General features: G+C 42.1%; 1 protein-coding gene across 1 annotated transcript; it reads left to right on the plus strand.

The window, feature by feature from the left end:
* The first annotated feature begins 15,660 nt into the window (after positions 1-15,660).
* On the plus strand, positions 15,661-57,736 carry LOC122939341. Its single transcript, XM_044295408.1, has 4 exons — positions 15,661-15,688; positions 15,844-16,907; positions 18,512-18,669; positions 57,572-57,736. Exons 2-4 carry the CDS (start codon positions 15,851-15,853, stop codon positions 57,734-57,736), a joined length of 1,380 nt encoding a protein of 459 aa, XP_044151343.1. The 5' UTR covers positions 15,661-15,688; positions 15,844-15,850.
* Positions 57,737-72,089: the final 14,353 nt, after the last annotated feature.

Raw genomic sequence — 72,089 nt, forward strand, 5'->3', positions numbered from 1 at the left:
TATATCGCACCACTTAATCTGTATTTTGTGGAAGCAGGTATATTAAACCCCTTAATCTGTATTTTGTGGAAGCAGGTATATCGCACGCGTCAATCAGTATTTTGTAGAAGTAGGTATATAGAGCCCCTTAATCAATATTTTGTAGAAGCAGGTATATCGCACCCCTCAATCAGTATTTTGTGGAGAAAGGTATATAGAACTACTAAATCAATATTTGGTGGAAGCAAGTATATTGCACCCCTTATTCTGTATTTTGTGGAAGCAGGTATATCAACCCCTTATTTAATATTTTGCGGAAGCAGGTATTACGTACACCTCCATCAGTATTTTGTGGAAGTAGGTACATAGAACCCCTTAATCAATAATTGGTGTAAGCAAGTATATAAAATTCCTCAATTAGTATTTTGTGGAAGCCGGTATATCGCAGTCCTCAATCAATATTTGGTGGAAGCAGGTGTATTGCACCACTCAATCAGTATTTTGTGAAAGCAGGTATATAGAACCCCTTAATCAGTATTTTGTGGAAGCAGGTATATCGCACCGCTTAATCAGTATTTTGTGGAAACAGATATATAGAACCCCTTAATCAGTTTTTTTTTAAAGAAGGTATATCACACTCCTTAATCAGTATTTTGTGGAAGCCAGCGTATCGTAGGCCTTAATCAATATTTGGTGGTAACAAATACATTGCACCCCTCAATCAGTATTTTGTAGAAGCAGGTATATAGAACGCCTTAATCAGTATTTTGTAGAAGCAGATATATCACACTCTCAATCAGTATTCTGTAGAAACAGGTATATAGAACACCTGAATCAATATTTGGCTGAAGCAGGTATATCGCACCCCTCAATCTGTATTTTGTGGATACAGGTATATTGCACCCCTCTATCAGAATTTTGTGGAAGCAGGTATTTTAAACCTCTTAATCAGTATTTTGTGGAAACAGGCATATGAAATACCTGAATAAATATTTGGTTGAAGCATGTATATCAAACCCCTCAAAAAGTTTTTTGTGGAAGCAGGTATATAGAACCCCTTAATCAGTATTTTGTAAAAGCAGGTATATCGCACTTTCAATCAGTATTTTGTAGAAACAGGTATATAGAACACCTTAATCAATATTTGGTGGAAGCAGGTATATCACACTCCTCAATCTGTATTTTATGGAAGCAGGTATATTGCACCCCTCTATCAGAGTTTTGTGGAAGCAGGCATTTTAAACCTCTTAATCAGTATTTTGTGGAAACAGGTATATAGAATACCTGAATCAATATTTGGTTGAAGCAGGTATATCAAACCCCTCAATCTGTATTTTGTGGAAGCAGGTATATTAAACCCCTTATTTAGAATTTTGTGGAAGCAGGTATATCGCAACCCTCAATCATTATTTTGTGGAAGTAGGTATATAGAACCCCTCATCAGTATTTTGTAGAAGCAGGTATATCGCACACCTCAATAAGTATTTTGTAGAGAAAGGTATATAGAACTACTAGATCAATTTTTGGTGGAAGCAGGTATATCGCACCCCTTATTTAGTATTTTGTGGTAGCAGGTATATCGCACCCCTCAATCAGTATTTTGTGGAAGTAGGTATATAGAACCCCTTAATCAGTATTTTGTAGAAGCAGGTATATCGCACCTCTCAATCAGTATTTTGTGGAAGTAGGTATATAGAACCTCTTAATCAGTATTTTGTAGAAGCAGGTATATCGCACCGCTCAATAAGTATTTTGTGGAGACACGTACAGTACAGACCAAAAGTTTGGACACACCTTCTCATTCAAAGAGTTTTCTTTATTTTCATGACTATGAAAATTGTGGATTCACACTGAAGGCATCAAAACTATGAAATAACACATGCGGAATTATGTACATAACAAAAAAGTGTGAAACAACTGAAAATATGTCATATTCTAGGTTCTTCAAAGTAGCCACCTTTTGCTTTGATTACTGCTTTGCACACTCTTAGCATTCTCTTGATGAGCTTCAAGAGGTAGTCACCTGAAATGGTCTTCCAACAGTCTTGAAGGAGTTCCCAGAGATGCTTTGCACTTGTTGGCCCTTTTGCCTTCACTCTGCGGTCCAGCTCACCCCAAACCAACTCGATTGGGTTCAGGTCCGGTGACTGTGGAGGCCAGGTCATCTGGCGCATCACCCCATCATTCTCCTTCATGGTCAAATAGCCCTTACACAGCCTGGAGGTGTGTTTGGGGTCATTGTCCTGTTGAGAAATAAATGATGGTCCAACTAAACGCAAACCGGATGGAATAGCATGCCGCTGCAAGATGCTGTGGTAGCCATGCTGGTTTAGTATGCCTTCAATTTTGAATAAATCCCCAACAGTGTCACAAGCAAAGCACCCCCACACCATCACACCTCCTCCTCCATGCTTCACGGTGGGAACCAGGTATGTAGAGTCCATCTGTTCACCTTTTCTGCGTCGCACAAAGACACAGTGGTTGGAAGCAAAGATCTCAAATTTGGACTCATCAGACCAAAGCACAGATTTCCACTGGTTTAATGTCCATTCCTTGTGTTCTTTAGTCTCTTCTGCTTGTTGCCTGTCCTTAGCAGTGGTTTCATAGCAGATATTCTACCATGGAGGCCTGATTCACACTGTCTCCTCTTAACAGTTGTTCTAGAGATGTGTCTGCTGCTAGAACTGTGTGGCATTGACCTGGTCTCTAAACTGAGCTGCTGTTAACCTGCGATTTCAGAGGCTGGTGACTCGGATGAACTTATCCTCCGCAGCAGAGGTGACTCTTGGTCTTCCTTTCCTGGGGTGGTCCGCATGTGAGCCAGTTTCTTTGCAGCTCTTGATGCTTTTTGTGACTGCACTTGGGGACACTTTCAAAGTTTTCCCAATTTTTTCAGACTGACTGACCTTCATTTCTTAAAGTAATGATGGCCACTCGTTTTTCTTTACTTAGCTGCTTTTTTCTTGCCATAATACAAATTCTAACAGTCTATTCAGTAGGACTATCAGCTGTGTATCCACCTGATGGTCCCAGCCCCATTTATAAGGCAAGAAATCCCACTTATTAAACCTGACAGGGCACACCTGTGAAGTGAAAACCATTTCAGGTGACTAGCTCTTGAAGCTCATCAAGAGAATGCCAAGAGTGTGCAAAGCAGTAATCAAAGCAAAAGGTGGCTACTTTGAAGAACCTAGAATATGACATATTTTCAGTTGTTTCACACTTTTTTGTTATGTATATAATTCCACATGTGTTAATTCATAGTTTTGATGCCTTCAGTGTGAATCTACAATTTTCATAGTCATGAAAATAAAGAAAACTCTTTGAATGAGAAGGTGTGTCCAAACTTTTGGTCTGTACTGTATATAGAACTCCTAAATCAATATTTGGTGGCAGCAGGTATTTTGCACCCATCAAACAGTATTTTGTGGAAGCAGGTATATAAAACCAGTTAATCAGTATTTTGTGGAAGCAGGTATATTGCACCCCTCCATCATTTTTTTTTGGGGGGGCAACATGTATATCACACCTGTTGCAAATTGTTATACTAATAACGTTTGTCCCTCTATATAACTGCTGTATCGCAGCAGAACCGCACACAACTGCTGAACAATACAAATGCACTATAATATACTTTCTATGTTAGAAAGTATATTATAGGTATATCACATCCCTCAATCAGTTTTTTGGGGGGCAACAGATATATCACACCAGTTGCAATTAGTTATTCCAATAGCATTTGTCCCTCTATATAGCTGCGGTATCTCAGCAGAACTGCACACAACTGCTGCACAACACAAATGCACTATAATATACTTTCTATGTTAGAAAGTATATTATAAGTATATCACACCCCTCAGTAGTGATGTCCCGAACTATTCGGCGGTGAACAGTTCACGGCGAACATGGCTTGTTCGAATTCGCCGCGGCGGGCGGACATATGCGATGTTCGGTCCGCCCCCTATACATCATCATTGAACAAACTTTGTCCCTGTACCTCACAGTCAGCAGACACATTCCAGCCAATCAGAAGCAGACCCTCCCTCCCAGACACTACCACCTCCTGGACAGCATCCATTTTAGATTCATTCGGAAGCTGCATTCTTAGTTGGAGGAGGGACAGGTTAGCTGCTGCTGATAGGGAATTCAATAGCTAGGGCAGTGTTCTGTGTCCACAGACTCATCTGCTGTAAGGACAGCGTCCTGACAGCACCCCAAAAAGCCCTTTTTAGGGCTGGTACATCAGTCTGCATTTTTATATATATATATATATATATATATGTTGCAGTTGCCTGCCCGTGTGTGAGAGGTTGCAGGCTCACAGACTGTACTGGGTGCACACCACTCATATAGGGTGTCACAGTACCTTGCAGATAAAAAAAGGTCAATTTATTATCATTTTTTTATTATAATCACAGTTGCCAGACAGTGAGAGGCTGCAGGCTCACAGACTGTACTGTGTGCACACCATTCATACAGGGTGTCACAATACCTTACAGATAAAACTAAAGTCAATTTATTTTTTCTCTGTAATAAATATAATCGCAGTTGCAAGCCAGTGAGTGTCTGGCCCACAGACTGTACTGTGGCCACTGGCCAGGCCACCACTCATACCGTTACAGGGTGTCACAATACCTTGCAGATAAAACTCAAGTCAATTTATTTTTTCTCTGTGATATAATCGCAGTTGCAAGCCAGTGAGTTTCTGGCCCACAGACTGTACTGTGGCCACTGGACAGGCCACCACTCATACCGTTACAGGGTGTCACAATACCTTGCAGATAAAACTAAAGTCAATTTATTTTTTCTCTGTAATAAATATAATCGCAGTTGCAAGCCAGTGAGTGTCTGGCCCACAGACTGTACTGTGGCCACTGGCCAGGCCACCACTCATACCGTTACAGGGTGTCACAATACCTTGCAGATAAAACTAAAGTCAATTTATTTTTTCTCTGTAATAAATATAATCGCAGTTGCAAGCCAGTGAGTGTCTGGCCCACAGACTGTACTGTGGCCACTGGCCAGGCCACCACTCATACCGTTACAGGGTGTCACAATACCTTGCAGATAAAACTAAAGTCAATTTATTTTTTCTCTGTAATAAATATAATCGCAGTTGCAAGCCAGTGAGTGTCTGGCTCACAGACTGTACTGTGGCCACTAGCCAGGCCACCACTCATGCCATTACAGGGTGTCACAATACCTTGCAGATAAAACTAAAGTCAATTTATTTTTTCTCTGTGATATAATCGCAGTTGCAAGCCAGTGAGTGTCTGGCCCATAGACTGTACTGTGGCCACTGGTCAGGCCACCACTCATACCGTTACAGGGTGTCACAATACCTTGCAGATAAAACTAAAGTCAATTTATTTTTTCTTTGTGATATAATTGCAGTTGCAATACAGTGAGTGTCTGGCCCACAGACTGTACTGTGGCCACTGGCCAGGCCACCACTCATACCATTACAGGGTGTCACAATACCTTGCAGATAAAACTAAAGTCAATTTATTTTTTCTCTGTGATATAATCGTAATTGCAAGCCAGTGTGTATCAGGGCCACACAGACTGTACTGTGCCCACTGCTCACCACTTATATAGGGTGGCACAGTACCTTGGATGCATAGTACCACTTATCTAAAAAAAAATGACAGGCAGAGGCAGGCCACCCCGCAGGGGCCGTTATGGTCATGGTGCTGTGATTTCCACTGGCCCTGGAATAATGCCCAGTGTTCAGAGGCCACGTACCCTGAACCCGAAAAATTCTGAGGACATAGTTGACTGGCTTACACAGGACACCCAATCTTCAACAGCTTCGGCTAAGAACCTTGACGCAGCATCCTCCTCCAGCTCAGCTTCGGTCACATGCTCTCAAGTTGCCTCTCTCCCGCCCACCGCCACCACCACCATTACCACCACAGCCACAGAGTTATTTACACATCAGTTGGATGAAATTAGTGATGCACAACCATTATTGCCAGAGGATGTAGATAACAGGGATATTTCTCAGTCAGGCAGGATTACACACATGGACGTACAGTGTGATGATGATGATGATGTTGTACCCGCTGCTGCTTCCTTTGCTGAGGTGTCAGATACAAGTGAAGTGGTTGATGATGACGATGTGTCCGTGGATGCCACGTAGGTGCCTGCCCGAAGAGAAGAAGAAGAGGGGGAAAGTTCAGAAGGGGAGACAGAGAGAAGGAGGAGTCAAGTTGGAAGTAGGGGGAGGTCGTCGCAAGGAGCTAGTGGCGCAGTCAGACGGCATGTATTGGCACCCGTGGTCAGCCAGACAACACGCCAATCAACGCATGCTGTTGCCACCACCAGAATGGTGTCATTGCAAAGCTCAGCAGTGTGGCATTTTTTTGTGTGTCTGCCTCTGATAACAGCAATGCCATTTGCAACCTGTGCCAAAAGAAACTGAGTCGTGGGAAGTCCAACACCCACCTCGGTACACCTGCTTTGCGAAGGCACATGATCTCACATCACAAACGCCAATGGGCTCAACACATGAGTACAAGCAGCACACAAACTCAAAGCCACCATCCTCCTCCTGGTCCAGCATCTTCAGCCACATCAAAGAGGAGGGAGCCAGCGTTATTATAACCATCTCCCCGTTCGAAAAATCAATTCAATTCACCTTTCGGGGACCCTTGGTGTTGTACGTGGCTGGGTGGAGGAAGAAACCTTCAATGGCATCAACTGGACATGGCTAGCTTGGTATTCAACCTTGTGCAAATGGGGAGTTTGCGGTTGGGCAAATGGACTGTTTAAAAGGGGAGTTTGGTCTGTCAATGTCTGGGAAGCGGGCGTAACCCTTACACAACCTGATCCAACAACATCATACCTGATCGCATACACACACTGGATGTTTTAAATCACGTTGTTCAAAAACATTTAGGATTGTTAGGTGATTTATGCCCTTTATGGATTAAAACCCAACTCTGCGTCGACTATGTAATTTTCCATGGGAGTTTTTCCATGGATCCACCTCTGGCATGCCACAGTCCAGGTGTTAGTCCCCTTGAAACAACTTTTCCATCACTACTGTGGCTAGAAAGAGTCCCTGTGGGTTTTAAAATTCGCCTGCCTATTGAAGTAAATGGCGGTTCGCCCGTTTGCGAACATTTGAGGAAATTTGCGTTCGCCGTTCGCGAACTGAAAATTTTATGTTTGCGACATCTCTACCCGTCAGTATATCACACCTATCAATAGCACACTTATTCCAGTACTTAAAAGGACTTTTATGGCTCTATTAACTAATGTTTGGTTTCCCTTACAGTCTGTCCCTGCTCCACAAAGCAACCTCTCCCTACACTGGCAAAACACAGAATGTAAAATGGCTGCCATATCGGGTTCTGTTATAGGGTGGAGGTGTGTCCATGTGCTGAAACGTCTCAATTGGCTGTCCTGTCCCACCTGATGGATGTGTCATGGGTCAAAGTTCGGCGCAATGCAAAAGAATATGGCGCATGCGAACATCGCCATAAATTTTTAACTTTGTGCAAAATACAGTACCCCTACACATAAAAAGCAAACGTTTCTTTAAAAAACAACACATTAAACAATTAAAAAACAGCCCTGTGTGTCACAAAAAAATAGAAACATTATTTTGGTAGCCCCAAAAAAATAAAAGTATGCACAATCGCTAAAAAGTATCTGGCCATTTAGGACAAAAACACTCCGGTCATTAAGGGGTAAAATTGCCTTTGTATATACAGTTTCTTTAATCCATATGGATTTTTACCACTTCTTGTTCACATTTGTTCAGTTTCATTGTTTTTACAACAATCATTCTTATTTTTGGTAGTGTGCATGGAACTCTTTGAAACATAAAGGCTAAAGAAGAAGGACATTTGGTGGACATTTAGTGTCATCTTTTTTTTTTTTTTATCCTATGCGTTGGTCCATATTGTTATAAGCTGATTTTCAATAGAACATATACTGAAAGGCACGGCACATTCATTCTTTTATAGCTTTTCAATTTGTACACAATATTATGTTGGATTCAAAGGACTGTGTTCTTTAGATTGTATTCACACTGTAATATGGTGATAAAAGAGCAAGATCTTTATTTTTCTGTTCTATTATGTTGTGTTTGAAGTGGAAATAGATTCATCCTCCTTTATGTGATGCACTTACAGAAGCAAGATCATTTTCTGTAAACAGTACCTAGCTGAACTGTGGATTGCCCTGTGTGACTAGGAATGTACGGCAACCATAAAATTAAGTTAATTGATTTTTCAGTCTGTCCTGTGTATGATAATTGGGTAATCCAGTAAAGCATAGTGTATTTATGGTCTATCAGATCTTAACCATTTCAGGACCTCCGCTAAACAGGTAGAAGTCCGGTCTTTAAAGATGGTTCTCGCTTGTGCCTGATTTAAGCATCAGAGGCCCAGGGCTAATACAGTATCTGTGATCAAAGTAATGCAGATTGTGTGCATTTAACACCTCAGATGGCATGGTCAAATGTGACCATTGCATCTGGGAACGTTAAAACTTGGAGCTGCATGCTCCCCCCTTTCCATAGAATAAAAAAAAAAATTAAACAACATGGACATCGCCATGTCTAAAAACTCCCATACTATTAAAATATAGAAATATTTATCCCATATGACGAACGGCATAATGGAAAAAAAATCAAAATGGTCAATTAAATAAAAAGAGGTCAAAAAGTTGTTCACATAATCCAAGATGGTATGAACAAAAACTACAGATCATCCTAGAAAAAATTAGCCCTACACAGCTCCATAAATATAACTATAAAAAATGAACAGAAAAAGTACATTTTTTTCCAACTTTTTACAGTATTAAAACTCAAGAAAAACAATATAAATGTGGTATCACCGTAATTGTACTATCCTGGAGAATGAAGGTAACTGGTCAGTTTTACCACATTGGGAACATCGTAAAAACAAAACCCATAGAACTGTGGCAAAATGATTTTTTTTTCCAATTATAACCCGTTTGGATTTTTTTTTTACAGCTTCCCACTACATTGTATGCAATAGTAAATGGTGCCATTAAAAAGTACAACTTGTCCCGCAAAAAACACGCCCTCATATGGCTACACAAAAGGAAAAATAAAAAAAGCTATGGCTCAGGGAAGGCAGGAAGTGAAAAAAAGGAAATGCGAAGATGAAAAATCCCAGGGTCCTGAAGGGATTAAATTGGTTTTCTGAGACTTTTATACTGATGGCCTGTCTATAGGCTGATAGGTTATCGGTATCTGATCATTGGGGGTCTTACATACAGGACCCCTACCAATCGAATTTTTAAGAAGGCAACAGCTCTCACAGTAGCACCGCGGCCCTCTTGCAGCTTAGCCTAGGGCAGTGACATCAGGTTCATCGGTCACGCAGCCAAGGCGCAGCTCAACCCCATAGAAGTGGAAGTGGTTGAGCTGCAATACCAACCACAGTCCCTATCAAAGGGACGACGCTGTGCTTGCTGAGCTGAAAGAAGCTCGAGCACTAATGCTTCTCAAAGGTTTCTTAATCAGTGGAGGTCCCAGGTGTCCGACCCACACCAAACAGAAACTGATCCAGAGAATAGGTAATCAATATAAAAGTCTCCCTTTTAAACCTTAAGGAGCTTGCAATTTTTTACCTTAAGGACCAGGCTGTTTTTTGGAAACTTGACATGTGTCACTTTATGTGGTAATAACTTCAGAATGCTTTTACATAATTAGGAAAAATTATCAATTTTCAAAATTAGAATTTATCTGCTTTTAAAGCAGCTAGTGATACATCATAAAAGAGTTATTACTTTACATTTCCCATATGTCCACTTTCATGTTTGCATCATTTTGTAAATGTAATTTTATTTTTTAGGACCTTATAAGGCTAAGGCCTCATGCACACGACTGTTGTGTGCATCCGTGGCCGTTGTGCCGTTTTCCGTTTTTTTTCGCGGACCCATTGACTTTCAATGGGTCCGTGGAAAAATCAGAAAATGCACCATTTGGCAGCCGCATCAGTGATCCGTGTTTCCTGGCCGTGAAAAAAATAAGACCTGTCCTATTTCTTTCACGGCCAATGGTTCACGGACTCACACAAGATTGTCATCCGCGTCCGTGATCCGTGTCCGTGATCCGTGTCCGTTTTTTCCTATAATTTCAATGGCAAACTTGACTTAGATAATTTTTTCATTTTTCATGTCCGTGGCTCCTCCAAAAAACAAGGAAGACCCACGGACGAAAAAACGGTCATGGATCACGGACCTACGGACCCTGTTTTTGCGGAGCTTAAAAAAAACGGTCATGTGCATGAGGCCTTAGAATTAGAGTTGAGCGGACACCTGGATGTTCGGACTCGTAGGGTTCGGCCGAACTTCACAAAAAAGTCGAACTTGACCCACACTTGACCCCGAACCCCATTGAAGTCAATGGGGACTCAAACGTTTGAGCACTAAAATGGCTGTAAAAAAGTCATGGAAAGGGCTAGTGGGCTGCAAATGGCAGCAAAATGTGGTTAAGAGCATGGCAAGTGCTCTGCAAACAAATGTGGATAGGGAAATTACTTAAAATAACATAAAATACATTAAAAAAAATATATATATTGATCTTGGAGGACGAGGTCCATATGGAGTAGGAGGTTGAGGAGGCGGTGGATGTGGTGGTGTAGGTGGAAGCTGCGGTGGAGGATGATGAGGTAGCCTACACTGCTTTTTCGTTTATTTTATTTTTTATATATAATTTTTTTGTTTAAATTAGGGAATATAACCTGTTATAACCCTCTCCAGCCGTGCTAAACAAACGTTCAGAAAATACACTGGCTGCAGGGCAGGCCAGCACCTCCAAGGCGTAAAGAGCAAGCTCAGGCCATATGCCCAATTTGTAGACCCAGAAGACCCAGAAGTTGAAGGGGGCAGACTCATCAGCCAGTACGTGTAGGCGTGTGCACACATATTGCTCCACCATGTCGCATGTCTCTGTGATGTCCACGATCCAATTGGATATTTCTCTATCAACTTTCGATGTTCTTTTCTGCGCCTACCATGTTGATCATGGTTAGCTGCGAATCAGGGTTCCATGCCGGACAGGGAGCGCGAGAAAGGGAGACCACATCCAAGGGAGGTCAATGGCTACAATGTGATCAAACTGAAATGTGGGACAAATTATTGAAGCCGAAGCTTCCAAGTAAAGGAGCGGGCACGCTCCAATTACCCACTCCCGACTCGGGGAGCTAGTGACGATAAATAACAATACAGGACTCTTAAGATGCCCTGTTATTGGAATGATTATTAAAAAATTATAGGGAATGTCACTGGGGTATTTTGGATTTGGAAACGTTAGACAGGAGAGGCCCTGCTGCCGCTTTGTTAACTCTAGATAATGTCTGCCTGATCGCACGTCCTAGTTACGTCCACGATCCAATTGGATGTCTTCTCTATCAACTTTCGATGTTCTTTTCTGCGCCTACCATGTTGATCACAGCTAGCGGCGATTGCGGCGAATCAGGGTTCCACGGCGGAGAGGGAGCGTGAGAAAGGGATACCACATCCAAGGGAGGTCAATGGCTGCAATGTGATTGAGCTGAAATGTGGGACAAGTTATTAAAGCGGAAGGATTGAATGAAAGGTCCAATTAAAGACTAATTTTACAAATTTAATTCCCTGTCACGTATGCAGAGCAGGGGTTTTTCATTGCCAGAAATGGGTTAATGTCACCCACGAATGGAACAGATTTAAAAAAATGTGGTCCTTGTCACCTATGCAGAGTAGGGGTTTATTCACGGGGCAAAAATGGTAAAATGCCACCCAAGACTGTAACAGAAAAATGTGTGAAATTTATTAACCTGTCTACTAGGTAGAGCAGGCGTATATCACAGCCCAAAATTTGTGAATGTCACCAGACAATGTAGCAAAAAAATTGTGAAATTTATTAACCTGTCTACTAGGTAGAGCAGGGGTATATGACAGCCAAAAATTGGTGTATGTCACCTGAAAATGTAACAGAAAAATTTGTGAAATTTGTTTACCTGTCTACTAGGTAGAGCAGGGGTATATCACAGCCAAAAATTGGTGAATTTCACCCGAAAATGTAACAGACAAATTAGTGAAATGACATAAAATAAAATATGTACAAATTGAAAAAAATAATCTTGATGTATGAGGTGGAGGTCCATATGGAGTAGGCGGTGGACGTAGCGGTGTAGGTGGAAGTAGCTGGGGAGGAGGATGAGGTAGCCAACACTAGTTTTTTGTTTACTTTTTTTAAAATTTAATTTAATTTAATTTTTTTTAATTAGGGTACACCCCAAAAGAGTGGGAAATATAAAAATGCAACAATGAGCAATTGCGCTGTAGTATAACAATGGCTGGATAAGGCCGGTATACTACGAGGATTGTATGTCCTTACGAATGCATATTTGGGCTAATCACATGCTCAGATAATACACTCACTGCAGGGCAGGCCAGCACCTCCAAGGCGTCAAGGGCAAGCTCAGGCCATGTGCCCAATTTGGAGACCCAGAAGTTGAAGGGGGCAGAACCGTCATTCAGTATGTGTAGAAGTGTGCACACATACTGCTCCACCATGTTGCTGAAATGCTGCCTCCTGCTAAGACGTTTGTAAAGGGGGAATATTAATCACCAATATTATGTGAATATCGATAATTAATATTCCTAAATAGGAGGAGCCGTCTAGTGATGACTCTGCCTATTTATACCTTTATATAACAATTACAATACCTTCGCTATGCTTACACTGATCGCTACACTAGCTTCATGCGCCTAACTCACTACCGCTAACAAGTACACGCTACACAAAGGGTACAAATATAACCGTAATTATTAATACCTGACGCACACAATATACTCGCAATCCAGCACTAAATATACAGTACTCAACTACACTACAGGTTCCCAAATTCCACCCACAAACTAACTATACAATACACACATACAAGTAATAACAACCCACCCACCTGGTTCTATACTATCCCAATGGGGTACACCGAGGGTTAACGGTGGTCTTACAGGGGTGTAAGCCGACCACAAACACAAAGGATAATATCAGAACTGTACAGCAATGCAGGGGATAAATACCCTGCAAGTGTACAGTGAGGGTGGGGGGGGGGGGGGCAGGGTTTAAGGAGGGGTTACAACCAGGGGTTAATCAGGGTAGGAAAAGGGTAAACCTATATATATTTATAGATCAATGGTTATAAATATATATACATATAGACGTACACACCACAATACAAATCTAGCTTCAACAGACAATTCCCAATTCCACCCCACACTCTAGCTGTACATACATTCCTTAGCAGCCCACCCCAGCAGCTACTGGAGTAAGCAGGCAGCAGTGAAGGGATAGGCAGGGAAGGGGTGAATATGGTTGGCACTGCAAGGGCAGAGGTACAATGCCATCCCAGCGTATACTCAGCCATCTCCAGGGGCAAATGGGCCTCTCTTCCTTCAGGCAGCAGTCCTCATGTGTCTCTGGTTCTAGTCTGGTTGCAAGAGACCCTCTTCCTGGTTTCAGGCTCCTATATCAGCCTCAAAACCAGCCCACCTCCCCCCTCCCCCCTTCTCAGGGGTGTGACATCATAGTGTGACTGTGACGTATGCATGCCAGTTGGCCCCCTGAGGCTAGCAGCACCACATGCCCAGCCATGTCACAAACACAAGGTGGGGCCGCATAGTAAATAGGCTGATAAACTCAACAAAGTGCCTCAAATCAATTGATCCCTTTGAAGTCACCAGCCACCTGGAGACATATCCACCCCCTGCAGGAACTGGCTGAATGCCGGGGAAATTTAAGTATATATGCAGCAGGCTGAATCCAGCCTGCTTTTGTGGGAGGGGCGTAGGGGGCTTCTTAAGCCCAAGCCGCCCAGCTCACCGGGTGCACGTCCTCTCTCGCCTGACGCTGGTAGGAGGAGCTGCACCCGTCACTTGCATTTACGGCCCGAAAGCTGCCTGCACGTGCAGCGGTTTCTGCACGCCAGAACCGCCAACTCCAAGGTAAATCCCCCCTCCGGTAACCTCAGCCCCGTCCCCCACCCTCCTCAGCTCCCGCCCGTCCCCCCGCCACCAGTCTCCTCCGCACCCCGCCCGGTCACTTGCCTCCTCTCCTTCCGCTTCCGTCTCGCCGGCTTGCGCTCCAACCTGGAGCGCATCACGTGACCGCGGCTCGGCGTCCCGGAAGTCGGCAGGAGCGGGCGCTTCCGTCTCTGGCCCCGGCTCGTCCTCCTCTCGCTCCCAGCGCTCGTGGATGCACGGATATCCACGAGCGTCGGGGGATTCCCCTAGCTTCAGCGGCACTCCCCCCCCCCCCCCGGACCCAGCCGGACCGCTGCCGGTGCCGTTGGTCGTGGGGGGGGGGGGAGGATAGTGATAGCACTGCAATTGCAAAAGCGTGAACTAATTAGAGCCGAGTGGGGCTTCGGGTGGGCTGCTGAATGTCAGTGTCTACAAAATGTGTCCCGATGTGGCTTCTTGCCGATTCATTATGTATTCTCTATAGGCCTTGTTTGGTATTGTTTTGTGTTGACACCTGGACATACTTTCACTAGATATATGTGCATGCTGCTTGATAATAAAGCCCTCCTCAGCTCCCGCCCGTCGCCCCGCCGCCAGTCTCCTCCGCACCCCGCCCGGTCACTTGCCTCCTCTCCTGCCGCTTCCGTCTCGCCGGCTTGCGCTCCAACCTGGAGCGCATCACGTGACCGCGGCGCGGCGTCCCGGAAGTCGGCAGGAGCAGGCGCTTCCATCTCTGGCCCCGGCCATCCCTCCTCTCGCTCCCACCGCTCGTGGATGCACGGATATCCACGAGCGTCTGGGGGGGAAAAGGGGGGGGGGCCTGGAGGACAGCCCAGCTTGCTGCCTGGCGTGCCCCTGCCCAGGCCGGTACCCCGCTCCCGACCGCGGCAGGGAGCCAGGGAGGAAGGGAGGAAAAAAAAAAAAAAAAAAAAATGTTTCCCAACCCGTCCACCCTCCACTACTTTTCTGTCCGCAGGAACGCCCTGCTCTCTTCTCATCTCTTTCCGCTCTCTTAAAAAAAAAAAAAAAAAAAAAAAAAAAAAAGTTCACAGGCAAGGCCTGTTTCCATCCGACATCGCCTGGCCGTGTCCTATCTCTCTCTTTGTTTTTCCGCTCGGGTCACGCAACCCAGGGGTCTTCAAGGTGGTACGCCCACCTCGCATGCCCACACCTACCCCGGGCCTGGTACGCCCAGGCCCCACTTTGTCCCAACAGTCTTCTTCACAGGTACGCCCTGAACCGCCCCTCAACCCGTCCACCCAGGGTGGCCGGGCTCACATTTCTCTCAGCGTCCCCTCGCTACAACCCCATCGGTTCCGCAAGGACGCAACCCCACCCACGTGTTTTTCCACTCCTTGGCTCGCCGCTGCAGCAGTCACGCGCCGTCCCCCGGCTCCGGCCCGGTCAAATGCCAGGAAACCTCTGGTCTCGCACCAGTTGCGCTTTCCTTAAATCAACACGTTCGGTCTTGTCCTTTCAGGTGACTAAGCTACTCCGTGAGTGCTCCCTTGGAATCCTTTGGCCCCCTTTTTTTTTTTTTTTTTTTTTTTTTTTTCGTCCAGGTAAGTAGCGGCCACGATTCACTATTCCGGCCGCCCGGCACAGCCAATCGTGGCATCATATACTGTTCTTTTCAGGTGTACCAGGGATAATCTCGGCTTCACCAGGTCTCTTCCGTCCCCTCTGTTCACGGCATTAACAGCTCCAGCATCTTAAGGTAAGGTTATAAACCACGCCCAGTAAGGGGACCTCGCGTCCTCCGGCCTCGCCCCGACGCTGGGCACCTCTGTCCCGCCACGCGCTTCTCTCTGTAATGCCACCCGCACCCACCTCGCTTCCCCCTCCAGCTTTCCTTTTCCCTCTTCGTTTCAGCTCCAACATGTCCCACGTGTCCGACATCGAGGACGCTCTATCGATCGTGGAGTCTGCGGTATCGGAACGGGCAAGTCGCTCTTCTTACCGGACATGGACCATCCCCAAGATGATTGCCGAGCTGGACAAGCGAGGAATCCGCCATTCGGCCACAGCCCGAAAGGCCGAATTATATCACCTATTGTTTCCCGAGCCATCTACAGGGTCCACGGAGCAGATCCCCATGTCGACCATACAGCTGTCACTAACGCAGCTACACGCCACCATAAACAATTTGTCCAGTTCCATCTGTGACATGAATACCAGGCTCCAGGCAGTCGAAAGCAGGGACGCTTCACCTGCCGCACCCTCCAGTCCCGCCCCTGGTCCTTCCACTTCCCAGCCATCTTCCTCAGGTAGGTTGTCTGGGCCGCCCGAAATAGCCCCCTCCTTTTTCGTCCCCGAAAACCTGCGCAGGGACATTCTCGCAGGCAAGGACGTGAACCTGGCTGCGGTCCTCATCTCCACGCACGACACGGTGGAAAACCGGACCATCGCTTGCGGGGACGTGTCCGTAGTCCTGAAGGCCAAAGACGCGAGGTTGAACAAAAAACTCTCCATCCCAGAGTTCGTGCTCGCGTTCAGCCTCTACCGCGACATCATCTGCGCAGCACACCCAGCCAGAAGAGAGGAGCTGGACGCATATTTATACAGGGTCACGGAGCTTGGGCACAAATACGGAGGATTTGCATATTACGACTATCACCGGTCATTTTCGGCGAAGGCAGCTGCAGCCCTCGCCCAGTTCCAGCATATTACCAACTGGGCCTCCCTCGACATGGAGCTATTCTGCAGACACTTTGCAGGTCTCAGGTCTCCTTTTTGCTCCTTCTGCCAGTCAGTCCTGCACGCCTCCGATTGGTGCCCAAGCTCCCACGCCTCCCCCCTGCCAAAACAGCAGCCGAGCACTTCGGCCCCCCAGAAACCGGGTCCGCTCCTGGACAAATTGGGTCGCCCCATCGTGTACCTGGGAAAAAACCAGTTGTGCAACAACTTCAACTCCAGCTTCTGCAACTATAGCAAATGTAAGGCGCTCCACATTTGTTCCACCGGCTTCCGGGCCCACCCCCAGTCCACCTGCTCCCAGCGCTCGGCCAAAAGCTGACTGGCCGACATTAATGTCCCCCTTCTCATCTCCCTCCTCAATACCCACCACGATCCCGCCTTCGTCCAATTCCTGCATTCCGGTTTTTCATCAGGCTTCCACACCGGCCTGGTCACCCTGCCTCGGGATTCCTGGGAGACCCCCAATCTCATGTCAGCCATGACGGACCCGGCCTCGGTGGATTCCCTTCTGCAGGTCGAGCTGCAGAAGGGTTTTATCATAGGGCCTTTTCCCACCCCTCCCTTCCAAGTCTACAGGGTGAGCCCCATTGGGTTGGTCCGCAGCAAAAATTCCAATAAAAACCGATTAATATATGATTTGTCAGCGCCTCATGCATCCAGCACCCCGAGCCTCAACTCGTTGATACCATCGGAAGAATACTCCATGCGCTATTCTTCCCTGGACGAAGCCATCCAACTCATCCTACAGGTAGGGGCAGGGGCTTGGCTCTCAAAAGCGGACATTTCGGACGCTTTCAAGCTTCTACCAATCCAGCCCCACCTCTGGAGGTTTCACGGGATCAAATGGAGGGACCAGTATTACTTTGCCACCCGCCTCACGTTCGGGTCAAAGAGCAGCCCCTGGCTCTTTGATCAGTTCGCCCAGGCCCTCCATTGGATCCTGGTAAACCACGGCAACTGTCCCAGAGTCATACACTACCTGGACGATTTCTTACTGGTCGAGAACCCAAACCACGTGCCCGACAGGTTGGAAAGCCTCCTCTGCATTTTTTCCGCCTTACAGGTCCCAGTGGCGCCATCAAAGGTTGACGGCCCTAGCACGGTCCTCACCTTCTTGTGTATCACGCTCGATACCTGCAGAATGGAAGCCAGACTCCCAGAGGACAAACTAGTCAGGCTCCAGTCATGCATTTCTGCTCACATCGGTTCCAGAACCATGTCCAAGGGCGACCTGCAGTCACTTTTGGGTTCTCTCAACTTTGCAACCCGCATCATGCCGCAGGGACGATCCTTCACAGCAAGACTCCTCCAGTTGTTACCCACAGCCTCAACCCAGGACTCGCTGATCCAACTGGACCGTGAAGCCCTGGCCGACCTGGACATGTGGAGGGTCTTTCTGTCAGCATGGAATGGCATCTCCATGTTCGTCCCTCACTGGAGCCCCACCTGCCCGACCGTGTACTCCGACGCGGCAGCATCCGTCGGGTTCGGCGCCTTATTCGGCCACCAGTGGTTCGCTGATTCCTGGCCCTCCCAGATCCTCTCAGACCCTCAAGCCATCCAGTCCTCTCCTCTCCTTGAATTGTACCCAATCGTGGCAGCAGCACAAGTCTGGGGCAAAGTATGGAGCAACATGCCCGTGCGTTTTTTCACCGACAACCACACGGTCGTCGACATCATCTCCAAAGGCAGATCCAGTTCACCCAAAGTCATGCGCTTCCTACGCAAACTCACCTGGCTTGCCCTCAAGTACAATTTCCATGTTTCTTGCACCCACATCCAGGGTATCAGGAACGTCGCAGCAGATGCCTTGTCTCGCTTAAACCTGACTCTCTTCTTCCAGGTCATGCCTCAAGCCGACAGAATCGGGATTCCACCCCCGGACTTCGGCTCTCTGATCCTGGACTAGACAGGCACCTAGTCATGGCTCATACTCTCATCCGCAAGTCCCTGTCCGAAAACTCCACAAGGAACTACCAGTCGGGTTGGAAAGCTTTCGAGGTATTTCGTCACCTTCACCCCAGAAGCAACGTAAGCGAAACCGCTTTCATCATGGCTTTCCTGGCATACTGCCACAAGGACCTACACCTCTCCTTCAGCACCATCAGATCGTATCTGTCAGGAGTCCAGCATCACCTCATGATCCATCAGCCAGACAGCAACCCTATCTTTTCTTCCCACGCCATCAAAGCCACACTGCGGGGTATTCAAAAATGCTCTCACAAATCCGGACCCGCCAGGCAACCCGTCTCAGGGGACCTGTTCAGGAAACTCTCATCCTCCCTAGACGGCAGTCCTTTTGGCCCTTTCAGAAGCTGCATTCTCAAAGCCGCCCTCTACCTAAGCTTCTACGGCTTTCTCCGGCCCGGGGAATTCACCGGCACCTCTCCTCACAACTCAGGCCCGGCTCTAAACCAACTCACCCGTAGTCGCGAGCATTTCACCTTCACCTTGCCAGTCTCCAAAACTTCACAAATCGGGCCCCCAGTGCACATAGAATACTTCCCGACTTCCAACTCCTGGTGTCCCGTGGCCGTCCTCAACGGGTTACTCACCACACTGGGCAATCGGGCTCCCGCCAGCCCTCTCCTTCCTTTCCCGTCACGACCTCTCACGTCCTCGCAGTTTGTCAAACACATTCGCAGCCTCGCGTCCGGGTTAGGGTTCAACCCCCAGGCCATCACGGGCCATTCATTCCGGATCGGAGCCGCCTCCGCCGCCTCCAAACATGGGGTCCCGGCCCATATCATCCGTAAGATGGGCCGCTGGAAGTCCTCTTGCTTCTCACGATACATCCCGCACCCGAAAGCCGAAATCGCTGCGGCTTTCTCTGACTTAGTTCTGTAGTACCATCTTTCACAATAAAGAGTCGCTCCTTACACCTTTCCTACTCGTATTTTGCCCCCTTTATTTGGCCTACCCTCGTCACGTGGCAACAGGCACACCACCAGCCACTGTAGCTAGATTAGGTTCAGTCACACTCCACAGGCTTCGCGCCGCAGCCAGGACCACAAATGCAGCAGGCTGAATCCAGCCTGCTTTTGTGGGAGGGGCGTAGGGGGCTTCTTAAGCCCAAGCCGCCCAGCTCACCGGGTGCACGTCCTCTCTCGCCCCTCCCTCCCAACCCTTCTCTTTACATCTCCCATAGGGTATGCCCCCTTTATTTGGCCTACCCTCATCACGTGGCAACAGGCACACCACCAGCCACTGTAGCTAGATTAGGTTCAGTCACACTCCACAGGCTTCGCGCCGCAGCCAGGACCACAAATATATATATATTATTATACACACTTATATAGCGCTACTAATTCCGCAGCGCTTTACAAACATTATCATCCAACTGTCCCCAATGGGGCTCACAATCTAAGGTCCCTATCAGTATGTCTTTGGAGTGTGGGAGGACATACAAACACAGGGAGAACATACAAACTCCAGGCAGATGTTGCCCTTGGTCGGATTCGAACCTAGGACCCCAGTGCTGCAAGGCACCAGTGCTAACCACTGAGCCACCGTGCTGCCCGGGGCGCATCTATATACATATATATACTCATTATAAACCTGGGGGCATACATGGGCAGTTATAGGCCCATATATATATATATATATATATATATATAAATATATATATATATATATACACACCTATATAAGGGGCATAATGTATTCTAAGGGGGATTATATATATATATATATATATATATATATATATGTTATAAGGGGCCACAGCCATATATATATTATAAGGGGCACGGTCTAAAGGAGGCACATATTTCCCACAGGGGCCACCATGAGCCCCTGGGGATCACCATGGGAAGACGTGCGCAGATGCTGGGCACATCTGCGCACATCGTCCCATGATGCTGTGGTTAATGTTTGCACATATATACCATACATCCCCGCATGTGTTTGCAGGCATGCATGGATATATATGCATACGTCTCAACCCTTCCTCAACAACGTTCCATATCAGCTGGTGGTGCTGGTTGTTGTGGCATGCTGACAAAGCTTTTCCACAATTCGGCAATGCTAACTCTGCCTTCTCAGGTGCTGGAGTTGCCCCAGCTGCGTTGGCGACCTCTTCCTCCTCCTCTGCCTTTGCCTTGTGCTTTCACTGCGCCCCCACTGTCAGGTGGGAATGCCACATGTCTACCAGCGTGCGCTTGTACTCACACATCTTACGATCACGCTCCAGTGATGGAATAAAGGATGCTACGTTATCCTTGTAACTGGGATCCAGCAGTGTGGCCACCCAGTAATCAGCACAAGTTAGAATGTAGGCAACTCGGCGGTCATTGCAGAGACACTGCAGCATGTAATCGCTCACGTGTGCCAGGCTGCCCAGAGGCAACAACAAGCTGTCCTCTGTGGGAGGTGTATCATCTGTGTCCTCTGTATCCCCCCCAGCACCAGTGATGGTCATGAGCTGGTTTGGGTGCCACCCTGCTGTGAACACGGTTCCTCCTTCTCCATCTCCTCCTCCTCATCCTCCATCTCATCATCCTCCATAACTTTGCCCTGACTGAACAATTGTGTACCTGGCGTTTGTGGGTGCAGGAACCCGCCCTCTGAACCACTTGTGAATGACTGTCCGGAAACCCTCCTCCTCCTCCTGTGCCACATCCTCTTCCATCAACGCCAGAAGCGTTTTTTTTCCAGGAGGCATAGAAGTGGGATAGTAACGCTGAGAATGGCGTTATCGGCACTGGCCATGTGGGTGGAGTTCTCAAAACAGTGCAACAAGGAACACAGGTCTCGCATGGAGGCCCAGTCATTGGTGGTAAAGTGGTGCTGTTACGCAGAGCGACTCACCCCTGCGTGCTGCTGCTGAAACTCCACTATAGCCTGCTGCTGCTCGCACAGTCTAGCCAGCATGTGCAAGGTGGAGTTCCACCTTGTGGGCACGTTGCATATGAGCGGTGAGCGGGAAGGCTGAAGTTACGTTGCAGCGCTGACAGGCGAGCAGGGTGAGAATGCCGAAAGTTGGCACAGACAGCCCGCATATTCTGCAGCAGCTCTGATATATTGGGGTAATTTTTAAGGAGCCTCTGCACCACCAAATTCAGCACATGCTGGCTAATCCCAGAGCTGCTATGAGATTTCGCCCATTATCGCACACCACCAGGTCGGGCTTGAGGCTCAATGGCACCAACCACTCATCGGTCTGTTGTTCCATGCCCGTCCACAGCTCATGTGCAGTGTGGGGTTTGTCCCCCAAACTGATAAGCTTTAAAACTGCCTGCTGTCGTTGGTACCCTTGGCTGAAGTTGGTGGTGAAGGTGTTACGCTGACCATATGAAGAGCCGGTAGAGGATGAGGAAGCGGAGTAGGAGGAGGAAGCAACAGGAGGCAAACTGAAGTGCCCTGCAATCCTTGGTGATGGAAAGACATGCGCCAAACTGCTATCAGCTTCAGGCCCAGCCGCCACTGCATTTACGTGTGCTGTTAGGGAGATATAATGTGCTTACTGGTCCACGTATCCGTAGTTAGGTGGACCTTGCCACAGATGGTGTTGCGCAGTGCACACCTGATTTTGTCCCCCACTTGGTTGTGTTGCTCACCTGGAAAAGTAGTGGGGGCTGGGCATGACGAACTGTGGGACAGCCACCACCATAAGGCTTTTAAAACTCTCTGTCTCCACCAGACGGAATGACAGCATTTCAAAGGCCAGGAATTTGGAAATGCTGGCATTCAGGGCTAGGGATCACGGGTGGGTAGGGGGGTACTTCCTCTTTCGCTCCAGTGTTTGGGAGATAGACAGCTGAATGCTTTCATGGGAGGTGGTGGCATTGCTGGCACATCTTTGTTTGCGGGGTGGCAGGTTGTGCTCAGGTTGAAAACATTTATGCCTCGCTTTAGGCTCTGATTGCACAGCGTGCAAACCACTCGTGTCTTGTCATCAGCAGATTGTCTGAAGAACTGCCACACCAGGGAATTCCTTGGAGCTGGCTTTGGTGTGCTCGGTCCCTTGCTGCGTTGGGCAGTAGCAGGCAAACTGTCTAGGGGACGGCCGCTCCGCTTTTGCACCCTGCTCCCTCTTCTGCTGTGCTGGTGGCTCTATGCGACCACCGTCTCTTCCTCCGAACTACACAGGTCACTCGCATGACCTTGATTCCATGTAGGGTCACATCATCTTCCACCCAGTCTTCACCCCTGCCCTCCTTGTCGGTCTGCACACTGCAGAAAGTCACAGCAGTTAGCACCTCTGTTTCGTCATCATCCGAGACGTGCTGCGGTGGTCCTCCCATGTACTCATCTTGAAACAAGTGGTTGGGCATCGGTGCACTCAATCTCTTCCACTTCTGGGCCAGGGCTATGTGGATGGCCCTGGGAAACCCTGCTAGCAGAGTCATCAAAAAGCAGAAGAGACTTCTGAATGATTTGGGGCTCAGACTGCTTGGCTGATTTGCAAGGGGGTGAGATGAAAGACTGATGGACATCGGCTGCAGGTGCTAACTCTGATCTTTCAGCAGCAGACAGGTTGGGAGACAATGTGAAGGAACTGGAGGCACTGTCAGCAACCCAATCTACTATTGCCTGTACTTGTTCTGGCCTCACCATTTGTAGGGCCAAGTAACGCTGAAGGTTCTGTCACCTACTCGCAGCTGAGAAAGGTGTTTCACTTGTGCGTGTAGCTGACACCACGTCCTCTCCCTGCAACAAGAGCTCCACCAGCAGCACCACGACCGGGGCCATGTTCCTTATTCAACGCTCTCTGAAGTCACTTTGAGGTCCTTACATAATAGAAACCACCTATAAATGACCCCATTTTAGAAACTACACCCCTCAAATTACCTAAAACAAATTTTACAAACTTTGTTAACCCTTTAGGTGTTCCACAAGAATTAAAGGAAAATGGAGATCAAACTTTTAAATTTCACTTTTTTGGCATATTTTCCATTTTAACCTGTTACTGTCACAGGGCGTATAGGTACGCCCTGATGTCCTGGTACTTAAGGACACAGGGCATACGTGTATTTCTGATCACCTCCGCTCGGCAGACAGTGATCGGAACAAGGTGCCTGCTCAAATCAATTCAGACCTGCGGTCTGCGGTTTTACCTTATGCGGTGGGCTGCGGTGCCATCGGGTCCCCATGTGGCTGTAGGGGGGACCTGATGGCATGGAAGGCAGCGCAATGCGGCTCTATAAAAATATTACATGACCTAACCCCTCAGGTGAACACCGTAAAAAATAAAAATAAAAACGGTGTAAAAAAAGCAATTTTTTGTCATCTTACATCACAAAAAGTCTAATAGCAAGCGATCAAAAGGTCATATGCACCCCAAAATAGTGCTAATCAAACCATCCCTCAAAAAATGAGACCCTACGTAAGATAATCGCCCCAAAAACAAAAAAAAAATATGTCTCTCAGACTATGGAGACACTAAAACATAATTACAAAAAACGAAATGGCTGCACACCATTATATACAAACATAGAGCTAGGAAATGGGGGTCATTCTAGATAAAAGTGGTACAATACCATCTATAAATGAGTATACATGAATAATGGAAGCTCTTAGCTCACATACGTGTCGGGCCCATCTACCAGGCGTCAAGGTGGCTTCCGCAGATGGGTCCCTATCACTAAAGAAACTGCCTCACTTTGGACTTACTTAAGCCTACAATATTCAGGGCAGTGTAGGAACCAGCTACAAACATATTCTGCTCAGAAGTCCCAGATAGATGGGCGTGTCCAGTCTAAAAGGGGTGCCACCCCCAACATATTGCAAGAAATTTTAGACTAAAACCTTCAGGATCACAGGTGCATATCCATGAGGCAAACATAATTACAAAAAACTAAATGGCTGCACACCATTATATATACAAACAATAGAGCTAGGAAATGGGGGTCATTCTAGATAAAAGTGGTACAATACCGACTATAAATGAGTATACATGAATAATGGAAGCTCTTAGTGCACAGACTAAAACCTTCAGGATCACAGGTGCATATCTATGAGGCATGGTTATGGTTATGTTTGCCTCATGGATATGCACCTGTGATCCTGAAGGTTTTAGTCTAATTTTTCTTGCGACACTAAAACAAGATTTTTTTTGGGTTTCAAAAATGATATTATTGTGTAAAACTTACATAAATAAATAAGTATACATATTAGGTATGACCGCATCTGTAATAATCTGCTCTATAAAAATATCACATGACCTAACCCCTCAGGTGAACACCGTGAAAAATTAAAATAAAAACTGTGTAAAAAAAGCTATTTTTTGTTACCTTACATCACAAAAAGTGTAATAGCAAGCGATCAAAAAGTCATATGCACCCCAAAATAGTGCAAATCAAACCATCATCTCATCCTGCAAAAAATGAGACTCTACCTAAGATAATCACCCAAAAACTGAAAAAACGATGTCTCTCGGACTATGGAGACACTAAAACATGATTTTTTTTGTTTCAAAAATGAAATCATTGTGTAAAACTTACATAATAATAATAAATAATAATAAAATAAATGTATACATATTAGGTATTGCCGTGTCCATGACAACCTGCTCTATAAAAATATCACATGATCTAACCTTTCAGTTGAATGTTGTAAATCATAAAAAAAAAAATGTGCCCAAACAGCTATTTCTTGTTACCTTGCCTCACAAAAAGTGTAATATAGAGCAATCAAAAATCATATGTACCCTAAACTAGTACCAACTAAACTTCCACCCTATTCCGTAGTTTCTAAAACTGGGTCAATTTTTTGAGTTTCTACTCTAGAGGTGCATCAGGGAGGCTTCAAATGGGACATGGCGTCAAAAAACTAGTCCAGCAAAATCTGCCTTCCAAAAACCGTATGGCATTCCTTTCCTTCTGCGCCCTACCGTGTGCCCGTATAGCAGTTTACGACCACATATGCAATGTTTCTGTAAACTACAGAATCAGGGCCATAAATCTTGAGTTTTGTTTGGCTGTTAACCCTTGCTTTGTAACTGGAAAGAATGGATTAAAATGGAAAATTTGCCAAAATATTTAAATTCTGAAATGTCATCTCCATTTGCCATTAACCCTTTCAAGACCAAGCCATTTTTCACCTTCGCGACCAGGCAAAATTTTGATAAAAATCTGACGTGTCACTTTATGTGCTAATAACTTTGGAATACTTTTATTTATCCAAGCCATTCTGATATTGTTTTCTCGGGACATCTCATAATTAATGTTGGGGTAAATTTGGGTCAATAAGTTTTACCATTATATTATTAAAAATCCAAAATTTACTTAAAAAGGTAAAAAAATTATTAATTTTCTAAATATTATTTTCTACGCATTAAAGTCAGATAGTGATACCTCATCATTATATAGTTTTTACTTAAGAGTCCCTATATGGCTACTTTATTTTGGCATCATTTTGAAAATCACATTTAATTTTTTGACGATGTTAGAAGGCTTAGAATTTAAGAAGCAATTTTTCAACTTTTCTATAAAATTTTCAAAAGCAAACTTTTTCATTTTGAGGTCCTTACATAATAGAAACCACCCATAAATGACCCCATTTCAGAAACTACACCTCTCAAATTACTTAAAACTGGTTTTACAAACTATGTTAACCCTTTAGGTGTCCCACAAGAATTATAGGAAAATGGAGGTGAAATTTACAATTTTCAGTTTTTGTGCAGATTTTTTATTTTATTCCAATTTTTTTCTAAACCAGCAAGGGTTAACGGCAAAATAAACCCTAATATTTATTACCCTGATTCTGCAGTTTACAGAAACATTCCATTTATGTTTTCAAACAACTGTATGAGAGCATGGCAGGGTTTAGAAGGAAAGGAGCAACATATGGTTTTTGGAGAGCCGATTTGCTGGAATAGCTTTTTAGTGTCGTGTCATATTTGAAGTAGTGTTGGGCACGAATATTCGAATAGCGAATATTATTCGTGAGTATCGGCACTTCAAGAATTCGCGAATATTTAGAATATAGTGATATATATTTGCATTTTTCGAATATTCTCGATTTTTTTTTATCTGAACCCATGATCCCTCCCTGCTTATTGCTTGTGGGCCAATGAGAAGGCTGCAATGTCTTTGTCTGAGCTAGCAACCAATAGGAAAAGTTGCCTACCCCTTACTATCAAAGAACCTCCCCAGCAGCCATTTTCTACATTTTTTTTAAGTTCTAAGAGAGACAACAGTGTCATTGATGTGCTCTGTGCTTTCCACTCATTACATTAGATAGATAGATAGCTTATATATATAATACACATAGTTAGTGGGAGATAGTCAGTGTAGGTTATATCCAGATATAGTGTAGCTGAGGTTCCAGTGCAGGGTGTTAGGTAGTGTGATAGGTTCTGATGTCCATACATACATGCTACAGACATAGTGATGTGATGTCACAACAATACATAGTGCACACCAATCAGTAATATGTAGTCAGACCTGCTAAAATGTATAGTTTCACGTATTGCTCCAAAATATGTGCATCATTAATTGCCGATTAGCACACTATCTGTATATAAAGCCATTTTTAATGTTCTGCCGTGCCAGCCATTTTCACTTTAACAAGGAATCACAGGAGAAAATGCACCCCATAATTTGTTACCTACAGTATATTCTCCTGAATACGGCAACACTCCATATGTGGTTGTAAACTGCTGTATAAGCAGATGGCAGAATTCAAAAGAAAAGGAGCAGCAACTGCATCTTCTAATATGAAATTTGCTGAAATAGATTTTAAGGGCCATAACTTTTTCTATTTTTTTGTTGACTGAGCTGTGTAGGGGGCTCATTTTTTGAGGGGTAAGCTTTCTTTTTTAATGGTACCATTTGTGGGTACGTATGACTTTTTGATCGCTCTTTATTTAATTTTTAAGGAGGTACTTCACCTCCAAAAAATTAAATAAAAATAATATTGCAATTCTACCAGTGTTTTTTTTATTTATTTTTTATGGGGTTCTCCATGTGGTATACTTGATAAGATGGTAGCATTCTTCTGGCGATAGCAAATTTATATTGTTTTATTCATGTTCTACTACTTTTTCAAAGACCCATAACTTTTAGATTTTTCCATAAAAGTAGCTGCATGAGAGCTTGTTTTTGTAGGACGGGCTATAATTTTTATTGGTACAATTTTGGGGTCTATTAATTTTTTAGAAGGTAAATCGAGCAAAAATTGCATTTCTGTCAACTTTTTTATATGGTTCTCCATGTGGTATATTTGATATAATAATTTTATTCTGTGGGATGATATTGTTACGGTGATACCAAAATTGTATGTTTTTTTAAATTTTCTACCACTTTTAAATCATAAAATCACTTTTTATTAAACTTTTTTTTGCATCACCAAAACCCATAACTTTTTTATTTTTCCATCAACATAGTTGTATGAGGGCTTATTTTTAGCAGAATGGGCTGTAGTTTTTATTGGTATCATTTTTGAGATGCATATGACTATTTGGTCACTTTTTATTAAATATTTTTGGGAGGTAAAGCAAAAAAACTGCAAGCCTGCCATTGTTTATTTTTCTTTTTTACAGCATTCATCATTTTATAAATCAGGTCATTACGGACACTGCGATACCAAGTATGTGTAGTCTATTAATATATATTTTCTTTAATCTATTAAAAATTAACGGATGTGGGAAAAGGCAATTTATTTAAATTTTTTTACATTTATTTTTATTTTCACACCTTGTTTTTTTCTTTAAGATCCAGTGGGCTTAATGGCTGTACTATACTTTGCAATGATCTTGCATTGCAAAGTATAATACTATCAGTTTTATTTTATTGCACTTGCAAGGCATCCGGTTTCCATGGCAACCATTGGTCCGCTGCCATCACAGCGCAGCAGCTCGATGGTTGAGAGAGGCATATACAGCGGCATATAATGGGTTACAGCAGAGTGTCAGCATACAGCTGACACTCACTGCTGATGGTGGTGGCTCAGGAACAGAGCCGCCGCCATCAGCCACAGCAGGGGCACCACACAAGGGGGCACAGTTGAGGGCTGGGAAGGGGACACAGATGGCAAGGGACATGGATGGGGGCAGAGGCCATGGATGGGGGCTGGCAGGCACAGTTGCCGGCACATACACAGTGCACGGCCGGCAAAGCTGGAGACAGGGAGCACAGAAGGGGGGACAGATCGGGGCAGGGGGCTCACATATTAGGGGATAAATTGGGGGCATGGAGGATATGGAACCTGATTTTAGGCCTGACGCTGGTACTTTTACACTGCGGCAATATGATTGGTTAGTCTGCACAGACTAACCAATCGGAGCGATCGCCGGCAAGGGACCTCTCTAATTGGCATTACTGGACTCTACACTGTCCATAACATCGGCAGTGCAGGGGCAGAAGCTTTAATCCAATCGCTTTGCAGCGCTTTAAGTTGCCATATGACATTTAAAGACCCCCTGATGCACCCCTTCAAAAAAGTGACCCCATTTTGGAAATTATAGAATAAGGTGACACTTTTATTGATACTATTTTGTGGTATATATGACTTTTGATTGCTCTATATTACACTTTTTGTGAGGCAAGGTATAAAAAAAATAGCTTTTCTGGCACGGTTTTTATGTTTTTGTTTTTTACGGTGTTCACCTGACAGGTTAGATCATGTGCTATTTTTATAGAGCAGGTTGTTATTGACACGACAATGCCAAATATGTCAAATTTTATTACTTTTCAGTTTTACATAATAAAACATTTTTTAAATTAAAACATGTTTTTGTGTTTCCTTTTTCTGAAAGCCATGGTATTTTTATTTTTTGGGCGACTATCTTATGTAGGGGCTCAGTTTTTATGGCATGAGGTGACAGTTTGACTGGTACTATTTTGGAGTACATACAACTTTTTGATCGTTTGGTATTACACTTTTTGTGATGTACGGTGACAAAAATTTTATTTTTTAGCATATTTTTTAAAAAGGTTGTTACGGATGTGGTGATACCTAATTTGTCTTTTTTTTATTTATTTTGGTTTTACATGGTAAAAGCATTTTCTGGAAGAAATATCTGTTTTTATTTTTTGGGCGATTGTCATTTTCCGAGGGATGAGATGACGGTTTGATTGGTATTTTGGCTATTTTGGGGTACATACTACTTTTTGATCATTTAGTATTACACTTTTTGTAATGTAAGGTGACAAAAAATAGATTTTTTGGCACTGTTTTTATTTCATTTTTTCTACGGTGTTCACCATGCGGGTTAGCTCATGTGATTTTTATTTTTAAATATCTCTTTATTTCCATCATCTCAGCAGAATAGAAAAAGTTTCAACATTAAAAAATTAAATTTTTAGTATATCCAAAACATACCAGTTTTCCTATACATAAACAAATATCTTCATTCCCCATTTACCCACCCACCTACCACCCTTATGGGGAGGGGGGAGGGAGACGCATGGTAGAATTACAAAAATAAAAATAAAAAAATCAATTTATCTGTCCAGCCCTAAAGTAACCTGTTCTTCCATATTTCATTGACACTTTTTACTTTTCTACTATGGCCCTCCATCGCTCGTTCTTCTTTAATCAAGTTGTCCACTGCTTTTCTCCACTGTCCCACTGTTGGAGGGTCCGCCCCTACTCATTTCTTAAGTATAAGGAGTCTAGCTTGAAATAGTACCTTACTCAAGACCATTCGTGTGTCTCTATTTAGCCTCAGATGTTCGGTTGCCCCCAAAATACAAGTCATGGGATCTTCTGATATTTGAACCTTCAAAATTAGGTGTACAGTATCTGTTATTTCTGTCCAATACCTGAACAGTCTTGGGCATCTCCAAAAACAGTGTATTAAATCAGCATTCTCTCCCCCGCATTTTGTACAATTATCCGAAACTCTAACACCCATTATTTTCAATATCCGTGGGGATTGATGCAGCCTATGAACTACGAAAAATTGTGAGATCTTATGTGAGCCCCTATTAGAAACTCCCGCATAGCTTTTTAAAGCATCGTTCCATTTTTCTTCCGTAAAAAATTGGAGTTCATTTTCCCATTTTTTCTGGCAGGTATTATAACCCGTTTCTTTTTTCCCTTCATCAGTATCCTATATCTTTTAGCTGTTGCTCCTCCTCTTTCACCCACATTAGTGAAATTATGCAATGTATCAGATGTTTCCATATTATATTTATCCTCTTTCATAACTGTACGCAATGCATTCCTAAGCTGGAAATATTTATATATGTCCTTTTGCGGTATACCAAACTCTCTAACCACTGTATTGAAGTCTCTCAGTTTACCCTGTTCAAATATATCGTTTAAGTATTTCACCCCATTTTTTTCCCAATCTATATATGCCTTAATCCCTTGCAGTTCCTTAAGATAGATATTTTTCCAAATAGGTGTATAGTGCAAAAACCCTTTAATCTCAATTTTTTTTTTATTTCCACCCATATGTAGTCCAATAAGTTTAAAACTCTATTTCCGATATTATTTCTTCCAAGTGTACCTGATTCCAACACCTCTAAGTAATTCCATTCTTCTTTACACCCCAATCTATTTAGTACCTGCCTACCCACTAAACCATTTAAACTAGCTTTTATATGACCATATTGTGTAATTAAATAATAAAAAAAAGCAATTCGGAACAGCTAATCCACCTTCGCTCACTGGGAGCTGGAGTATCTCTCTCTTTATTCTGGGGATCATACCTTTCCAAAGAAAATCTCCCACTAAGCTACCAAATAATCTAAAAGTACCCCGCGGCAATGCCCCTAACTGGGGCATTTTGAAGGACATAAAGTATTTTAGGGAGGAAAACCATTTTTATTAAATTTACACGACCCTGTATTGACATCGGTAGTCTTCGCCAGATATGTATTGTGGCCCTAAGTTCTTTTAAAAGGGGGAGTACATTTAATTTTTCATATTCTTCAACATTTCCAGAGATTTGTATCCCTAAATATTTAAAGTTTTCCTGTTTACCAAGCACCTGCACCTTTAAACCCCCCTGTGGTTGTGCATCTCCCAACACCAACATATATGATTTCCCCCAATTAATATTTAATCCTGAAAAAAAAAAATATTATCTATTATATCTATAACTTAAAATGATCCCCAGTGTTGTGCATAAATAACAAAATGTCATCTGCATACATTAGTAATTTTTCCTCCCCATCCTCATAGTGAAAACGTTTAATCTCCCTATCACTTCTTATTATGCATGCCAAAGGTTCAATCGCAATAGCGAATAATAGTGGAGAGAGAGGGCATCCCTGCCTAGTGCCCCGATATAGGGCAAGGGGCAGGGACAAGCTCCCGTCCACCATCACTCTGGCCCTAGGATTGTGATATATTAACTGTATCCACCTTATAAATCCCTCCCCTATTCCGACCCTTTTTAATACTATCCATAAATATTCCCATTCAATACAGTCAAATGCCTTTTGGGCGTCTAGTGAAAGTACCGCTTTCTCCCCCACTTCTGATCTATTGGCTTCAATATTTAGAAACAGCCTTCTTATATTTGAATATATCGTTCTACCAGGTATAAAACCAGTTTGATCTTCATTTATTACACCTTTAACTACTTTTGATAACCTATCGGCCAAAACGTTTGCCAAAATTTTAACATCCGCGTTTAAAAGAGATATTGGCCTGTATGATCCAGGGTCTAATTGTTCTTTACCCTTTTTTGGAATTATTGTAATAATTGCCTCTTTCATAGAGTCTGGTAGATCCCCAATTTTTTTAGCCTCATCCAATGCTGTTTTTCATTCGGGCACTAACACCTGGGAGAAAGTTTTGTATATTTCAAAGGGAAGCCCATCGCATCCTGGTGCTTTTTCAGATTTTACCTGCCCCAAAACCTCATTTATTTCCGCCATCGATATTTCTTTTTCTAAAAATTCTTTTTGGGCCTGGGATATCTCTCTAAGGGGAATCTAGTCTAGGTATAACTCTAGATCTTGTATTGAGTATTGTGCCTTGGACTTATATAACTCCTGGAAATATTCCAGGAACACTTCTTTAATTCCTTCTGGTGTATTAATTATTATGCCCATTTTATCTTTACTCGCCCCTATCCAAGATTTCCCTCTTTGATTTCTCACTATGCTTGCCAAAACTTTGCCAACTTTTTCTCCCTTTGAGGCTAACCGAATCCCATGGAAAAGTAATTCTTTCCTACTTCTCTCCATTTGATATAACTTTAACTTTTCCTGTTCTACCTCCCATATTTTCTTATTATGTTCAGTAGAGTATTTTACACATGTTATTCCTGCTTCTTGGGCTTTTTTTTCCAATACGGTCCCCCTTTCCCTACTGATTTTTTTTTCCAATAGTTCACTTTTTTAAAAAGCAATCCTCTAAAATATGCTTTAGCAGTGTCCCAAACGATTAACCTACTCGCGGAATGATTATTCTCCCTAAAAAAGATTTTTAATTCTTCAATTATACTCTCTTCATCTGAGATCATTGATAACCGATGGGGGTTGAACTTAAACAGTGGTAAATCCTTATTTTTATTCAAATCTAATTCCATTACCACCGATATTGTGATCTGATAGGGCCATGGTCAAGTACTTTATTTTAATCCTATTATAAGACATTACATTTTTATTTCCCACGACCATATCTATTCTGGACCAAGTTTGATGTGTTTTAGAATAACCGGAATACGTGGTTTCATCCGGGTTCTGGAAGCGCCAAACATCAACCCAATTAAATTCATGGGCTAGTTTATAAAAATCTACTTTTTGAATTCTTCCCTCTCCGCTAGAGGTTCTATCCTTGAGTGGATCCATTACTGCATTATAATCTCCTATCGCTATCATTATGGATTCCTGTCTGTTCAACATAAATCTATACAGTTGATACAAAACATCTGACTTATATGGTGGAGGAATATATATGTTTGCAACTACCATTTTAACCCCTTCTATATTACAATATAGAAAGAGGTACCTACCATAATCATCGGCCTCATATAACAGACACTCAAATTTAATTTTATTGTGAATCAAAATTGAGACCCCTCTTGAGTAAGTAGTATATACAGAATGGTAACTTTCCCCTATCCATCTCTTCGCCAACCATCTTAAAGATTCCTTATCTAAATGTGTCTCCTGTAGGCAGATGATGGCTGGCAGGAACCTCTTCATCCACTCAAGGATAGCATGTCTCTTTACTCTCTCATGTAGACCTCTAACATTCAATGAAACGATCCTGACCATCTAGTAGTGGGGGGAAAGTCGCTAACCTCCTCCGGGCTCTGGAAAAAAACAGTCCTGCCTTTATATTCCACCCTTAATTTTGCCGGGAACAGTAAACTATACTTTAAACCTGCTTCCCTCAATCTCTTTTTAACGGCAATATACTCTTTCCTATGGGCATTAGTATGGGCTAAATAGTCTGGAAATAACCTTATCTTTACACCCTGTATCTGATATTTTTCGGAGATCCTTGCATCAGATATTATTGTATCACGATCCTTAGCCAATAAACATTTAACCAATATCTGTCTGGGAGATTCCCCTGGAACCCGCTTTTTTGTGGGAACCCTATGTGCTGTTTCGATAGTAAAAAATGGGGAAAGAATACCCTCCTTACAATTCTCCCTTATCCATCTCTCCATGTATTCAGTACAATTATCACCCTCTGCGCGCTCTGGGATCCCTACACATCTTATATTGGATCTCCTTGATCTATCTTCCTGGCTTATTAACCTCTGTTCCATCCTGGTATTCATTTCCCTTAGCGAGACCACCTCTTTCTTTAATTTCTGCACCGAGTGTTCTAAAGCAGGGACCTTTTCCTCCATCTCATGTAGGCGCTGCCTTATTTTCTCCATCTCATCCCGTATTACACTGACATCCGTTTGCACTGCCCCGATCTGGGTCACTATATTCCCTATTACATTCTCCATCCTCGAGCTCATGTGATATTTTTAAAGTTGTTACAGACATGTTGATACCTAATATGTCTGTTTATTAAGGTATATTTTGGTTTTAAACAATAAAAGCTTTTTAAAACAAAAAAATATGTTTTAGTGTCTCTATTTTCTGAAAGCCATATCTTTTTTTTTTTTGTTGGGCGATTGTCTAAGGGCACTTGCGTTCTTTTCTTCCGGCATAGAGTTCCATCGTCGGGGCTCTATGCCGGAAGAATCCTGATCAGTTTTATCCTAATGCATTCTGAATGGAGTGAAATCCGTTCAGGATGCATCAGGATGTCTTCAGTTCCGTAACGGAACGTTTTTGGCCGGCGAAAATACCGCAGCATGCTGCGCTTTTTGCTCCGGCCAAAAATCCTGAATCCTGACTTGCTGCAAGGCCGGATCCGGAATTAATGCCATTGAAAGGCATTGATCCGGCCTTAAGCTAAACGTTGTTTCGGTGCATTGCCAGATCCGACGTTTAGCTTTTTTAGAGTGGTTACCATGGCTGCCGGGACGCTAAAGTCCTGGCAGCCATGGTAAAGTGTAGCGGGGAGCGGGGGAGCAGCATACTTACCGTCCGTGCGGCTCCCGGGGTGCTCCAGAGTGACGTCAGGGCGCCCCACGCACATGGATGACGTGCTCGCATGGCACGTCATCCATGCGCATGGGGCGCTCTGACGTCATTCTGGAGCGCCCCGGGAGCCGCACGGACTGTAAGTATACTGCTCCCCACTACTACTATGGCAACCAGGACTTTAATACCGTCCTGGCTGCCATAGTAACACTGAAAGCATTTTGAAGACGGATCCGTCTTCAAATGCTTTCAGTACACTTGCGTTTTTCCGGATCCGGCGTGTAATTCCGGCAAGTGGAGTACACGCCGGATCCGGACAACGCAAGTGTGAAGGATGCCTTAGGGTCTCATTATTTGCAGGATGAAATGACAATTTGATTGGTATTATTTTTGGGTATATATGACTTTTTGATCATTTGGTATTACACTTTTTGTGATTAAAGGTGACAAAAATGGCATTTTTTAGCACATTTTTTATTATTTTCTTTTTTACAGTGTTGACCAGACAGGATAGATCATGTGATATTTTTACAGAGCAGGTTGTTACTCATGTGGTGATACCTAATATGTCTGTTTTTTTTTTCTATTTTTTACAATTTTATATGTCAATTTTTATGGGAAAGGGACTTTATTCTAATTGAAACCTTAATTTTTTTTTAAATTTTTTCTTTAACATTACAGGTTCCGATCTCTGTTTCAATGCAGCACAATACATCTGTATTGTACTGCATTGACTATCAGTGTATTACACTGTGTAATGGCTCATGCACACAAGCGTATTTTCTTTTCGCTTCCGTTCTGGGTTTTTTTGCGGACCATATATGGAACCATTCACTTCAATGGGTCCGCAAAAACCACGGAAGGTACTCCGTGTGCATTTGGTTTCCGGATTTCTGTTCCGCAAAAAAGGAGTGCATGTCCTATTATTGTCCGCAAATCACGGTCCGAGGCCCCATTCAAGTCAATGGGTCCGTAAAAAATGCGGAACGCACACGAACACATCCATATGTCATCCGTATTTCATCCGTATTTTGCGGATCTGTATTGTAGAAATGCTGTGCCCAGCCCATACTGCTCATGTGTTTGGTGATTAATAAGTTACTGTTTCCATTTCCAATCCGCAAAAAAATTGATCGCATACGGAAACCATACAGATATGTTTTGTGTTGAATAATGGAACAGAAGAGGACTTAAATCTGAGAAAAATCTGAGAAAAAAAACAACCGATCCGTTAAAAACAAACCGCAAAACAATAACGGTCGTGTGCATGAGCCCTAATACACTGATAGTTTGCCTATGAGACCCAGCCTGGCGGCTGGGCCTCTTAGGCCTCCATACATGCCGGGCCCCAAGGCCTTTGAATGGCTTGGGGCTGCCATGGCAACCATTGGGTCCCCACCACCGCAGTGCAGGGACCCGATGGATGAGGAGAGGAAGCGCAAACCTCCCATATGCGATGGTCAGCGCTGACCATGGCATATGAGGGTTTAATCCACCGGCATCGGCGTTATTACCGATGCTGGTGGATGCAGCAGGGATCCTGCTGTCAGTAACATCCGGATCCCTTGTGGGGGAAGAGAAGGACTGCAGGACGAGAATGCTCATCCTGGGGCACAAAGTATCAGCCTCATGCACACGTGAATAACTACACTACGAGGGAGATTATTTTAGCGGCGGGTTATTTACACCTTAGAAGACATTATTTTAGCTGGGGCCAAAATCGGGGGCATTATTAAAGCTGGGGGTAGTAAAAAAGTTCTTACACTATGGGGGAAACTATTTTAGCTAGGGGCTTACATGGGGTATTATTAAAGCTGCAGGCAGCAAAAAAAAAAAATCCTACACTATGGGGGACATTATTTTAGCTGTGGGCCTACAATTTTGTGGGTGTTCTCAGAAGGGTGGGTCTAGAAATAACTGCCAATCGCTCCTGCCAGCGCTCCCATCCTCTTCACATGCCATACTGCCATACAGCCATATCCGGAAGAAAACATATATTTGGACTTATTTCTTTTGGATACAGTCCTGCTTTTGGAGACTTTATGCCTCTATTTCTCCATTGTTAGCATGTGTTCCATCCTGGAACGCATCCCATTTCAGGTTTCCAGATGTAATTTCAGGTGAACGGGATATTTATTGTGATTTTCACTCCATAAGGGCTAGCATATACATTCGTGGCCAAAAGTTTTGCGAATGACACAAATATTAGTTTTCACAAAGTTTGCTGCTAAACTGCTTTTAGATCTTTGTTTCAGTTGTTTCTGTGATGTAGTGAAGTATAATTACACGCACTTCATACGTTTCAAAGGCTTTTATCGACAATTACATGACATTTATGCAAAGAGTCAGTATTTGCAGTGTTGGCCCTTCTTTTTCAGGAGCTCTGCAATTCGACTGGGCATGCTCTCAATCAACTTCTGGGCCAATTCCTGACTGATAGCAACCCATTCTTTCATAATCACTTCTTGGAGTTTGTCAGAATTAGTGGGTTTTGTTTGTCCACCCGCCTCTTGAGGATTGACCACAAGTTCTCAATGGGATTAAGATCTGGGGAGTTTCCAGGCCATGCACCCAAAATGTCAACATTTTGGTCCCCGAGCCACTTAGTTATCACTTTTGCCTTATGGCACAGTGCTCCATCGTGCTGGAAAATGCATTGTTCTTCACCAAACTGTTGTTGGATTGTTGGAAGAAGTTGCTGTTGGAGGGTGTTTTGTACCATTATTTATTTGTGGCTGTGTTTTTGGGCAAAATTGTGAGTGAGCCCACTCCCTTGGATGAGAAGCAACCCCACACATGAATGGTCTCAGGATGCTTTACTGTTGGCATGACACAGGACTGAAGATAGCGCTCACCTTTTCTTCTCCGGACAAGCCTTTTTCCTGATGCCCCAAACAATCGGAAAGAGGCTTCATCGGAGAATATGACTTTGGCCCAGTCCTCAGCAGTTCATTCACCATATTTTCTGCAGAAGATCAATCTGTCCCTGATATGTTTTTTTTGGAGAGAAGTTGCTTCTTTGCTGCACTTCTTGACACCAGGCCACCTTTGAAAAGTCTTTGCTTCACTGTGTGTGCAGATGCGCTCACACCTGCCTGCTGCTATTCCTGAGCAAGCTCTGCACTGGTGGAACTCTGATTCCACAGCTGAATCATCTTTAGGAGACGATCCTGGCGCTTGCTGGACTTTCTTGGACGCCCTGAAGCCTTCTTAACAAGAATTGAACCTCTTTCATTGAAGTTCTTGATGATCCAATAAATTGTTGATTGAGGTGCAATCTTAGTAACCACAATATCCTTGCCTGTGAAGCCATTTTTATGAAACGCAATGATGGCTGCACGCGTTTCTTTGCAGGTCACCATGGTTAACAATGGAAGAACAATGATTTCAAGCATCACCCTCCTTTTAACAGGTCAAGTCTGCCATTTTAACCCAATCAGCCTGACATAATAATCTCCAACCTTGTGCTCGTCAACATTCTCACCTGAGTTAACAAGACAATTACTTAAATGATCTCAAAAGGTCCTTTAATGACAGCAGTGAAATGCAGTGGAAATGTTTTTTGGGGATTAATTTAATTTTCATGGCAAAGAAGAACTATGCAATTCATCTGTTCACTCTTCATAACATTCTGGAGTATATGCAAATTGCTATTATAAAAACTTAAGCAGCAACTTTTCCAATTTCCAATATTTATGTAATTCTCAAAACTTTTGGCCACGACTGTACATAGGTGTGTATACACCATTTTTAAGCTTGTTTTTCTACATGCACCTTCTCCCATTTACTTATTTGGCAACTTCGTCAGTTCAACCCCTCATGTGGGAACCGGGTTCCTCTTTCTAATCAGTGATTTACCTTATTTTACTTTATTTACTTGTCATGTTTAACCGTACATTTTCAGTGCAGTAAGGCATATATTGCTATATGTCCTTGACTATTCCAGATAGATGTATATAAGCCTACATACATTGTCTTACTTTTGGATTGTGCATTTTACTCCTCACAATTGCCTTGTTCAGCTAACCTTATATTTTGCTCCTAAGCTGTTCATACTGGGCAGATCATGAGCTCCGTGCATTCAGTTATTATTGCTTTTGTATTTTTCCGATTTTTCACATGTCTAGTTAATATGTGTTATGACATGAATCCAATGTCTAGAATATGAAGTATTGAGACCTGTTAACCCCTATGATGCAAATTGAGCATTTATTTTCTTTAAACATGTTCACACTTGATGTCATTCTATTTTGACTACTTTATATTATTTATATCATTTTTGACCTATACGTCACTTGAATGTGAAGTTGCCTTATGAATAAAGATTGAATTCTGCATACAATTGGAGTGCTGTTGTTTAAATCTACTACTGCCAATCAAATTCATCCATTTTACATGTCCATTTTTAACAGACATGAAAAACTGATGCAAAACGAACATTAAAAATGGACACGCGGCCAGAAAATAAATGCACACACTGATGCAAAATGGCCAAAAAAAGTATTACTAGTAAGTACTAGTAGTAAGCATTCCTATACAGCAGAAGTCTCTTTTTTTTTTTAAAGTAGCTGTCTATGAAGCTAGTGTAGTGTAGTGGTTAACATTCTGGGCTGTAATGTCGAAGGTCATGAATCCCATTCGAAATAGAGGCTAAATTAAATTTATAAAATGTTATATTTTTTTGTAATTATAAAAGATAAGATAAAATTATACTTCGGATATATATAAATGCATAATATGTGGGAAACTACTACTGATGTGTTAGCCATAATATTTTTACATATATTATGATATGTTATATATTTGAAGTTTATAATAATATATGTAAATATATTATGGCTAAAAACTTATATATATACAGTAAAGACCAAAAGTTTGGACATACCTTCTCATTTAAAGAATTTTCTTTATTTTCATGACTATGAAAATTGTAGATTCACACTAAAGGCATCAAAACTATGAATTAACACATGTGGAATTATATACATAACAAAAAAGTGTGAAACAACTGAAAATATGTCATATTCTAGGTTCTTCAAAGTAGCCACCTTTTGCTTTGATTACTGCTTTGCACACTCTTGGCATTCTCTTGATGAGCTTCAAGAGGTAGTCACCTGAAATGATTTTCACTTCACAGGTGTGCCCTATCAGGTTTAATAAGTGGTATTTATTGCCTTATAAATGGGGTTGGGACCATCAGTTGCGTTGTGGAGAAGTCAGGTGGATACACAGCTGATAGTCCTACTGAATAGACTGTTAGAATTTGTATTATGGCAAGAAAAAAGCAGTACGATAAAAAAAAAAACATCAAGCGCTACAAAGAAACTGGCTCACATGCGGACCGCCCCAGGAAAGGAAGACCAAGAGTCACCTCTGCTGCGGAGGATAAGTTCATCCGAGTCACCAGCCTCGGTTAACAGCAGCTCAGATTAGAGCCACACAGAGTTCTAGCAGCAGACACATCTCTAGAACAACTGTTAAGAGGAGACTGTGTGAATCAGGCCTTCATGGTAGAATATCTGCTAGGAAACCACTGCTAAGGACAGGCAACAAGCAGAAGAGACTTGTTTGGGCTAAAGAACACAAGGAATGGACATTAGACCAGTGGAAATCTGTGCTTTGGTCTGATGAGTCCAAATTTGAGATCTTTGGTTCCAACCACCGTGTCTTTGTGTGACGCAGAAAAGGTGAACGGATGGACTCTACATGCCTGGTTCCCACCGTGAAGCATGGAGGAGGAGGTGTGATGGTGTGGGGGTGCTTTGCTGGTGACACTGTTGGGGATTTATTCAATATTGAAGGCATACTGAACCAGCATGGCTACCACAGCATCTTGCAGCGGCATGCTATTCCATCCGGTTTGCGGGACAATGACCTCACAAACACACCTCCAGGCTATGTAAGGGCTATTTGACCATGAAGGAGAGTGATGGGCTGCTGCGCCAGATCACTGGACCTGAACCCAATCAAGATGGTTTGGGGTGAGCTGGACCGCAGAGTGAAGGCAAAAGGGCCAACAAGTACTAAGCATCTCTGGTAACTCCTTCAAGACTGTTGGAAGACCATTTCAGGTGACTACCTCTTGACGCTCATCTAGAGAATGTCACAAGTGTGCAAAGCAGTAATCAAAGCAAAAGGTGGCTACTTTGAAGAACCTAGAATATTACATATTTTCAGTTGTTTCACACTTTTTTGTTATATATATTATTTTCACATGTGTTAATTCATAGTTTTGTTGCCTTCAGTGTGAATCTACAATTTTCATAGTCATGAAAATAAAGAAAACTCTTTGAATGAGAAGGTGTGTCCAAACTTTTGGTCTGTACTGTAGATATAGATATATACAGACGTGGACAAAATTGTTGGTACCCTTTGGTCAATGAAAGAAAAAGTCACAATGGTCACAGAAATAACTTTAATCTGACAAAAGTAATAATAAATTAAAATTCTATAAATGTTAACCAATGAAAGTCAGACATTGTTTTTCAACCATGCTTCAACAGAATTATGTAAAAAAATAAACTCATGAAACAGGCATGGACAAAAATGATGGTACCCCTAACTTAATATTTTGTTGCGCAACCTTTTGAGGCAATCACTGCAATCAAACGCTTCCTGTAACTGTCAATGAGACATCTGCACCTCTCAGCAGGTATTTTGGCCCACTCCTCATGAGCAAACTGCTCCAGTTGTGTCCGGTTTGAAGGGTGCCTTTTCCAGACTGCATGTTTCAGCTCCTTCCAAAGATGCTCAATAGGATTGAGGTCAGGGCTCATAGAAGGCCACTTTAGAATAGTCCAATTTTTTCCTCTTAGCCATTCTTGGGTGTTTTTAGCGGTGTGTTTTGGGTCATTGTCCTGTTGCAAGACCCATGACCTGCGACTGAGACCAAGCTTTCTGACACTGGCTAGTACATTTCTCTCTAGAATTCCTTGATAGTCTTGAGATTTCATTGTACCCTGCACAGATTCAAGACACCCTGTGCCAGACGCAGCAAAGCAGCCCCAGAACATAACAGAGCCTCCTCCATGTTTCACAGTAGGGACAGTGTTCTTTTCTTGATATGCTTCATTTTTTCGTCTGTGAACATACAGCTGATGTGCCTTGGCAAAAACTTCGATTTTTGTCTCATCTGTCCACAGGACATTCTCCCAGAAGCTTTGTGGCTTGTCAACATGTAGTTTGGCATATTCCAGTCTTGCTTTTTTATGATTCGTTTTCAACAATGGTGTCCTCCTTGGTCGTCTCCCATGTAGTCCACTTTGGCTCAAACAACGACGGATGGTGCGATCTGACACTGATGTTCCTTGAGCATGAAGTTCACCTTGAATCTCTTTAGAAGTCTTTCTAGGCTCTTTTGTTACCATTCGGATTATCCGTCTCTTAGATTTGTCATCAATTTTCCTCCTGCGGCCACGTCCAGGGAGGTTGGCTACAGTCCCATGGATCTTAAACTTATGAATAATATGTGCAACTGTACTCACAGGAACATCTAGTTGCTTGGAGATGGTCTTATAGCCTTTACCTTTAACATGCTTGTCTATAATTTTCTTTCTGATCTCTTGAGACAGCTCTTTCCTTTGCTTCCTCTGGTCCATGTCGAGTGTGGTACACACCATATCACCAAACAACACAGTGATTACCTGGAGCCATATATATAGGCCCAATGGCTGATTACAAGGTTGTAGACACCTGTGATGCTAATTAGTGGACACACCTTGAATTAACATGTCCCTTTGGTCACATTATGTTCTGTGTTTTCTAGGGGTACCATCATTTTTGTCCATGCCTGTTTCATGAGTTTATTTTTTTACATAATTCTGTTGAAGCATGGTTGAAAAACAATGTCTGACTTTCATTGGTTAACATTTATAGAATTTTAATTTATTATTACTTTTGTCAGATTAAAGTTATTTCTGTGACCATTGTGACTTTTTCTTTCATTGACCAAAGGGTACCAACAATTTTGTCCACGTCTGTATATAGATAGATGGATAAAATCATATTTCTGACATATGAATGCATAATATGTGGGAAATTACTACTGATGTTTCAGCTATAATATATTTAAATATATTATAATATATTATATATTCTAAATATATAATATTATACCGTATGTAAATATATTATGGCTAAAAACGTATATATATTTAAATTAAATGTAGCATCTATTTCAGATGGAATTTGAACTCATAACCTTCTATATTACAGCCTAGAATGTTAACCACTACACTATAAAGCTGCATGGCCTATTACTTAAAAAAAAAAAAAAAAATTGAGATTTCTGCCGTATAGGAATACTTACTGCTAGGGTTGAGCGAACCCCAACATTTCAGTAAAAGTTTGGGTTCGAGTTTGGTGTTCTGGCGCTTGTTGAAAAGCTGCAGGGCAGCCATTCAACAAGCGTTTAACTCATGTGCACATAGAAGCCATCACAGCCATGCCTACTAATGGCATTGCTGTGATTGGCCAGTGCAGCATGTGACCCAGCCTCTATATAAGCTGGAGTCACGTAGCGCACGTCACTCTGCTCTAACTTAGAGTAGGGAGAGGATTCTGCAGCTGTGAGGGAGAGATTAGGAAACAATTCTGGTGTTCTTGGTGTTAAATCTGCAAACTACAGCGATTATTTTTGTGGTTACTATGCTACATTTTTTACCCCTGAGCCCAGTGCCACAGAGAAATAAGTTTTAATCAGTCTATTTGTTAGGTGGGCATCGGCAACCATTTTTGCAAGTGAAGTGCATTTGCAACTGCATGTGTGCCAGGGATGTTAATTGAATTCTGTTCTGGTAGCTCAGTGAGCTACATCTAGGCATTTTTTAAGGACACCTGCACTGCATATGTGCCAGGGGAAGGGAAAATAATTGAGGTAATCCGTCTGTGAATTCAGAGCCCCAGGGGGGACATATTCAATTTTTTTTCTGTGAAGTACTCCTGTGCTGAATATCTGATAGGGAAAATCAATTCATTAAATCCATCTATTAGATTCCAGGGGGACAAATTCCCTTTTTTTGGCGGTCAAATACCACTGCGGCCTGCAGTGCATACCTGCCAGTGAAAATGATTCAATTACATTAGTCTGTTGCATATTTCTGTGACCTAAAGCGATTTTTTCTCTTTTTGATACCGACACTGCATATCTGACAGTCTAATAAAACTGTAAATACTGCTGTTACATTGTTGGTTGACAAATTCCCATTTTTTGTGCTAGAAAGTAAATTTTTTTGGCGCTGCATTTCTGGCAGTCCAATAAAACCAGTAAATGCTGTTATATTGTTGGTTGAAAAAAATCACACTTTTTGTGCTAGATAGTACATTTGCGGCCTGACTGCATTTCTGACAGTCCACTAAAAATGTTAAATACTGCTGTTACATTGTTGGCTGAAAAAAATAAATCACACTTTTTGTGCTAGATAGTACATTTGCGGCCTGCGCTGCAATTCTGACAGTCCACTAAAAACGTTAAATACTGCTGTTACATTATTGGTTAAAAAAAGCACCCTTTTTGTGCTAGATAGTACATTTGCAGCCTGCACTGCATTTCTGATAGTCCAATAAAACCGTTAAATACTGCTGTTACATTGTCAGTTGAAAAAAACTCCCTTTTTGTGCTAGATAGTACATTTGCGGCCTGCGCTGCATTTCTGACAGTCCACGTAAACTGTTAAGTCCACTAAAAATGTTAAATACTGCTGTTACATTGTTGGCTAAAAAAAAGAAAAAATCACACTTTTTGTGCTAGATAGTACATTTGCGGCCTGCACTACATTTCTGACAGTCCAATAAAACCGTTAAGTACTGCTGTTACATTGTCGGTTGAAGAAAACTCCCTTTTTGCGCTAGATAGTACATTTGCGGCCTGCGCTGCATTTCTGACAATCCACTAAAGCCGTTAAAAACTGCTGTTATGTTGTTGCTTGAAAAAAAACACCCTTTTTGTGCTAGATAGTACATTTGTGGCCTGCGCTGCATTTGTGACAGTCCAATAAAACTGTTAAATACTGCTGTTATATTGTTGTTTGGAAAAAAAAACACCCTTTTTGTGCTAGATAGTACATTTGAGGCCTGCACTGCATTTCTGATAGTCCAATAAAACCGTTAAACACTGCTGTTACATTATCAGTTGAAAAACACTCACTTTTTGTGCTAGATAGTACATTTGCGGTCTGTGCTGCATTTCTGACAGTCCACTAAAAACATTAAATGCTGCTGTTACATTGTTGGTTGAAAAAAAGCACACTTTTTGTGCTAGATAGTACACTTGAGGTCTGCACTGCATTTCTGACAGTCCAATAAAATTGATAAATACTGGTGTTACATTGTCAGTTGAAATACACTCACTTTTTGTGCTAGTGTACATTTTCTGTATGTGCTGCATTTCTCACAGTCCACTAAAAACATTAAATACTGCTGTTACATTGTTGGTTGAAAAAAGCACACTTTATGTGCTAGATTGTACAGTTGTGGCCTGCGCTTCGTTTGTGACAGTACAATAAAACCGTTAAATACTGCTGTTATATTGTTTAAAAAAAAAAAACTTTTTTCGCTAGATAGTACATTTGCGGCCTGCACTGCATTTCTGACAGTCCAATAAAATCGATAAATACTGCTGTTACATTGTCAGTTGAAAAACATTCACTTTTTGTGCTATATTGTACTTTTGCAGCCTGTGTTGCATTTCTGACAGTCCACTAAAACCGTTAAATACTGCTGTTATATTGTTGTTTGAAAAAAACACCCTTTTTGTGCTAGATAGTACATTTGCGGCCTGCACTGCATTTCTGACAGTCCAATAAAACCGTTAAATACTGCTGTTATATTGTTGTTTGAAAAAAACACCCTTTTTGTGCTAGATAGTACATTTGCGGCCTGCACTGCATTTCTGACAGTCCAATAAAACCGTTAAATACTGCTGTTACATTGTCGGTTGAAAAAAACTCCCTTTTTGTGCTAGATAGTACATTTGCGGCCTGCGCTGCATTTCTGACAGTCCACGTAAACTGTTAAGTCCACTAAAAATGTTAAATACTGCTGTTACATTGTTGGCTAAAAAAAAGAAAAAATCACACTTTTTGTGCTAGATAGTACATTTGCGGCCTGCACTACATTTCTGACAGTCCAATAAAACCGTTAAGTACTGCTGTTACATTGTCGGTTGAAGAAAACTCCCTTTTTGCGCTAGATAGTACATTTGCGGCCTGTGCTGCATTTCTGACAATCCACTAAAGCCGTTAAAAACTGCTGTTATGTTGTTGCTTGAAAAAAAACACCCTTTTTGTGCTAGATAGTACATTTGTGGCCTGCGCTGCATTTGTGACAGTCCAATAAAACTGTTAAATACTGCTGTTATATTGTTGTTTGGAAAAAAAAACACCCTTTTTGTGCTAGATAGTACATTTGAGGCCTGCACTGCATTTCTGATAGTCCAATAAAACCGTTAAATACTGCTGTTACATTATCAGTTTAAAAACACTCACTTTTTGTGCTAGATAGTACATTTGCGGTCTGTGCTGCATTTCTGACAGTCCACTAAAAACATTAAATGCTGCTGTTACATTGTTGGTTGAAAAAAGCACACTTTTTGTGCTAGATAGTACACTTGAGGTCTGCACTGCATTTCTGACAGTCCAATAAAATTGATAAATACTGGTGTTACATTGTCAGTTGAAATACACTCACTTTTTGTGCTAGTGTACATTTTCTGTATGTGCTGCATTTCTCACAGTCCACTAAAAACATTAAATACTGCTGTTACATTGTTGGTTGAAAAAAGCACACTTTATGTGCTAGATTGTACAGTTGTGGCCTGCGCTTCGTTTGTGACAGTACAATAAAACCGTTAAATACTGCTGTTATATTGTTTAAAAAAAAAAAACTTTTTTCGCTAGATAGTACATTTGCGGCCTGCACTGCATTTCTGACAGTCCAATAAAATCGATAAATACTGCTGTTACATTGTCAGTTGAAAAACATTCACTTTTTGTGCTAGATTGTACTTTTGCAGCCTGTGTTGCATTTCTGACAGTCCACTAAAACCGTTAAATACTGCTGTTATATTGTTGTTTGAAAAAAACACCCTTTTTGTGCTAGATAGTACATTTGCGGCCTGCACTGCATTTCTGACAGTCCAATAAAACCCTTAAATACTGCTGTTACATTGTCAGTTGAAAGACAACTCCCTTTTTGTGCTAGATTGTACATTTGCAACCTGAGCTGCATTTCTGACAGTCCACGAAAACCGTTAAATACTGCTGTTATATTGTTGTTTGAAAAAAACACCCTTTTTGTGCTAGATAGTACATTTGCGGCCTGCACTGCATTTCTGACAGTCCAATAAAACCGTTAAATACTGCTGTTACATTGTCGGTTGAAAAAAACTCCCTTTTTGTGCTAGATAGTACATTTGCGGCCTGCGCTGCATTTCTGACAGTCCACTAAAGCCGTTAAAAACTGCTGTTATATTGTTGTTTAAAAAAAACACCCTTTTTGTGCTAGATAGTACATTTGCGGCCTGTGCAGCATTTCTGACAGTCCAATAAAACCGTTAAATACTGCTGTTACATTATCAGTTGAAAAACACTCACTTTTTGTGCTAGATAGTACATTTGCTGTCTGTGCTGCATTTCTGACAGTCCACTAAAAACATTAAATACTGCTGTTACATTGTTGGTTGAAAAAAGCACACTTTTTGTGCTAGATAGTACACTTGAGGCCTGCACTGCATTTCTGACAGTCCAATAAAACTGATAAATACTGGTGTTACATTGTCAGTTGAAATACATTCACTTTTTGTGCTAGTGTACATTTGTTGTCTGTGCTGCATTTCTCACAGTCCACTGCATTTCTCACAGTCCAAAAAACATTAAATACTGCTGTTACATTGTTGGTTAAAAAAAAGCACACTTTTTGTGCTAGATTGTACAGTTGTGGCCTGCGCTTCGTTGGTGACAGTCCAATAAAACCGTTAAATACTGCTGTTATATTGCTGTTTAAAAAAACTAACTTTTTGTGCTAGATAGTTTATTTACGGCCTGCACTGCATTTCTGACAGTCCAATGAAACCGATAAATACTGCTGTTACATTGTCAGTTGAAAAACATTCACTTTTTGTGCTAGATAGTACATTTGCGATCTGTGCTGCATTTCTGACAGTCCACTAAAAATGTTAAATACTGCTGTTACATTGCTGGTTGAAAAAAGCAGACATTTTGTGCTAGATGATACATTTGTGGCCTGTGCTGCATTTCTGACAGTCCACTAAAAATGTTAAATACTGCTGTTACATTGCTGGTTGAAAAGCAAACTTTTTGTGCTAGATTGTACATTTGCGGCCTGCGCTGCATTTCTGACAGTCCACTAAAACCAATAATTACTGCTGTTACATTGCTCATTGAAAAAAGCACACTTTTTGTGCTAGATAGTACATTTGCGGCCTGAGCTGCATTTCTGACAGTCCACTAAATAAGTTAAATACTGCTGTTACATTGTTTGTTGAAAAATGCACACTTTTTGTGCTAGATAGTACATTTGCGGCCTGCACTGCATTTCTGACAGTCCAATAATACCTTTAAATACCGCTGTTACATTGTCAGTTGAAAAACACTCGCTTTTTGTGCTATAGTGTACATTTGTGGCCTGTGCTGCCTTTCTCACAGTCCACTAAAAACATTAAATACTGCTGTTACATTGCTGGTTGAAAAAAACCCATACTTTTTGTGCTAGATAGTATATTTGTGGCCTGCGCTGCATTTCTGACAGTCCACTAAAGCCGTTAAATATTGCTGTTATAGTGTTGTTTAAAAAAAAACACACCCTTTTTGTGCTAGATAGTACAATTGCGGCCTGTGCCGCATTTCTGACAGTCCAATAAAACCGTTAAATACTGCTGTTACATTGTCGGTTGAAAAAACTCACTTTTTGTGCTAGATAGTACATTTGTGGCCTGCGCTGCATTTCTGACAGTCCACTAAAGCCGTTAAGTACTGCTGTTATAGTGTTGTTTGGAAAAAAAAGTACATTTGCATCCTGCGCTGAATTTATGAGAGTCTAATAAAACCGTAAATACTACTGTTACATTGTCAGTTGGAAAAAAACTCAATTTTTGTGCTAGATAGTACATTTGAGGCCTGCGCTGCATTTCTGGCAGTCCAATAAAACCGTTAAATACTGCTATTACATAGTTGGTTGAAAAAAGCACACTTTTTGTGCTAGATAGTACATTCTTGACCTGCGCTGCATTTCTGAAAGTCCACTAAAACTGCTAATTACTGCTGTTATATAATTTAAAAAAAAACTATTTGTGCTACTGATGAAGTAGCATTAACACTCCTGTTTTCTGAGATTTCTGAGTTGTGTTATCTAACCTAAGCAAACACCTGCAATTGCTTTTCAATGGCTTTTGTCTCAAGATAACGCGATGAGTTAAGAAATTTGAGTTAAGAGCTGGAGTGCTAACCCTGCTCCATCTGTAGATAGTACTTTTGCGGCCTGTGCTGCATTTCTGACAGTCCACTAAAACCGTTAAATACTGCTGTTATATTGTTGTTTAAAAAAACACCCTTTTTGTTCTAGATAGTACATTTGAGGCCTGAACTGCATTTCTGACAGTTCAATAAAACCGTTAAAATATACTGCTGTTACATTGTTGGTTGAAAAAAGCACACTTTTTGTGCTAGATAGTACATTTGTGGCCTGTGCTGCATTTCTGACAGTCCACTAAAACTATTATATACTGCTGTTATATTGTTGCTTGAAAAAAAAACACCCTTTTTGTGCTAGATAGTACAATTGCGGCCTGTGCTGCATTTCTGACAGTCAAATAAAACCGTTAAATACTGCTGTTACATTGTCGGTTGAAAAAAAACACACTTTTTATGATAGATAGTACATTTGCGGCCTGCGCTCCATTTCTGACAGTCCAATAAAACCAGTCAATACTGCTGTTACATTGTTGGTTAAATAAAAAAAAGCACACTTTTTGTGCTAGATAGTACATTTGTGGCCTGTGCAGTATTTCTGACAGTCCAATAAAACCAATCAATATTGCTGTTACATTGTTGGTTGACAAATTCAAATTTTTTGTGACCGTAAAGTAATTGTATTAAATTTGTCTGTCACACGTGTGACCTCAAGAATTTTTTTCTCTTTATGACACTGGCACATCCTTACTAATGCCCAACCAATTTAGTTTCAGGATGAGTACATGGAAGGACCACCACAGCACATCTTGGATGATGACGAAACACAGGTGCCAACTGCTGTGGCTTTCTGCAGTGTGCAGACGGACAAGGAGGGCAGGGGTGAAGACTGGGTGGAAGATGATTTGGAGGACAATGAGATCCTAGACCCCACATGGAATCAAGGTCATGCGAGTGACCTGTGTAGTTCGGAGGAAGAGGCGGTGGTCGCACAGAGCCACCAGCACAGCAAAAGTGGGAGCAGGGTGCAAAAGCGGAGCAGCATTTCCCTAGACAGTACGCCTGCTACTTCCCACTGCACCAATGGACCGAGCACACCAAAGCCAGCTCCAAGGTGTTCTGACTACAAGACACGAGTGGTTTGCATGCTGTGCAATCAGAGCCTGAAGCGAGGCATAAACTCTTGATCCCCCTCTGGAGTGACAGTGGCACCTGCCACCCCGCAAACAGAGGATGTGCCAGCAACGCCACCACCTTGGTCACCAAGCATCTCCACAATGTCCCATGAAAGCATTAAGCTCTCTATATCCCAAACACTGGAGCGAAAGAGGAAGTACCCCCCTACCCACCCATGATCCCTGGCCTTGAATGCCAGCATTTCCAAATTTCTGGCCTTTGAAATGCTGTCATTCCATCTGGTGGGCATGGACAGTTTTAAGATGGCAGTGGCTGTCCCACAGTAGATTGTGCCCAACCACCACTACTTTTCCAGGCAAGCCATCCTTTCCCTGCACAACCAAGTGAGGGACAAAATCAGGTGTGTACTGCGCAACGCAATCTGTGGCAAAGTCCACCTAACTACGGATACGTGAACCAGTAAGCATGGTCAGGGATGTTATATCTCCCTAACAGCACACTGGGTAAATGCTGTGGCGGCTGCACCTGAGGCAGATAGCAGTTTGGCACATGTCCTTCCACCACCGAGGATTGCAGGGCATTTCTCTTTGGCTCCTGTTGCTTCCTCCTCCTACTTTGTTTCCTCATGCTCTACCTCTTCCTCATCTGGTTAGCATAACACCTTCACCACCAACTTCAGCACAGCCAGGGGTAAAACAACAGCAGGCAGTTTTGAAACCTATCTGTTTGGAGGACAAACCCCACACCGGGAGGAGCTGTAGACGGGCATGGAACAACAGACCGATGAGTGGTTGGTGCTAGTGAGCATCAAGCCCGGTCTGGTGGTATGCGATAATGGGCAAAATCTCGTAGCAGCTCTGGACCTTGACGGTTTGATGCACATCCCTTGCCTGGAGCATGTGCTGAATTTAATTTAATAACTTGACCCACCCTCTCCACCCAATCAGATTTCAGCCATTGACCTCCCTTAGATGTGGTATCCCTTTCTCAGGCTTCCTCTCCAGCATGGAATCAAAAGTTGATAGGGAAGATATCCAATTGGCTCATGGACATCACGGGGACGTGCGATCAGGCAGAAGTTATCTAGAGTTAACAAAGTGGCAGCAGGGCCTCTCCTGCATAATGTTTCCTAAACCAAAATACCCCAGTGACATTCCCTGTAATTTTTTATTGCTCATTCCAATAACAGGGCATCTTAGGAGTCCTGTATTGTTATTTATCTTCACTACCTCCCCGAGTCGGGACTGGGTAATTACCACGTGCCTCCTGCCTTCCTTCGATTTTTCAGCTTTAATAACGTGTCCCACATCTCCACCCAATCAGATTTCAGCCATTGACCTCCCTTGGATGTAGTATCCCTTTATCAGGCTCCCTCTCAGGCATGGAACCCTGATTCCACATTACCCGTGATCACCATGGTAGGCGCATAAAAGAACATCGAAAGTTGATAGGGAAAATATCCAATTGAATTGGGGACATCACGGGGACGTGCGAAATGGTGGAGCAGTATGTGTGCACACGCCTACACATACTGACTGATGGGTCTGCCCCCTTTAACTTCTGGGTCTCCAAATTGGGCACAAGGCCTGAGCTTGCCCTTTACACCTTGGAGGTGCTGGCCTGTTCTTCAGCCAGTGTGTTGTCTGAACGTTTGTTTAGCACAGCAGGAGGGTGTTATCACAGACAAGCGCAGTCGCCTGTCCACAGCCAATGTGGACAAGCTCACGTTCATTAAACTTAACCAAACAGGGATCCCACAGGACTTGTCCATACCTTGTGCAGAATAGACATGTATACCGGCCTCACCCAGCCATTGTTCTACTCCAGGGCACTTTCACTTTGTCTAATTTTTTTTATTTCTCAATGTTTTGTGGTCTACCCAAATTTAAACAAAAAAATAAATAAAAACATAAAAACAAAACAAAAAAACTGTGTTGGCGACCTCCTCCACCGCCGCTTCCACTTACACCGCCACATCCACCGCCTGCTCAACCTCATACTCCATATGGACCTCCTCCTCCTATATCAAGATTATTTATATGTTATTTCCCTATCCACATTTGTGAGTTTGAATACCGCCATAAACTTTTCAGAAATAGAGGCTAAATTAGATTTAAATTCACTGGGTGTCCCCAAGAGATGATTCCATATCTGGACATACATGTAGCTATATATGGAATCAGAGCAGGGACTCCTAAGCCGAACTAGAGTCCCGACACCCACGCCTCTTCAGAGCAGGGGGTGCCTGGTTTAATGCTTGGGCTCTCACATTGACTTCCATTGTCCTCGAGTGCTCTGTAGAGCACCCGAGCATCGGGAAGAGTTGTACTCGAGCACATGAGCACTTTGGTGCTCGACCAACACTATTAGATACCCATTGCAACCATCAGATTCCACCTTTCCTTTTTCAGAGCTCCTTTGGAAAATAAAAGGTGGCATGTTGGTGACAACCAACTATACACTTCACCCTTTGACATCACCCCTGCTTTACTCCGAAACACCAGTGATTGTCTGGCAGATGTCTCTATCATCATGTCCTCTCTGTATCTAAAACGTATTCTCTAAAAAATGTAACTTCTTGTCTTTCCTCCATCTACTAACTCACCTAAACTTGATATTTCAATTCCAGTCTGCGGCACCATCATAACTCCTGAGCAGCATGCTCGCTGTCTTGGGGTCATGTTTGACTCAGATCTTTCCTTTGTTCTACATATCCAATCAATTGCACTCTCTTGCCGTCTGCACCTCAAGAACATGTCCAGAATTCACCCTTTTCTAACGGTGGAAACTCTTGTTGTTGCCTTGAGTCATTCTCGTCTTGACTACTGCAATACTAATCACATCTTTTCAGGCAGGCTTATAATGCTTCCTAAACTGAATGTTCCCCCAGTAACCCCTCCCTCATCCTCCAACTCTTTAGACCTGAACTCAATCTACTAAACAGTCCCACAACCTAAGCAGGTGGGCCTACACCACTGCTTTCAGTACAAAAGTGGCTCAATTACTACATATCACAATCAACTACCTTTTGTGTCACCCCATTTCCTCATAGAGTGTAAGCTTTTGCGAGCGGGGCCCTAACTCTTAGTGTTTCAGTTGTATATTAGCCATTAACTTTGTGATGTCTTTTGTTTTGTATATGAACCCTCTGAATTGTAAAGCGCTGCAGAATATGTTGGCGCTATATAAATAAACATTATTATTAATCTGATTGGTTGCTATGGGCAACTAAACCAGTTCTACTTTACACCAGTTTAATAAATATCCTCCAATGTCCCCTGAAATCTTTACACATAGTTTTGGCATCTTCAAGGGTATGTGGCAGTGCATCATTTTTCTCCCACAGTCCAAAAACACACAGGTTAATTGGCTTCCTATTAAATTGTCTCTAGAGTGATTGTTTGCAGATAATTAAAAAAAATATATAATTTAATGTGATTTTATTGTGCGAAAGTATTAAAATGGATTCTACTTAAAGGTGTTAGTTCCCCTTTAAGAAATAAAACAGAGATAACAATGAGAGCTGATGTCATAGCAACCAGTCTGTTCTCTTCTATTCTGTATTAGGTTCTAGAACATGGATACCTAGTACATATGTGAATTGCATACAGGTTTTCCTTACACTTCATACATTGGGGGTGAAGTGAACACTTACCTACCGTGTAATTACTGTTAAATTACAGGAAAGGAATTTGCGAAAACAGATCTCCAGAACTGAAAAGGTAAAGTATAGTATGTGTAATATGTCATAATATGTAATCAGATATTGGGGCAAATTTACTAAGACCTATGCGTCATACGTTTGCATTAATATGCAATTTAATGCCAAATTTATTAAGAGGTATGTCTCTTTGGAGCATCTCTCTGGCAGTCCATGGGGCAGAAATCAAAGCTATGCTGGCTATAAGCTGAAAAAGACATGCGCTATAGTTTAAATTAAAGATCTTTTGAGGCCATGCCACCTAAGCCCCACTCACAATGTTAATTGATAAGAACGTAAAAGTAGGAAAATTTGCAGATTTTTGGTGAAATGCCACTTGTTCAGAGCTACCCTGTAAGCCAGTGTCCTGAATGGCATGTATACATAGTTATCCATCTACTATACAATTTGCATACAGTAGCTCCCCCTAGGTGTGACTACCTTTGGGGAGCTTGCTTGCTTTTCCCTATTTTGGATGACTCTTGGACAGCAAAGGACTGCAGGCAAATATGATGAGGTGTCAGACAAAACTATATTATTAAGGTGCATTAAAATCAGCACACTATGTTGTTGAAGTGGTAGTCGCTGTGACTGATGAATATAAACTCTGCCACACCCAGAAAACTCCCACAAACAATTCACTTTGGGGTAAATTTTGAAAAGCCCCGCCCTCTGTTATTGACCCCACCCCTTTCCTGTGCATTTTCTGGAACTTTTAGCAGCTAATTTGTTACATGAAAGTAATATTTACTTTCACTAAACCTTTAGTAGTTTCTGGATAGCACCTATATTACATCATTAAAAATTCACAATTTAAAAACCATGGATAAAATCCCCATTTGATTGTACAGGAAAGGTAGTGTTACCACGACAACCAGACAGCTCACTATTGTTTTCTATGAGGTTTTAAAACTAGCTGGTTTACACTTCTGTGGTAATGTAGAGTTAAATGCTTCAATATACCTTCTATATCAATTTCTTGCATTCTTAAGATCTATTTTTGCTGTCGTTCAATAGAAGTCCTATTGTTTATTTCTAGTTCTAGTTAGTTCTAGATAAAAATCTGACCCGGTCATGTGATGGACATGCGGCTATATAACATGTGTATGTATCACATAACTAGGACAGGTTTTATTCCCTGGAAGTAAACCATGAGTGAGTATTAACACATAGCAACTGACTTGACAACTACTCCTTGAAAGCCAGGCCTTGTCAAGAGTTGGGCTGCATTTAAGACGTGTGCTGCATTTGTAGCTCTTTCATTGGAGTTCCAATAATAGCTGCCTGCTCATTTAGCTAATTTCAGAACTCCCATAGAAGTGAATGGGGAGAGCCTTACACGTATGTCCATGTCTACATTCACTGTGGCTGCAAGATAGGGTCCTGTGGTGAGACGTGAACAGGCTTGTGATAGTTATATTTAGAGATGAGCGAATTGAATCCCACAAAGTGTCAGGATAAATTCAATTTGCCTAAAAGCTGAATTTCCTCGTGCTTCGTGTCAGCTAATCGATTTAACCTGAAATAGTAGAAAAAAAATAAAAAATTCGAACTTACCGCCTCCATTTGTTCACAATCGGCTGCCAGCCTCCATCTTGCTTAACGGTCTCGGCTGCACTGGATTTCAGCCAAGATCTTCAAGTAAGATGGCCACGGATGGCCCGTTGCAAGCAAATGGAGGCGGTAAGTTTGATTTTGTAAGTTTGAATTGTTGTTCTAAGGGGTAGAATGACGGGGCGGCGCTATTGCAGGTCTCTGTCATTGCACCCGCTACTTACAAAAAATGTGCTTCATGGCAAAGTTATTCATCACAAAGTGAATATTTTTGTAAAATCAGATTTTCTATAATTTTTTTGTCTTTGAAGGGAGTGAGCTGCTATATAACAATGGCAGACAATCAACCTAAGAAGTCCAGGAAGAGACGCCACTGCTGCCCTGACTTACCAGCCAAGCGGCACCTGCTTGACCCTCCACAGTCATCTCAGAGGCGTCTTGTGCTCTACACCCCATCCAGTGAGCTCCTGAGGTGCCTCGGACGCTTTCTACAAAAAAGATGTCATAAGCTGGATCTTTCTGCAACACTGCCTATAGGATGGCTGAGAAACATTGACAATTTTCTCCTTTATAACCGTTACCAACCCGAAAGTTTCCTAAGCTCAGGTAGCGTTGTATTTCTCTATATGCTATGCCGGGACCTCATCTCCCCAGAGGCAGACAGCATACGACAGCTTCAAGTCTCGTTTCTCACTTGTTACTATATCTCCCACTGCTACATCGGCAATGAGCTTGGGTACCCAGAAACACCATTCCTGGTGGGCAGCTCAAGGACAGCCTTTTGGGACAGATGCTTATCATATATCTTAATTATGAGTTCCAAGATGATGGAGATCAATGACAACCGCCAGGTTTATAGCGAGGCACTTGCTGAGCTAAAAGCTGTAGGAAGATAAAATACAATCTATGACCTGCAAGAACCAGAAGGAGAGAAAATGCATTGGATAATTAGTGTCCAGAATGTGAAATCTTAAAAGGAACTATGTTTTAGGAAGGTATCAACATCTGAGACCTCCATGTTACTATATACAGTATGTCCTACCAGTAATGGTTCCTGGAGATTTAACATCAAGATGTGAAGGGGTTGCATGGCTGATTGCATGCAACACTATTTTTGGAATTGCTATCTCTTAGAGATTGTAATGATACTGTATGGCTCTCAGAGCAGACATAGACTTATCAGATTGCTGCATTATAGTGCAATTATATAAGTCGTCAGACTTGACTTTACAAATGAACAAATGATTTTTACTTGGCTCAGGGCATTTCTTTATCAGTGACAGCTGGAGAACTACAGGGACCAAGCTAGTAACTTTGTATTATATCTTTAATTACAAAATTGGCCTTTGTTCCGAGCATTCAGTCGCACCCCTGGAAGCACTGTTGAGATCCAATAGTGATGATGTTTTGTCCATTGGTCATATGTCTTCCAGGCTTCAAATCCACGCCCTGTTGACAGCACATCACCAATGATGTCCCTTTATGGACTGGTGCCTTGTGCTGTGTGCAAGGCGCATGCACTAACCCAGCATACAATAGCTGACTCCATGCATGCGCAGAGAAAAGAAGAGCACTTGCTCTCTTCTACAATAAAATATAATAGAGAGCAAAAGAAAGGTTGCGCGTGATACCCAGCACAGAACTCTCCAGCTCATACAAGAAAATTACGTTTCCTCTACTGACAGTCACGATCTACAACTTCAGTGCTTGGATATCAACAAACATTGCAGGACAAGGAGGTGGATATAGCAGTGGAAACAGCAATTTCTATAAGTGAAGAAGAACCAGTGAAGATCAAGAGAAAGTCTACTGAACAGAAGACAGTAGCTAGAAGCTTTGATAAGATTTAAACTGTGTCCTTAACACTGAATGGACTTAAGCTACTTTGGTAACTTTGCTTCTGAAGCCTGCTGAATTGTCTTTATTAAACTTAAACAGAACTTTACCATTTTAGTTGTTTCCATTTTCTATAACTTAGGGCTTCCAAGTAATAAAAAGCTAAAAACCCCACAAACAATATGATAACTCATACATATAAAGTGCAATCTATTTAATAAATGATAAAGAAGTGTTCTTAAGAAGACAACAACCCGTACTCACAGCGCAGTTGTTGCCCATTGGTCAGCTGTCTGAGTTGTACAGGGAGCAGAGTTTTAAGCGCACAGTGAATGGTGAGCTTTAGGTAGGAGAAAGTGTAGTAAAAATAGAAAATGTATTAATAAAGTACGGTATATTAGAGATATTATTTTATTAGGGCATTAGGGAGAACATATTAAAAGTTTATATAAAGGTTTTGTTATTCTTTAACTCTTGTGGGTCTACTTATATTACCAGGGTTGCTCGGAATGATCACCTTCCCTGAAGGAGGCGATGTAGTATTATTTGATAACAAAGGGAAAGGATTGTCATGACATAGTTGGGGTGAGTCTGCCAGAACAGTTATGAGAAGACCCATGATAAAAAGTTCATTCTTTAAAGAAGGGGAATTAATTAAAGGCTGTATGAACTGATGTACATAAGTTGTGCAAGCAGTATTTTCCAGAAAACGTGGTGACTGGTGTATGAAATGCCGTCTTAATATATTCATTCCAACTTATTTTGGTGTCCCATGCATATCAGGTAAATTGTGCCCCACACAGAAACAATTTAAAACTATCTACTTGCTAATAAAGAGATTCAAACACATTTTAGAAGAATGTAGCCTTCTTTCCACACCCGCTCGCCACTTCCTGAGATATGTAAGTCACATTATCACAAGAAGAAAAAGAAGAAAACAGGTATGGGTCCTAGAGGGTAGAATGTAAAAAACAAAAAGGAAAAAAAAAAAGGAAAAAAGGAACGCAAAGATCTGAAACATTTCTACATACACAAAAGACCCATTACTCTCCAATATTGTTCACAAATCTGTCTAAATCTGTGTTAGTGAGCACTTCTCCTTTGCCAAGATAATCCATCCCACCTCACAGGTGTGGCATATCAAGGTGCTGATTAGACAGCATGAATATTGCACAGGTGTGCCTTAGACCAGTGTTTCCCAAACAGTGTGCCTCTAGCTGTTGCAAAACTACGGCTGTCCGGGCATGCTGGGAGTTGTAGTTTTGCAACAGCTGGAGGCACACTGGTTGGGAAACACTGCCTTAGACTGCCCACAATGTGCACAGTTTTGCCTTACTGCCGGGGAAGTCAGAAAACCAGTCAGTATCTGATGTGGCCACCATTTGCCTCACGCAGTGCAACACATCTCTGTCGCATAGAGTTGATCAGGTTGTTGATTGTGGCCTGTGGAATGTTGGTCCACTCTTCTTCAATAGCTGTGCGAAGTTGCAGAATATTGGCAGAAATTGGAACACGCTGTCGTATACGCCGATCCAGAGCATCCCAAACATGCTCAATGGGCGACATGTCCAGTGAGTATGCTGGCCATGCAAGAACTGGGATGTTTTCAGCTTCCAGGAATTGTGTCACGTTATCTCTGTGCATTCAAAATGCAAATTGCACGCTCCCTCAAACCTGTGGCAAACAAACATCTGTGGCACTGTGCTGTGTAATCAAACGGCACATTTCAGATTGGCCTTTTATTGTGGGCAATCTAAGGCACACCTGTGCAATATTCATGCTGTTTAATAAGCACCTTGATATGTCACACCTGTGAGGTGGGATGGATTAGCTTCAATGATACTCCATTCTAATGACACAGCAATAATTCCAGACATAATTTCAGACATAGTAACAGAGCTAAACCTGACATTCAAAAGGTCAGTCTATCTGGTTTTGGTTGTAAACAAGTCTGTCTTTTTCCATCGAAAACATGCTCCTTTTTAATCCCTATGGTAGAAAATTGCCAGCTTGTCATTATTAGCTAAAAAGTCCCAAAAGTGTTTCAATGTTCATTAACCCTTTCCACAGTGCAAATGAACATGATGCATATGACAACATACATATAAAATGTAGTTGCACATTTATAAACAGTATGGCCCCTTTCACACAAGCTAGTTTTCCACGCGGGTGCAATGCGTGATGTGAACGCATAGCACCCGCACTGAATCCTGATCCATTCATTTCAATGGGTCTGTGTACATGAGCGTTTTTTTTTTCACGCATCAGTTCTGCGTTGCATGAAAAACTCAGCATGTTCTATATTCTGTGTTAGGCCCCTTTCACACGAGCGAGTTTTCCGAGCGGGTGCAATGCGTGACGTGAACGCATAGCACCCGCACTGAATCCTGACCCATTCATTTCAATGGGGCTGTGTACATGAGCGTTGTTTTTCACGCATCAGTTCTGCGTTGCGTAAAAATCGCAGCATGTTCTATATTCTGCGTTTTTCACGCAGCCCTGGCTCCATAGAAGAGAATGGGGCTGCGTGAAAAACGCATCAAAACGCATTGCACCCACGCGGAAAAAACTGAACAACTGAACGCAATCGCAGACAAAACTGACTGAACTTGCTTGCAAAATAGTGCGAGTTTCACTGAACGCACCCTGAACGCATCCGGACCTAATCTGTCACGCTCGTGTGAAAGGGGCCTTATTCATGCAGCCCTGGCCCCATAGAGGTGAATGGGGCTTCAGTGAAAAACACATTGCATCCGGAAGCAAGTGCAGATGCAATGCATTTTTCACTGATAGTTGCTAGGATATTTTGTTTGTAAACCTTCAGTTTTATATCACGCGTGTGAAAAACGCATCAAACCGCATTGCACCCGCATGGGAAAAACTGAACAACTGAACACAATTGCAGACAAAACTGACTGAACTTGCTTGCAATATGGTGCGAGTTTCACTGAACGTACCCTGATCGCATCCGGACCTAATACGTCACGCTCGTGTGAAAGGGGCCTATAAGTGAATGTAATGCAACACAACCCATTAAAGTGAAATAAAGTAAGGAGTTGATTACTTTGCATAGCGGAAGCATGGGCAAATGTCCACAAATGTCCAGACTTCAAAGTATCTCTTCACCAGGGCATTACAAAGGGAGCTTCCTCTATCACCCCATTGACTCACCATAATGCGATTGCAGGGTGTCGATGGTTTCTATGGCAGCCCAAGGCTTTACAATCTTTAAGGCCCCTTTCACACGGGCGAGTTTTCCGTGCGGGTGCGATGCGTGCGGTGAACGCACTGCACCCGCACTGAATCCTGACCCATTCATTTCTATGAGACTGTGCACACGAGCGGTGATTTTCACGCATCACTTGTGCGTTGCGTGAAAATCGCAGCATGCTCCTCTTTGTGCGTTTTTCACGTAACGCAGGCCCTATAGAAATGAATGGGGTTGCGTGAAAATCGCATGCATCCGCAAGCAAGTGCGGATGCGGTGCGATTTTCACGCATGGGTTCTAGGTGACAGTCTATTCACTGTATTATTTTCCCTTATAACATGGTTATAAGGGAAAATAATAGCATTCTGAATACAGAATGCTTAGTATAATAGTGCTGGAAGGGTTAAAAATAATAAAAAAGTTAACTCACCTTCTCCTCTTGTTCGCGTAGATGCCGGTCTGTTCTTTATCTGTGGGCTAAAGGACCTGTGGTGATGTCAGATCACATGCTCCATCACCATGGTGATGGACCATGTGATTGGAGCATGTGATCTGACGTCACCTCAGGTCATTCAGCCCACAGCTAAAGAACAGACCGGCATCTACGCGAACAAGAGGAGAAGGTGAGTTAACTTTTTTATTATTTTTAACCCTTCCAGCACTATTATACTAAGCATTCTGTATTCAGAATGCTATTATTTTCCCTTATAACCATGTTATAAGGGAAAATAATACAATCTTCAGAACATCAATCCCAAGCCCGAACTTCTGTGAAGAAGTTCGGGTCTGGGTACCAAACATGCGCGATTTTTCTCACGCGAGTGCAAAACGCATGACAATGTTTTGCACTCGCGCGGAAAAATCGCGCATTTTCCCGCAACGCACCCGCCTCTTATCCGGGCAAAAAACATGACGCCCGTGTGAAAGAGGCCTAAAGCCACAGGTTAAGTCACAAGGGTTAGTGTAATACTGACAGTTACAATGCAATACAATACAGCAGGTATTGTAATGCCTCATGAAAGTGATTAGACCCTTAAAAGTTAAAGTAGCCTAATGGGGCAAAATTAAAAGTAAAAAATTGTATTTTATAAAAATAAAAATAAAAATAAAAGTTTCAAGTAAAAAAGTGCCTTTTTTCTTCCATCTATCTCTTTCCTATTGTAAAAAAATAAATAAAAAAAATGCCAGGTTCACATCACCGTTATGCATTCTGTTATTGTTTTCCGTTATAACATGGTTATTAAGGGACAATGACGGAATCCACAAGACGGAAATCAAAATAGAAGCCTTTAAGAGGAATTCCGTTTTGATCAGTTATAATGGAAATCTATGGGCAAGCATAACGGATCTGTCTGGTTTCCGTTATGCAGGATGGAAAAAACAGTCCTGTGTGAAAGCAACATGGAGCTCATAAACTAATTCAATGAAATCTGTGCAACAAAAGCCAAAAGGTAGTCCTTCCCTTTTCAACCCTGCAGTTTACCCATTTGGCAGTTTGTCCATGTTTATGGCATTTTCATACCCATTATAACCTCCTTAAAAGTGGTGTAGTTTGAGTCTCAGATGGCACAAGCTGGGACAACATAATGGGCACTGAAATGTTATATACAGTCAGGTCCATAAATATTGGAACATTGACACAATTCTAACATTTTTGGCTCTATACACCACCACAATGGATTTGAAATTAAACGAACAAGATGTGCTTTACCTGCAGACTGCTTTAATTTGAGGGTATTTACATCCAAATCAGGTGAACGGTGTAGGAATTACCACAGTTTGCATATGTGCCTCCCACTTGATACGAGACCAAAAGTAATGGGACATAATAATAATCAAAAATCAAACTTTCACTTTTTAATACTGGGTTGCAAATCCTTTGCAGTCAATTACAGCCTGAAGTCTAGAGCGCATATACATCACCAGACGCTTGGTTTCATCCCTGGTGATGCTCTGCCAGGCCTCTAATGCAACTGTCTTCAGTTCCTGCTTGTTCTTGGGGCATTTTCCCCTCAGTTTTGTCTTCAGCAAGTGAAATGCATACTCAATCGGATTCAGGTCAGGTGATTGATTTGGCCATTGCATAACCTTCCACTTCTTTCCCTAAAAAAACTCTTTGGTTGCTTTTGCAGTATGCTTTGGGTCATTGTCCATCTGCACTGTGACGCACCATCCAATGAGTTCTGAAGCATTTGGCTGAATATCTGCAGATAATATTGCCCGAAACACTTCAGAATTCCTCCTGCTGCTTTTGTCAGCAGTCACATCATCAATAAATACAAGAGAACCAGTTCCATTGGCAGCCATTCATGCCCACGCCATGACACTACCACCACCATGCTTCACTGATGAGGTGGTATGCTTAGGATCATGAGCAGTTCCTTTCCTTCTCCATACTCTTCTCTTCCCATCACTCTGGTACAAGTTGATCTTGGTCTCATCTGTCCATAGGATGTTGTTCCAGAACTGTGAAGGCTTTTTTAGATGTCGCTTGGCAAACTCTAATGTTGCCTTCCTGTTTTTGATGCTCACCAATGGTTTACATCTTGTGGTGAACCCTTTGTATTCACTCTGGTGAAGTCTTCTCTTAATTGTTGACTTTGACACATACACCTACCTCCTGGAGAGTGTTCTTGATCTGGCCAACTGTTGTGAAGGGTGTTTTCTTCACCAGGGAAATAATTATTTGGTCATCCACCACAGTTGTTTTCCATAGTCTTCCGGGTCTTTTGGTGTTGCTGAGCTCACCGATGTGTTCCTTCTTTTTAAGAATGTTCCAAACAGTTGTTTTGGCCACGCCTAATGCTTTTGCTATCTCTCTGATGGGTTTGTTGTGTTTTTTTTCAGCCTAATGATGGTTTGCTTCACTGATAATGACAACTCTTTGGATTTCATCTTGAGAGTTGACAGCAACAGATTCCAAATGCAAATAGCACACTTGAAATGAATTCTGGACCTTTTATCTGCTCATTGTAATTGGGATAATAAGGGAATAACACACACCTGGTCATGGAACAGCTGAGAAGCCAATTGTCCTATTACTTTTGGTCCCTTAACAAGTGGGAGGCACATATGCAAACTGTTGTAATTCCTACACCGTTCACCTGATTTGGATGTAAATACCCTCAAATTAAAGCTGACAGTCTGCAGTTAAAGCACATCCTGTTCATTTAATTTTAATTCCATTGTGGTGGTGTATAGAGCCAAAAATCTAAGAATTGTGTTGATGTCCCAATATTTATGGACCTGGCTGTATCTGCAAAATATCTGTGGTGTCAAAAGGCTCAAGCCACCCCTTGATAAATAATGTCAGTGTTGTTCTAAATTATGGTCACTTATTGGGAGTTTACACTGTACTGTTACCTCAGGGTCTCTGAAAATATGATGTAGCACCCAATAACCATTCCAGCAAAATCTGTGCTCCAAAAGCCAAATGTCACTATTCCCTTCTGAGCCCTGCTTTGTGCCTATACAACAGCTTACCGTATATACACATTTATGGCATTTATGGACCCAGTAGGAGCTGCCTATGAATTCAAGTAGTATGGTGTAAGTCTCAGATGGCACCAGCTGCACACAGTACCTTGGGCAAGGAAATGTCATTTCTGTGGGAAAATTGCTATTTTCACTATATACGGTCTGTTGTATGTTAATTTCTGCAGAATACCTGTAGTGTCAAAATGCTGCCTGCACCCCAAAATACCTTGATAGGTGGAGTCTCCAAAATTTTGTCCATTGGTCATATGTCTACCAGGCTCCAAATCCTTGCCTTTCTGACAGCACATCACCAATGATGTCCCTTTATGGACTGGTGCTTTGTGCTATGTGCAAGGCGCATGCACTAACCCAGCATACAATAGCTGGATCCATGCATGCGCAGAGAAAAGAAGAGCACTTGCCCTCTTCTACAATAAAGATAGCAGCCAGTAAGAGGAAGGGCATACTAGGCAACACAGTTTTTCTACTGACACGATCTTCATCTTCAGTGCCTTGATATCAACAAACATTGCATGACAAGGAGGTGGATAACAGTGGAAACATCAATTTCTAGAAGCTAAGAACCAGTAAAGATCAAGATAAAGTCTACTGAACAGAAGAAGACAGTAGCTAGAAGTTTTGATAAGATTTAAACTGTGTCCTATAACACAGAATTTTTCTGGTGTTGTCCTCCCCCCGAGGTTGCAGGGGAGGACAACACCAGAAAAATAAAACCCATATAAAAAACAAAAAAAGAAATAGTGATGATATACCAACAGTAAAAATCTTCAACCTCTCATCGCACAAAATCACGAAACAAGAAGATAATCTGCTACAAAAAGGGCTGTCCTTCTGCCCACTTCATAACATAGACCCCTTCCAACTATATCTAGACATACAGAAATTTAGAAAAAACCTAACCGTAAAAAGATTTTTCGAACAAGAAAACTGTAAAAAAACAGAAAATATGAGATCAGCAGAAGTAGAAGAGATAGAAATATATAAACACCAAGAAGTACATCCAAAATCAAGTTTCTTCCCGGTACACAGAGAAGGACATTTCATACCGACTTTTTTCGACTTAATAACAGCAGATTTGAAAAATATCCCCTCAAAAAATGAACAACAAAAAAAGACCCCCCACCAGCGGAAACCTAACCCACTGTGAGGTACGCGCTATGAAAACCCTAAAAAATAATGAGAATATAATAATAAGACCGGCTGACAAAGGGGGAGGTATAGTGATTCAAAATATAGAAGACTATGAAGCAGAATCCCAAAATATCCTGAGCAACACCGAATATTACCGTATGACACAAGATAACCCATTCCCTGACATAAGCAAAAGGCTAAAAAATCTGGTAAAACATGCTCATGACCAACAGTATATAAACAAAAAAGAAAAAAAAAAATCTCCTTCCAACCCATATTTCTATCATCTACCAAAAATACATAAAAACCCAGAAAAACAAAACAAGAAGATAAACGAAACAAGAAGACCCATAGTGTCGAATACAAATTCAGCCACAAGTAATCTATCACACTATCTCGATCTGTTCCTCCAACCGTATGTTCGTAATCTAACTAGTCACCTACACAACTCTAGACAGCTCATTCAAGAAATTGAAAAAATAAAGTGGAAAGACACATACGCCCTACTGACCATGGACGTAACGGCACTATATTCAAACATCCAACACGAACTAGGCATCAAATGCGTAGAAACTACCCTGAAAAAAGATAACACCCTAAAACCACCGCAAATTCAATTTCTACTAGAGAGCCTACGCTTTGTCCTGGAGAACAATTTTTTCATCTACAACAACACCACATACCACCAATGCCGGGGGACTGCGATGGGTACGAAGGTAGCACCGTCTTTTGCAAATATTTTTATGGGCAAATTTAAGGACACACATATCTACAAAAACACAGAGACATGCAAACACATTGTATATTACAAAAGATACATTGACGATATTTTTATCATTTGGGAAGGGAACGAACAAACCGCACTAAGCTTCTGCGACAATTTAAACAAGACAACCTGGGGAATAACCTTCACCCCCAACTACAATAAAAAGACAATAGACTTTCTAGACATCTCCATCACTACCAAAAACAATATCCTCACAACCAAAACATATTTTAAACAAGTAGACACCAACAGTTACATCCATTACAAAAGTTTTCATCATAAAAAATGGCTTCACAACATCCCCTACAGCCAATACAAGCGGATAAGACAAAACTGCACAGAGGAGGCAGATTTCATTCAACAGGCAAAAATCATTCAGAAAAGATTCATAGATAAAGGTTACCCAAAATAAATCATAAAAAATTCATACCAAAAGAGCAAGAAAACAACACAGAGGGAGTGCTTGCAAAAAAAGAAAAAAGAAAAAAAAAATGAAAACAGAAAAATACCCCAAATACCTAACCCTAATCACGCAATACAATACCTCAAATAGAGCCGTCCAAGACATCCTATCCAAGCATTGGCATATCTTAAAAAGTGACCCCTACCTTGAAAAATACCTTCCAACAAAACCCACTGTAATCTACAGAAGAGCACTGACAATAAAAAATACCCTAGCCCCCAGCAAAAAGAATATAAAAATCCCAAAAGAACCTAAAATAGAGCCAGCAGGCAGTTTCAAATGTGGGACAAAACGGTGCCTTCTGTTGTAATACAATCACACACAACATCAAGAATTTTATCTCAACAAAAAATGGGGCCATGTTTCCAATAAAACATTACCTAAACTGTAAGAGCAGCTATGTAATTTACCTCATAGAATGCAAATGTGGACTTCAGTGTGTGGGGCGGACAACACAGGAATTACATTGCAGACTCAACCAACACAGACACAACATACAAAAACTCTGCCCAAAACACAGCATCTCACGACATTGCGCCACAACACCAGAAAAAAACCAACACACACTAAAAATCACACCCATAGACTTCATCCCAGATAACCCTTACAACAGGTTCAGCAGCCTCCAGAGAAGAGAGATCTACTAGATATACCAATTAGACACACTGACCCCATACGGGCTTAATGAAATAAGCGAGACCATCCTGTAATCCCCCATTTTCTCTTACGACTACTAAAAAAAAGTATCAAGTATTCACAGGATAATAATAGAACCAGACCAACAACAGTAATATTACTACACCATATAGATATAGATGGTCACACATGGATATACAGGGAGAAAACTCCATTACATGGGGCTCCCATCCTCTTCATATATATTTGTATATATTTATATATATTTTTATGTATATATTTTACATGGATTCTATATATATTTATATACATAAAAATCATAACTGACCCGTATGAATTTTATTAATTTCAAAAAGTTACTGAGTATAGATACACATGCGTGTTCTCTCACATACACGTAGGCGGATATATATGTATAAGTATGCGTGGAGATATATGTACATCCGCTTAGCTAATTATCTAGCGATTGAATTCAGTTCATCCACTTATTTATTTAATTTAATTTTATTTTATTTATTCATCGATTTAAGTATGTATTTAGTCACCAACCTACTAAATCATATATGTATGCAACACCTGGGCTGATAGCACACACATATATATGTGCATATGGGTCTATTTTTAATGATTCCTGTTTTTTAATTCATTCCATCATCCAAAACAACACACTAAAAGGAGACTAGTCCCTCATACACATATACCCTCCCACAATTCCCCCCCCCCACTCCCCTTTTTTGCCCTACTCAAAACCTGCTTTTTGAGTCTCAACATTACACTACGGCATGCGGCCTTCTCAAGTACAAACAACCCCACAATAAATAAATAATGAATAAACCACAAAATCGTTTTTTCCTATCTCCGATGACGGAGAAAAACCGCTTCGCTCACCCCCGATGACAGTAGATGCAGGAGTACAACAGCAATCAGCTGACTATAGGGATGATGAATAAAACCACATGACCGCATGCAGACTCCTCCCCCGATAGTATCCAGATTCCTCGTCATAAGATCAGCCCACTGAGGTCACCAATGGGCGGGACCTGTCGCAACACTATCCAATAAGGATCAGCCTTAGGAGCCATGACATCACCTAAAGACCGGCCCACCCGAACCAGCGATAAGCTGGAGAAAATATGCCAGCCGAGCACCACTCCTCCCGGCATGAAAAAAAGACCGGCCCACTGACATCATAGAGGGGTGTTCCCGGCCGCGTCATCCAGATGCCGCCCCAAAAAAGGTCCTACAGACACCGAATACAATTGGTACAAGTATCGCACTAAAACACGCCCATAATACGTCATAAGACATAAGTCCAACCTGAAAGTGCTACCTAGCACTGGGGGAGTGTCCGGTTCCCTAGCAACAGGGAAAACACTCACGCCCCCAGTCCCCTCTCCACCCATGTGATTTGCACACATTGCGCCCAAACTAAGAGTATAAAATGGACTGGATACACTGTATTTTTAATGTAATAAGTTTTATTGTCCTGAGGAAGGGGGAGTTCCTACCCCCGAAACGCGTAGACCTACTTTAATAAAAAGATTACCTTGATTGGTACCTTCTGAGCACCGAGTCCTTACTGCACCAGCGCCACCGAGAATGGTCTGATTTTTTCCTCATTTCTCTGCAGAACACAGAATTTACTTAAGCTACTTTGCTTCTGAAGCCTGCTGAATTGTCTTTATTAAACTTAAACAGAACTTTTCCATTTTCTAGAACTTTAGGGCTTCCAAGTAATAAAAAGCTAAAACCCCACAAACAATATCCTAACTCATACATATGAAGTGCAAACTATTTCATAAATGATAAAGAATTGTTCTTAACAAGACAACAACACCTTACCTTTAGAAAACACCTCAAGGGTCAGTTACCTGTTGTGGGTCCGTTTATATTGCCAGGGCTGCTCGGATTGATCACCTCCCCTGTAGGAGGTGATGTAGGCAATGACAATGGGAATGGATTATCATGACATAGTCTGCCAGAACAGTTGTTGTGAGAAGGCCCATGATAAAAAGTTCATTCTTTAAGGAAGCTCTCCTTGGGAAAAAAAAGGAAGGGGAATTAATTGAAGGCTGTATGTGCTGGTGTACAAAAGTTGTGCAAGCAGTATTTTCCAGAAAAACTTGTGACTTGCTTGAATGGCATGGGTTAGATACGTGGAGGTTCTTAGCCGTCATAGATTTGATAATCAATTCACAAGAGTTTAGAATCTTAGGAAAACAGGGTGGCACAAAAGGTAAAGCATGCCCCAAATTTATGAGGAAGTTTTCATACATCATAGTAAAACACTGGTGTATGAAATGCTGTCTTAATATATCAATTCCAATTGATTTTGGTGTCCCATGCATATCAGGTAAATTGTACCCCACACAGAAACATTTAAAACTATCTACTTGCTAATAAAAAGAGATTTAAACACGTTTTAGAATAATGTATCCTTCTTTCCACACACCCTCACTACTTCCTGTGATACTGTATGTAAGTCAAATCATCAAGACAAGAAGGAAAATAATAAAACAGGTATGGCTACTAGAAGGTAGAACGTAAAAAAAAAAAAAAAAAAAAAAAAAGGAAATAGCTGTGTCAAGAACTGGTTAAAGTCCCATTTACCCATTCCAATTATATCCCAAATTTTCTACTTTCTGAGCAGTCATGATGATCGTTGGTTAGTGTTAAAGGATTGTGCCCCCATGAAATGAGTATATAATTCAGTATGAACAATGTATACATTTTTTAAATTTACTTTTTGTTACAAAAAATGCTCTAGTTGTGAGATATTCTCTTTACTTCAGTCTAATGACGTCTCCTCGTGTTCAAGCAGTTTAGTTTTATACAGTATACATCCACATGCTGAGGTGGTCGCACATGCTTAGTGACAACCTTCAGCTTCCACCAGCAATATCTGCAGTTAGAAGATCTAACAGTTACAGGGAGAGCAATACAGTACATATAATTGCGGGCTAAATTACAAACTTCTCCAACTGCTGGAGAATACATATGCTGTGAAGATACGAGATGTGCAGCTCCTGAAACTCCGGATACTGGAAGCCTGTGCTAGCATTTCTCCTGCGGTGTTGCTATCAGTGTGTGAAGAGTGGGAGAAGAGGGTTGCATTGACATTCCAATACACTCGGTAGCACATTGAACACATTTTATAAGTGGTCAGAAACTTGTAAATAACTCATGAAAGAATAAAGTTACATTAAAACCAAGCACACAATTGTTTTTCTTGTGAAATTCCCAATAAGTTTGATGTGTCACATGACCCTCTTCCTATTGAAAAAACAAAAGTTGGATTCAAAATGGCCGACTTCAAAATGGCCGCCATGGTCACCACCCATCTTGAAAAGTTTCCCCCTTCACATATACTAATGTGCCACAAACAGGAAGGTAATATCACCAACCATTCCCATTTTATTAAGGTGTATCCATATAAATGGCCCACCCTGTAGAGCTTCAACATGTAACGAGAAGAAATGGGAGTGAGACAAAACATTTTTTGAGCATCCAATTTAATGAAAACAAATGAATAAACTGAAACAAGCTGTTTTTCAGCTGATCAAAAGTTTAGGACCACATGCCTTTAAAAGGCCAAATCTGTGCAAAGATGTGGATTCATTGTCATTTTCTGTCAGGTAGTTCCACATTGTGATGGCAAAGGCAAACAAAACTCTACCTTTTTGAACGTGGTCGGGTTGTTGACCTGCATAAGCAGGGTCTCTCACATCGCACCATCGCTGCTGAGGTGGGACGCAGTAAGACAATACTTTGGAATTTCTTAAATTCTTAAATGATCCTGAGGGTTATGGACCAAAAAAGTCAAGTGGAAGACACCCAAAAAATTTCATCAGCACTGAGCCGGAGGATCCAAATGGCTGTCTGTCAAGACACTGGACAATCCTCGACCCAAATTAAGGCCCTTACTAGTGCTGACTGCAGCCCCATAACCATCAGACGGCATCTGAGACTGAAGGGCTTCAAAAACAAAAAACGTCTTCAAAGACCTCGTCTCCTTGAACTCCACAGAACTGCTCGTTTGGACTTTGCAAGAGAGCACCAAACATGGGACATTCAAAGGTGGAAGAAAGTTTTATTTTCTGATGAGAAAAAATGTAACCTTGATGGTCCTGATGGTTTCCAAAGTTACTGGCATGACAAGCAGATCCCACCTGAGATGTTTTCTACGCGTCACAGTGGAGGGGGCGCCATAATGGTCTAGGGTGCTTTTTTCTTCAGTGGAACAATTGAGCTTCAGGAAGTGCAGGGGCATCAAATGGCTGCTGGCTATGTCCAGATGTTGCAGAGAGCATTCCTCATTACTGAGGACCCTCGTCTGTGTGGTAATGACTGGGTTTTTCAACAGGACAACACTACAGTACACAATGCCCGCAGGACAAGGGACTTCTTCCAGGAGAATAACATCCCTCTTTTGGCCCATCCTGCGTGTTCCCCTGATCTAAATCCAATTGAGAACCTTTGGGGATGGATGGCAAGGGAAGTTTACAAAAAATTGGACAACAGTTCCAGGCAGTAGATTGACTTCCTGCAGCCGTCTTCACCACTTGGAGAAATGTTCCCACTCACCTCATGGAAACGCTTGCATCAGGCATGCTGAAACTAATTTTTGAAGTGATAAACAATAACAGCGGATCTAATCATTACTG

The sequence above is a fragment of the Bufo gargarizans genome, chromosome 5, assembly GCF_014858855.1.
Source record: "Bufo gargarizans isolate SCDJY-AF-19 chromosome 5, ASM1485885v1, whole genome shotgun sequence".
Taxonomy (NCBI): Eukaryota; Metazoa; Chordata; class Amphibia; order Anura; family Bufonidae; genus Bufo; species Bufo gargarizans.

Coding starts and splice junctions, on each gene's coding strand:
- LOC122939341 (XM_044295408.1), top strand. CDS start 15,851: ATGTCCCACGTGTCCGACATCGAGGACGCTCTATCGATCGTGGAGTCT. Junction 16,908..18,511: donor CTTCTGCAACTATAGCAAAT/GTAAGGCGCTCC, acceptor CTCTTCTTCCAG/GTCATGCCTCAAGCCGACAG. Junction 18,670..57,571: donor CGGGTTGGAAAGCTTTCGAG/GTATTTCGTCAC, acceptor CTCTACTGACAG/TCACGATCTACAACTTCAGT.